The sequence below is a fragment of the Erythranthe guttata genome, chromosome 14 (assembly GCF_056151865.1).
Source record: "Erythranthe guttata isolate IM_541 chromosome 14, IM_541, whole genome shotgun sequence".
In the NCBI taxonomy this organism is placed as follows: domain Eukaryota; kingdom Viridiplantae; phylum Streptophyta; class Magnoliopsida; order Lamiales; family Phrymaceae; genus Erythranthe; species Erythranthe guttata.
This window is the reverse complement of record NC_142546.1, coordinates 7,032,076-7,100,932: the sequence shown is the minus strand read 5'-3', so window position 1 is coordinate 7,100,932 and position 68,857 is coordinate 7,032,076. Positions and strand designations below refer to the sequence as shown.

The window sequence follows — 68,857 nt, the reverse complement described above, 5'->3', positions numbered from 1 at the left end:
ATTTTCCACTAAATATTTTTACCTTTTCAGTCAATTTTACTTGGAAAATTTAGGGATTTTTATTTTCTCTCCAAAACATGTAATTGCTTCAATTTTTTTAATTTACTGAATAAAACCTTTTATTTTTGTCATTTTGAATTGCTTTCTTTTTCTGAATGTCTTCCTAGTAGTTCAAATTCTCAACAATCATATTATTGTGAAAATGTTTTCTGGGTGCGGATTGTTTCTTTACAATCCTATGATTGTTGGGAATATAAACTACCGGGAGCCATTTAAAAAAATGTCAAAATGACAAAAATAAAAGGTTTTATACAAAAAAATTAAAAAATCGAAGCAATTAGATGTTTTGGAAGAGAAAAAATAAAAATACCAAACTTCCCCAAGTAAAATTGACTGAAAAATGTTATTAAAAAAATACAGTGGAAAATGGCTCAAGCAATCACTTATATTTTAGACTTTAGCAGGGGTATTTTCGTTAGATTTTGGAAAAAATGTAACAGTAGGGGGTTTTTTGTATTTATGTATAGTACATGGGGCATATGATACAAAGTAGTACAGGGGTTTTTTGTATTGAACCCTAAGTTTTATAAGTAGTCTGTATGCGTTCTGAGATGTGTTCGTTCTAGTTTTAATTTGTTGTCCAATTTATTTTAACTAAGTTGTTGCTTGTTCATATATCTAAGATGTTACTTATTAATATAACTAAGTTGTGCAAATCAGCGCGTCGCCATTCTTGTTAGTCGTCCTAAGCGATTCCATTAAAGATAATTCAGATTTTACGTCAGATCCAACGCACAAGGACTTTTAGCAAAATGATAAAATCTACCTTTCTTTATAGGTATAAAGAACATTTGTGAGGGGTTTCCATCCAATTTCCCCTTTAAAATAATTACATGAAAATAAAATTATAATTTGTTAAGTTAACTTATAATTTTTTACAGAAAATAAAATTAAAGTGAGGCGCTAGTAGTATTATTTAGATACTAGGGGTCTATGTGTAATTAGATCTAACCTCAGGGAGGTAATTGAAATTTATTTTAATATTTGAACAAAGGAAACTCAGATAAGGATAAAGCAAACCACAACCACACACAGATATCAATCAATCATCATCAATGGCGAGTCTCTCAACAACCATGTTCAGCAAGGCCGTGCACCCCCGCCCGCGGCCAGCCTCCGCCGCCATCTTCCGCCTCAACCAGGCCGCACTGTTCGGCCTCAAATCCCCCTCCGGCGGCGGCGGAGCCAAGTGCATGGCGACGTACAACGTGAAGCTGATAACCCCGTCGGGGGAGCTGAGTTTCCAGTGCGACGACGACGTTTACATAGTGGACAAGGCGGAGGAGGAAGGGCTCGATGTGCCGTTCGCGTGCCGCGCGGGGTCGTGCTCCGCCTGCGCCGGAAAGCTGGTCAGCGGCGGCGTTGACCAGTCCGACGGCAGCTTCCTCGACGACGAACAGATCGACGCCGGCTGGGTGCTGACGTGTATCGCCTACCCCACTTCTGACGTCACCATTTTGACTCACAGGGAGGAGGACCTCACTGGTTGATTGATCATATATAAATCATTTTTCTTTTTATTATTTTTTTTTAATTATTTTTTTTGAGAAATTAATATTATTATTATTATTAAATAATAATATGGTCCAATTAGTCACACATCAATAAACAATAATTCAATTTTCTCATCAAATAGTTCTTCAACTTGGGTAAAATTGTTATTAAAAAAAAAAAAACAAATCCTTGTTTAATTCTATTGCAAAATAACAATTAGAAAAATGGTAAATTCCACTTAAGACTTCCATGGTTTCACTATTTTGCAAATAACCCCTTCTACTTTCAATGGAAGCACATGCCCCCTTTTGTACTATTGATATAAGCACATAATTCCCTTGTGGTATTTTTCTCGGCAAACAATCATGCTCGTTAGGAAAAGGAAAATTTTGAGAGTACAAAGGGGTCATGTGCTTTATTTGAAACTACAAGGGGGTTATGTGCAAAATTGTCGGACCACAGGGGGCTTAAGTGCTATTTACCCTTAAAAACAATAATCAAGTTTCTATTGCAAATCTCATAATTGCATCTTAATTCTATTGTATGACTATCTTTAGATTTTGTGATCAACATTGTTACCTTTCGATCATGTCTTTCGAAACAAATCCAGAAGAGTCTCGATCTTGCCCTCCTCCACGTCATCATCCACATCATCGTCTTCATCAACAACAACAATATCATCGGACTGAAGATGCTGTTGTTGTTGTTGCATGTGTCTGAACGAGAACTCGTTCAGATTATTACTAGGGCAGCTCTCGAGGTCATCGCATTCTCCGTTTATTGTTGCATCATCCATCGTATGTCTGAAGGACCCCGTTGAGGAGCAACGGGATAACGTGCCTGATCCAACGGTTATTATCTCGTCTCTCTCGTCGTCGATTATTGACTCGAGCGAACACGTTGACCTTGTGGCGATCGAGTTCGTCGCCTTTGACCTTTCCTTCACTCTCTTGCACCAGCTGTGTAATGATTCTCTCACGCTTTCGGCTAGCAGGGCTTTCTTACAACGTGTTCCCATCTTAAAAAAAAAAAAAAATCGAGTCTTTTAATGAGTTGTTCTACAATCTACAGAAAAATAAGTTTAGATTCTTCACTGATGCTGATTCTTTTACGAAGAAATCGGAGAAAAAAAAATTGCATCGAAATTAATATAATGATTGGTGCGACAATAGTTAGTTACCGTTGTGACGAGTACGTTCAAAGGAACAGTGTTGTAGCTACACCAGAACTGAACAAGGACCCTGCGTAATTGTTTATACGAAACATTGTATTAATTCAATTAATCCATATATATATATATATATATATATATATATATATATATATATATATATATATATATATATATATACATGTTGTCTCTAACATAATACGTATATAGTTTTATTAAAGTTTGAGAAAATGTACCCGGAGATCAGTCGAATGATGATCATTGCGTGATTTTTCATGAAACACGAACGTTGAGGAAATCCCCACTAGAAAAACATGCCAAAATATATCATGTAAGATGAAGCTCACAGAAAGAACTTTTCTTGATTCTTTTAAATAAAAATAAAACAAATAAATAAAAAGAGATCATTAATTAATAATCGGCTAATATATCGACAAGGAAAGATGGATTTTTTCTTACCAAGGACCAGACAAAGGTTGCCATTTCAAAAGCATTCTGCATTAACAAGTAGTTTAGTAGTTAGTATCAACAAAATATCAAGAAAAGGCAGAAAATCGTTGAAATCGTCGGTAATATTAGAAAAATAAATCTCTATATAAAATACTATATTGCAAAAAAAAAAAAGACACCATTTGTACTTTTACATGTAAAAAATAACGGTCGATAATGTTTTTTTTTTGTTTTTGTTTTTTTGGGGGATAAAATTGTCAAATATTGTAGTGTTTAAAACTAGTAAAGAATTCATTTTTTTTTCTTCTTCTGTTCATGTATACATTAATTACCTGAAAAGATATAAACTGAATCAAGCGTAACAAAATAACGGGTTTTCCGAACCAAAAAAGATCGTCTCGTGGCTTCACTTGAGTCCCGATGGCGGGTCCGACCCGTGGCTCTGCGATTTCGAGTGCTAATAGGGAGACAACATGTTGGAGTTTTGTCCCTACCAACATCACAAGCTTGAACATTTTTTTTGGTGTTAATTTTTTTTATGTTAGTAATTAAAAACATTTAAAATAATAAAATAAATAATAAAATAAGGCCACATTTATCCATTACAAGAAGCTAATAGATCACTTACAATGGCAGGTATGAAGGAAAGCCAGAAGTAAATGTTAAGACCTGCATAGTGATTTAAAATTCAGACATGTAAAATACGAGCGGAAAAAAAAAGAAAGAAAAAATCGACCATAGATTTGCGTTTTTTTATACCGTCCGGTCGAATTCGTTACCGTGTATGTTTATGAAGATGCAGAGTATAGCATAACCCCAAAGTGGCCAGCTGCAAAATCCCAAATACAGTAGAACCTCGATTAAATAATAGTTTCTCTTGGTCCCGACTCGGTGAAAACGTGTTAAATTATTAACTCGATAATTTAATAATTCGTGCTATTAAATTATTAAAGAAGAAAAAAAAAATACCTGATACCGACAATGCAATAGAATTCGTCTTCCATGCTTCTCACCATGTATTTGTGAAAATTGTATGACAATGGAAGCTTATGATTCTGCGGGTTATTTTTCAGATAATCGAATTAGGTTGGCGTAACAGGATTAATCAAGATAACATATATAGTTGATGCAAGAAATTTTTTTAGAGAAAAACGTAAAATTTCGGTTCTTCTCAAACACCAAGGTTATATTATTTAGTTATTCATGGCGTACCTTCCCAATCAAACGAGACATTAATTTTTTTTTGCATTTGAACTATGTTATAGACAAAAAAGAAGGTTCTTTTGAATTATATGTATATATATACATAGAGTCTCCAAAGATATTCACCCACGGTGATGAAACCCAATCGCAGTGCCATGTAATCCGACTTTCGCACCGAACTCCTGAATTGTTTGAGAAAGCAAAGCTGCAAAACAAGAGAAAAAAAAATCAGTAAATAAATAACATGATATATATAAAGAAACAAGAGGAAGAAATATATATATATATATATATATATATGTATGTATGTATGTATGTATGTATATATTACCATCCAAATGAGAACTCGACTCCTATTCCACGGATGAGAAGCGTGATGCAGAGCGAATGTGGATTGTCGTCTCATCACCTTGTTCTTTGCTGCCACCCAAAGCCAACTAATAGTCAGCATTTTTACAATAAATATATAGTGAGATAGAGCGAAAATTCGATAAATTGCAAACGAAATATAAAAAAGTTGCAATCTTTTTTCTTTCTTTCTCTCTGATGACTGAGATAAACTGGTAATTTTCACAAAAGTTAATACTTGCATATATGCAGAAGCATCGAGATTCTTTAATAGGGTAGGCTAATGCCTCGTTTGGTTGATAAGAGAAAACGACGACTAATAAAATATTTAGGTATTCTTTGATGTTTGCTTAGTGCAAATCTATGGAAAAAATGAGCTCTTATCTTCACACTGTCCAATTATACAATTGGGTTCTCGTAAGATTGCATAATCTTTATCTCGATAAACCAAACGAGGCCTAAGAGTTTCTGCGTACATATTTGAAAATAAATACCTTGTGCATTAGCCTCAGCCAAGATGCTTGCCTGAATTTCCCATTTCCTCCAGCTGTATATCTGCAAACCATAAACACCTCTATAAACTCGAAGCTAACCATGGTTGGGTTAACTTAACCACGCCCCGTTGACCATGGTTCGGTTTAGAAATGTACCTTGCTCATAGATAAGCCAACAGCTATACAGCTGTACAGAACATGAGTCATACCAAGAACAAACAAGAAACGGTGGAGTTGTTCGAGTCCTTCAGCCGAAACAAACGGCTCTCGCCCCTGAAAAAAGGAAAAATTACGGTTTAAATTTTGGACTAAATTAACATAATTAAATTTTTTTTGAATAGATCGATATATATATTTATTTATACCTCGCCGCAGACGTGAAATGCAACGTGACTAAGTCCTTTCGGAGGGTTAGCATCGGTTCCATTCGAAGTGAGAGAGCGGTAATTCACGAGCAAAACTCTCTCGTTATGATGTCCGTAGTCTTCCTCCGAACAACTATAGAATTTACTACTGAAGAGAGACGAGTTTACGCAAATCTGAGATATCCATCTCGCCCATTGCCCCAATAACAAAGATATTAGCCCAAGCAGCATTAGCTCTGTTTTTTACAAATTATCGAAATTACAAAAAAAAAAATTAAATAAAAATAAAATAAATCACTGCAAGAAATCAATATCAAAAGGTTATTACCTTCTTTAATTTTCTCTAGGGAAGCAAAAAGGGCTTTCCTCTTAGTCATCTCCAGCCACTTCAAATCAACCAACACAAGTAAAAAAAAAAAGTCAGACACGAAAAAACAGAAATTCAAACTGATTTTTTGACCCGATATTCCGACCCACCTTCCCGAATCTGTAAATGGATCTTTCGACGAATAAGCAGACGAAAACCATGACCGTTGTGACTGTAGCTACAGACCATGTTGGAGTTTCCTCCAAAGATCTCCCTTCTCTTATCATAACATCCACCATCTTTTTTCAAGAAATTATTAGTAATCTTTTCTTGGAACTATACAATATATATATGTATATATATATGTGTGTGTGTGTGTGTGTGTGTGTGTGTGTGTACCAGTGAATGAGACAGTAAGAAGATCCAGGTAATAGGGAACTTCGGTGGGGGTGCAAGAAAAATATGCATTTACATTATAATATTTTCAGTCAGGCATTTACACAAACACTTAGATGTATATCACATACAAGCAGTGCTCAACATGGAATCTTCTCATGAACTACTGATTCTTCTTTCTTTTTTCTTTTCCCCATTTACACACACATAAACACACACACACACAAATATATAAATATATATATATATACACACACACGTGGTTGGGTTTGTGTGTGATTAATGCGATGGTTATTAAAATACAAGGAAAGAAGCAGAGGGTTGGCTGTATTTGCATGTGCAATTTGGTGTATGGAAGATCTCAATTTCTCTTGCCACCTTTTTGTCCGACCTGTCACGTGCTTAACACCAACCATAGTTAGACCAAAATCAGTTTTTTGGGGATGAATAATTTTAATTTACTCTCTTTTTTAATATTAATTTATGATTTTTCTATCTTCACACCATGCATGCATGCAGCAAACCAAGTATTTAAAAAAAATATCTTTATATATATAATTTTGCAGGGACAAAATTCACTTCACCACCTATACATTTTTCGATTTTGCACCAGAAAAGAGATAACACCTCTCGAAATATTGGTTTGGTTGCAGTTTGCCCCAAAAACCAATTTTTTGGGGGCAATGTGTAGAAAAAATGTGTTTCTTTAAGGGGTGACATGCAACAAAAATAAAATTAAAAGGGGCAATGTGCTAAAAAGCAGACCCAATTTCAGTTAAGATCAGAATTTTGCTATCGGGCAATGTTGAACAAGTATAACATTTTGAACGGGACATTCACTTTTTCAAATTTTGAGGGGGTAATGTCTGAAAATTAAAAATTTCAAGGGGGTGACATGCAATTTGCCTGGTAATGAATTCGAACTTGAGTTATTTGACTTCGTGATCTTTCATTCTATCGACTAGTCCACTCTGATGAAGTAAATATTTAACATTTATACTTTTACTAAACTTGGTTGTTGTTGATTAAAAGGTTTTTAACGTGGTCTGCATGACCACAAGTCTGATCTAGTTGGTGGAGTAACAAGAGTTTTTTATATTTGAAATATTCAACAATCGGTATTTGATTCCTCTAGTTATACATCCAAAGTTAAATTCATTGTGCAAGACTTGTCCGATGCAGTTTACACCTCGTTTAATTTATGCGCTATTTCACGAGAGCAGATTTTATCCAATCGATCCCAGAGTTCGAGAGACCCTATGCAAAAACGAAAATTGATCTTTGGGTTAACAATGAACTAATAGTACTTTCCGATCTTTCAAAAAAAAAATTTATTTTTAATCCAATTTTTTTAGAGAATTGAGAAAAAATACCCAAAGGTTTCTGAATTTGGGATTTGAAAAACAAATCGGAGGCCTAAGGCGCACGCATGCCTCTCGGGTTAGCCCTAGTAGCTACGGATGGATATGGCCACAATTCACGGGTCGGTTCGGTGGTTGGAACCGATGATTCACGGTTGATTTAGAGGGTTTTATTATTATTAATATATAAATAATAATTATTATTAGTAATTAGAAATTTTGGATTATAAAATAATCAATTTGAATGGTTCGGACCGCCCGCCCATTCACAATTCACGGGTCGGGCACCGTTAAAAAATAACTGTTAAGCCGACGGGCCAACCCTCTTATTCGAACTGTTGGTTTGGAAGTTGGAACCACTAGTTCCACGGGTTGGGTAAACCCAACCTTCAAACCGGCTCTTATAGACACAGTCCGGTCATGATTTTGGGTTAGAATCTCTTCACCACAACCCCATACTGTTTGGGGGTGGTAAACGAGTTGAGTCGCTTGTGAGCTCAATGAACCGGCTCGAAAAAACTCGAACTCGTTTTTAGTTGTTCACGAGTTCACGAGCCGGCGCGACCCTAATGGTATTATTTTTTTTTGTTTTTATATATCATTCTTATTTTTTTATTTATTAAATAGTGTATAATAATACAAATATTATAGAAACAATATCATAAGAACATATAAATATTAAAAAAGTATATATATATATATATATATATATATATATATATATATATATATATAAATTACAGTCTATTGTTTATTTTAAATTTGTTTTATTATAATCCAATTATTTTTTAATAATAAAATTTAATAATTACAAAAAAAAAAAACTAAAATGAGCTTGGACTCGAACTCGAGCAAAAAATAAATAAACTCGAGCTCGACAAAATAAACTCCATGCCGAAATAGGCGAGCTCGACTCGTCCACAATCACACCACTAGGTCTGTTTATCCACATTTGATAAATAATAAAACATTGATTTTAGTCTTAAGGTTAGGCTGATTGCAAGAGGTGCAAAAATGTAATTTCACACTAAATTTCTCCTTCCCCATCTCTCTCTTTCTCTCTCATATATATTTTCAAGCTTTCTCTCTCATCGCCAATACGCCCCACCCCTTCCACCTACTCAAACCCCTTCCACCACCGCCTCCGCCTCCGCCTCCGCCAGCCGCTTAATTTCTGTTCTCTCTACTCATTTGGAAAAAAAATAATTAATTAAATAAATTGATCTCTTCCCAGCTCGCCCCTCCAAACCCCGGTGAACTGTAAACCAATTTTTTTATTGACCATTTCACCCTCGATGATTTTATACATTTCTACCTGTAATTTTTTCTTGTAGCTTTTTTTCCTCATTTTGTAGTGCTCGATCACTAACTTATTCTCTCAGTTCGCGAGGATCTGAGGTTCATACCAAGTAAGATAATTTTTCTCTATTTTTATTTTTTAATTTTTTGATTTAATTTGTTCAGATAAATGGGGGAAGGTCAAATTTTGGGATTTTTCCGAGGTTTATTCGATTGGGTATGACATGTTAATCGCTTGATTAAACCCTTTATTGTTTTAGTTTTTGGATTCTTCATTTGGTCTGATTTTACAGGGTTTTGATTCATTTTTTCCGATGTAGTTTTGTATCAATTGGATTTATTTATTTATTTTTGAGTAATTCCTCTATTTTTCCTTGAAGCTAATTGAATGAAAAATGGTAACTTCTCAACTGAAATTTAGAGGGTTTATTGATTCTCAGCTGTTTTTTTTTTTTTTTTAATTTCTGTTGAATGTATTTGCATGTTTATGTGGATCGGAGCATGATCGGATCACTTATTCGGCAAATAATGGCACATAAAAAATGTTTAAAATCGGAAGCTTTTTGTGTTTGATGGTTCGTTGTTTCGGTCTGTTGCTCGTACATTTATTGTACTTGTCGATATTTATCTACGTAATCAAATAGATCGGAACTACTTGTTTGAATTTTAAACTTCATCGGCTATTACACTCGATGATTCCACGATTAGAAAGAAAATAAATATCAGCTAAACAAGAGTAAAGAGATTTTGTTCGTTGAGAAATTGACAACATTTATCAGTTATCCAAAGTCGTCTACATTTATCGGTTATCCAAAGTTGTCGATTTATTACCATTGGGTTGAATTATGTCTCTTCGGTCCGTCGATGTTCGCTTAGAATCTTTTGTGGATTGCATGCAGATTGATTGTTTCTCTCAGTAAATCTTCTTTAACTAGTTAGCACAACTAATATCTTTATTCCTTTTTATTTTTTTTGGAGTTTAGTAATGAAGAGGACAACGTACTACAATGCAATAGCACCTTCAGTGCAAGATCCATGGCCTATAAAAAAAGCGCTCACGCTTTCCGATGTTGACATCACACATCCATTTCTAACATTATCTCGTCAGCAAGTCGAAACCTACATAGTCGTGTACATGACACCTCAGCAGCAGGAGCACTTGAGAGCCGAAGGGCAGGTTGGTCTTAACGCGCAAGACGATGACACGGGCGATATGTACGTAATGAAACTAAAATGGCGTGGGAGTTATTACAACCTCATCGGAAAATGGGGGAAAGTTGTCCGGGGCAAAGGTCTCTACGTAGGTCAAGAAATCAAACTCCGCTGGTTCAATGGCTGCCTCCACTTCTCTGTCCCGCAGCAGCAGATTGTTACGGTGGTCCAGCAGGTGCCACCTGTCAGAATGGTGGCAGCTTCTTTAGTGCACGATCACTGGCCAATCAGAAAGGTTCTAACATCGTCCGATGTCGACCCTAACCACCCTTTTCTCCCTCTGCCTCGTAAATTAGTGGAGGAGAATATTCTTATCCATTGGGTCCCACAAGAAAGGGAGAGACTGAGAAAAGAAGAGCAGGTCTCTGTGAATGCTAGGGATTACGACACGGGCGATACGCACGAAATGAAATTGAAGTGGCGCGGAAATTATTATAATTTAATCGGAAAATGGGGGAATATAATTAGGCTTAAAGGGCTAGGTGTGGGGCAAGAGATAAGAATACGCTGGTCAAATAATTGCTTGTACTTTTCTGTGCCGGAGGAGCGTTATGTGGCGACTGCATCAGGGGGGCATGATAATTGGCCGGTCAAGAAAGCTTTGACTTTATCCGATGTGGATACGAATCACCCGTTTCTAACTTTGCCCGGTAAAGCTGTGGAGGACCATATTCTGTTCTATTGGACACAACAAGCGCGTGAGCAGTTGAGGAATGAGAGGCAGGTTGGTATAAATGCGCGAGATAATGATACGGGGGAGTTGTATGTAATGAAGCTGAGGTGGCGCGGGAGTTATTACAATCTTATCGGGAAATGGGGTAAGATTATTAGAGAGAAGAGGTTGCAGATCGGGAGGGAGATTAGAGTGAGATGGGATAACGGATGCTTGATATTTTCGGTTCCTCAGTGACGTGATTTGGTGGCGGGGGTCCGTTTTGGTGTAGATAAACGGGGTGGAGAGGTTTTTTCGCCCCTTCTAATTTATGATTTTTATTATATTTTTTCATCGAAGAATGAATTCTCTCGAAAGATCCAAGAGGGCATCAGATTTCGTGGTGAAAACGAGGTTCTTGGTTATTGGCAGAAAGGTGTTGGGATGTTGATTAAAGAAAGAAAATCATGTTTTAATCTGGTGCAGTGTATGGTCACTGTATTTTACTATTTTAACTTTTTTTTTTTTTGTATTATGTATATTAGATCTTCTTTTGTTTGTGAAATGCAGTCCAAATTATATTTGTACTTTTACATAATTATTATATGAGAAGTAAAGTCAGTTTATTGAAATCCCTTGTTATACAGTAGGTTAAATTCCACTTGCCCCTCGACTCTGACCCAAGTGTTTTCAACTATTAGAGCTTTGGTCTGAGAAATAATTAAGAGTGCATCCAACAACACTTGTAAAACAAGTGTATCCTAAATCGGAATGAATTAAGAGTGATTCCGATTCCGATTCCGAGGCATTCCGAAATCGGAATGAATTTTTTATTTCCGGTTTTTTTGAAACCCATTTTCTACTTCCGAAATTATTTAAAAATTCTCCAAAAAAGTCATTTCGATCCATTCCGTCCAATTTCCACCCCTAGGAGTAACACATAAGAAACTACATAAACAAATACTAAAGAAAATTGAACTAAATATATGAACATTAGAGTTTTGGTCTGAAATAAAATTAAGAGTGCATTCAACAACACTTGTAAAACAAGTGTATCTTAATTCAAAAATCCTACAAAATAACCTATTACAAACAAGTGCATAACCGAATTCAAAAATCCTACAAAATAACCTATTTAAGCATTAGCCAATTCTCCAGTCTTGCACATTCCCCCTACTAGAATTCATTTTTGCACCAACAGATCCAAACTTGTTCAAAATATCAGGCCCACCTAGATGAACACCTGGATGAACAAATAAATAATTCAAAGAAATAATTCAGCTCCAAAAAATAAGGTTTGATGTAATATGAAATGACAAAAATAGAGAACCCATTCAGTTCGAAGAAAGAAGACAAAGACGGGAATTAGCATAAACAAACAACCCGAAAAAATCACTAAATACTTACGATTTCATTCATGACGATAGAAATTAGCCAAAGTAATATTTGCATCGAGTATCAAATCCAAAGAGGCATTGACGGGCAACTCGAATCTAGCGTCGTTGTAAAACCAGAAAATTCCTCTATATTTCTCTCGTAACTGCTCAAGAGTCATATGAGAAGACCACCTATCAATTTCATCATTGTTTGCCGGCATTAAACCTGCCGGTGGTTGGGAACCCAAGGGATAGTCGGCTGCAAGTTGAACGCCATCCACGTTAGGTTGAGGTAGAAATGGATGGCCAAATGTGTGTTTGACAATCGAAACAAACTGGACGGTCTTCCAATGCAGACCCACAGTAGAACTGATACTTTGCCAATTGGTGAACCTAGCGATGCTTACATTCGAGCGGGCTTCTATCCTATCCAAGCGGTCTGCTATTCCATTTAATGTATCTTGAATCGTTTGAAGTGTAGCTTCGTTCTCGATCGGAACACCAGACCTAACATTTGCCATTCCTGGTGAAGGAGGAGAACCGGACAACATTAGTTTCGACTTTCGAATACAAGAATCGGCACAAATGTGAATCGTTACATTTTAGAAAGAAAAAAACATATCTTTAGTGAAACATGCATACTACAACAGAGCAAAAAGGTTTCCTAAAAAAAATCTAATATAAGTCAGAATATTGATAGCCAAATTATGTTCATAATAAATAATCCACTACTGCATTCTATCTTCACAACAAAAATATCAAGAATATTAACTTCATACTCAAAATTATAATTACTTTTATTTAAAAAATTAATCAAGAAACTAGATAAAAACCATCGGTCAGTTGATTTTATTTTACAAACACCCAAGTCTGTGTGTGTGTGTGTGTGTTCGATTGTGTAAGGAAAAGGAAAAGGAAAAAATGGGGAAATAAAAAAAGACCAAAAATTAACCTTTACGGTGACTAGACGGCGGCGGAGTGGCAGAGAAGAACCGAAGAAGTGGGCGGTGCCACCGTGCCAGGCGAACGTCCGGTAGAAATTGTGTCGACGACTAGGGTTTAGTTCAAAAATCAAAGAGGTGAAATGTGTTACAAATATCTCTCACAAAACTGGGTGAATTGCGTTTTGCACCCCAAAATTAACAGTGTTTGGCGTTTTGCACCCTAACATTTGAAAATTGGCAATGTCCATCCTCACAAAATATATCTCATGCCAAAATGCACCCTTCCTCGTGATATTTTAGCCAAAACTCAAAAATACATCGTGATATTTTACACATTTGAGGAATTTTCATTCTTTATGTTTTGTTTTCTTACTTAATATTTATTTTAATTATTTTACTTGTATAGAAATTTATAAACAAACATAACTGTCTAACTGGTGATTTATTCCATATATTTCGCATCGAATTAAGAAAATTGTATATAAAATTTATAATTTGATTTTAATTTTCAAAGTAATTCAAAAAATCCTAATTTTTCATAAAATTAATATACATTAAAAAAAAATAGAATGAGCACTGTTGGACATGATTAACTGTTTTTAAATGAGTAGTTATATGAATTAATTAAAATAAGGCTTTACATATTATTTTTTTTCTTAAACTAAAAACTATAGTATACCATCAAGCACGAAAATCCCTACAAAAGTTAATGTATGGTGATGTGTTGATTTTTGGGTAAAAAATTCATAAGGAATTGATGTGGGGTGCATAGTGCCATGAGAAATATAATTTCAGGGTGGAGTTTGCTAATTTTGAAATATTGGGTGCAAAATGCAATTTCACCCTCTAAAACTCACAACAACTCTCAATAATCCTCTCCAATCCTATAATCTCATCAACTTTGAAGATAATTTCTACATATGTCAATTATAATTAGTTTATTTCATTAATTATATGTTAAAAAGCCCCGAAAAAATTGAACTATTCATTACTTATTACTTAAAAATTATTAATCAGTTATTAGCTAATTATTTACTAAATAACTATTAATCATTAATTATGTATTTATTGATTAATTATCAATCAATTAATAATTAATTATTTGGACGTGAAACAGTGGTTCTCACGCTCAATATGGGTGTGGATGGTGTTTTTCCGTTCCTGATTTAGGCATAAAGTATGATATTTCATACATGTTTTGGATGTGGATAGCTTAAAATAAGGACTTTTAAAATCCTAGAGAGGGAATATATAGTGGATGCTTGATATTTTCGGTTCCTCAGTGACGTGATTCGGTGGGTGGGGGTCCGTTTTGGTGTAGATAAACGGGGTGGAGAGGTTTTTTCGCCCCTTCTAATTCTTGATTTTTATTATATTTATTCGTCGAAGAATGATTCCTCTCGAAAGATCCAAGAGGGCATCATAATTTCGTAGTGAAAACGAGGTTCTTGGTTATTGGCAGAAAGGTGTTTCTTGAAGTTTGAGATATTTATATTGAGGAGAATGCTACCAACTGGAATTTCAAATGTTGGGATGTTGATTAAAGAAAGAAAATCATGTTTTAATCTGGTGCAGTGTATAGTCACTGTATTTTACTTTTTTACCTTTTTATTTTTTTGTATTATGTATATTAGATCTTCTTTTGTTTGTGAAATGCAGTCCAAACTCAGTTGTACTTTAACTTGAAATGCTTCTGCTGAAAAATACGAGAGTAGGAATATATAATTAATATTTGCTTTTGATTAATGTTTTTTCTACTTGTACTTTTTCATAATTATTATATGAGAAGTAAAGTCAGTTTATTGAAATCCCTTGTTTATAAAGAAGGGTAAATTCCACTTTTCCCCGTCGTACTCTGACATGACCTCGCTTCATCCCCTTATACTCTCAATTGCATCGATTTACCCCTATACTTGTACAATTGTCCCAATTTAGCTCTCTCCGTCAATTTTCACAATTTTCACTTTGATACCGTTTGGTCAATGTACGTAAATTATAAATTCAGAAACGCCACTTCTTCCTATTACACTTACGTTTCTTCTTCTCCCAATTAACCCCACTTCCCCCTTCCAAAAAAATAACAAGGATCGTATTATCCGCTTTCTTGCAAGTACTAATTTAGTTTTAGATTAGTCGATTTTCGTTGTAAGCGTATTCAACTATTAGAGCTTCCGTCTGAAATAATTAAGAGTTCATCCAACAAAACTTGTAAAACAAGTGTATCTAAATCGGAATGAAGTAAGAGTGATTCCGATTCCGAGGCATTCCGAAATCGGAATGAATTTTTTATATCCGTGTTTTCTGGAACCCATTTTCTACTTCCGAAATAATTTGGAAATTTTCAGAAAAAGTCATTTCCGATCTATTCAGTCCGATTTCCACCCCTATGAGTAATAAATACACAAGAAACTATATAAACAAATACCAAAGAATATTGAACTAAATATATAAACATTAGAGCTTTCGTCCGAAATAAAATTAAGAGTGCATCCAACAACACTTGTAAAACAAGTGCATCTGAATTAAAAAAATCCTACAAAATAACCTATTACAGCATTAGCCAATCTTCAGTCTTGCACATTCCCTCCTACTCGAACCATGTAATATGAAATGACAAAAATAAAGACCCCATTCAGTTCTAAGAAAGACGGGAATTATCATAAACACTGCGAAAAAAATCACTAAATAGTTACAATTTCATTCATGACAAAAGAAATTAGTCAGGGTTTTATTTGCATCGAGTATTAATTCCAAAGGAGCATTGTTAGGCAATTCAAATCTAGGGTCGTCGTTAACCCAATAAATTCCTCCCTTAACAGTTAGACGAGAAGACCACCTATCAATTTCGTTGTTGTTTGCCGGCATCAAATCTGCTGGCGGTTGAGAACCCAGGGGATAATCATGTGCAAATTGAACGCCATCCACATTAGGTTGAGGTAGAAACGGATGCCCAAATGTATATTTGACAATCAAAACAAATTGGAGAGTCGTCCAATTCGGACCCACAATAGAAGTGGTCCTTTGCAAATTGGTGAACCTGGCGCAACTTACAGTCGAGCGGGCATCTATCCTATCCAAGCGACCGTCTATGCCATCCAAGCGACTGTCTATGCCATCCAAGCGGCCTACTATTCTATTTAATGTAACATGAATCATTTGAAGTTGTTGTTCGATACTAGGTTTGTTTGGAATATTATTTGCCATTCCCGGTATAGAGAGCTGGACAACATTAGTTTCGAATACAAGAATCAGCACACAGGTGAATATATACTATAAATCAGCCTCTCATCTACCGGGAATGGCAAATAATATTCCAAACAAGCCTAGTATCGAACAACAACTTCAAACCATTCATGTTACATTAAATAAAATAGTAGGTCGCTTGGATGGCATAGACGGTCGCTTGGATGGCATAGACGGTCGCTTGGATAGAATAGATGCCCGCTCGACTGTAAGTTGCGCCAGGTTCACCAATTTGCAAAGGACCACTTCTATTGTGGGTCCGAATTGGATGACTGTCCAATTTGTTTCGATTGTCAAATATACATTTGGACATCACTTTCTACCTCAATAATATGGATGGCTGGCGTTCAATTTGCACATGATTATGTCAGCCGTCTACATTTTAGAAAAAAAAAAAAAACATATCTTTAGTGAAAAATGCATACTCCAAGCAAAAAGGTTTCCTATAAAAATAAATACTATAAATCAGAATATTGATAGCCAAATTTTGTTCATAATAATCCACTACTGCATTCTATGTATTCATAACTTCACAACAAAAAAATCAAGAATATCAACTTCATACTAAAAAATTATAACTTTTTTAAAAAATTAATTTCGAGTAAAGGAATCGGCCATTTACAAAGATGGAACAAATACCAGCAATATTTTTTTTTAATTTAAAAAAATTCATCAATGGAGGGTTTGATTTTATTTTACCAAACACCCAAGTCCGTGTGTTCGATTGCGTAGGAAAAGAAATGGGGAAATAAAAGAAGACCAAAAATTAACCTTAACGGTGACTAGACGGCGGAGGAGTGGCAGAGAAGAACCGAAGAAGGGGGCGGTGCCACCGTGCCAGGCGAACGTCCGGTAGAAATTGTGTCGACGACTAGGGTTTAGTTCAAAAATCAAAGAGGTGAAATGTGTTACAAATATCTCTCACAAAACTGGGTGAATTGCGTTTTGCACCCCAACATTAACAGTGTTTGGCGTTTTGCACCCTAACATTTGAAAATTGGCAATGTCCATCCTCACAAAATATATCTCATGCCAAAATGCACCCTTCCTCGTGATATTTTAGCCAAAACTCAATAATATATCGTGATATTTTAAACATTTGAGGAATTTTCATTCTTTATGTTTTGTTTTCTTACTTAATATTTATTTTAATTATTTTACTTGTATAGAAATTTATAAACAAACATAACTGTCTAACTGGTGATTTATTCCATATATTTCGCATCGAATTAAGAAAATTGTATATAAAATTTATAATTTGATTTTAATTTTCAAAGTAATTCAAAAAATCCTAATTTTTCATAAAATTAATATACATTAAAAAAAATAGAATGAGCACTGTTGGACATGATTAACTGTTTTTAAATGAGTAGTTATATGAATTAATTAAAATAAGGCTTTACATATTTTTTTTTTCTTCTTAAACTAAAAACTAGGCGGCGGCAGAGTGGCGGAGAAGAACCGAAGAAGTGGGCGGAGGTGAACGTCCGGTAGAATGAAAGAAAATTGTGTCGACGAAGAATTAACGAGCAGTAAAACTAGAAGTTTCACTGAGAAAGTAAGAAGATTAAATTAGACTAGGGTTTAGTTAAAAATCAAAGAATTGATAGTAGGGTAAATTCAACTTTCCCCATGTACTTTAGTTTAATATCACTTTGTCCCCTTCTACTCTTGATTGCATTGATTTGCTCCTCTTTACTTGAAAAATAGTCTCAATGTGGCTCTCGCCGTCAGTTTTTACTAAACCTTATTATTTAGTTAATCTAAGTTTGAAAATTACAAAAAAATCACATCTCCCAGTTTAAATAATAATTTTTTTTTTTTTTTTACTAAATAGTAAGATTTACTTTGATTTGGTGTTTGATTACCCCTATATTTTCTGGGTCGATCCGCCAAAATAATGTTGTCATTGCTTATCATGACTACTTGTGAGATAACTAATTGAACCTTGAGATGTCCAATAACATTATTGTGCATTGATTAGATACGTAAATGACACACTTGTCTTTCTAGTTTCCATCTCTTTATCAGACACATTCAATTTTTTTTTAATAATTAATATAAAATAAAAATGAAAAAGAATCGAAAAAAATAAAAATTGAAATAAAAATTCGGAAAAAATAAATAAATAAATTTCTACAAAGCAAATTAGAAAAAATATTATTATATTTTTGAAAACAAAAGTTCGAAAAATATTTTTTTCAAAAAAAAAGAAAAAAAAAATCGGAAAAAAATCGAAATATTATATTTTTTTCCGAAAAAATAAAGAAAAATATATTTTTCAGAAAATAAAAAAAGAATATCGGAAAAACTTAAGAAAAAGAAATTCAAAAAAGAAGTTCTGAAAAAAAAAATTGAAATGTTTTTGAAAAAAATCGAAAAATAATTAAAAAAAAAACTGAAAATAAATTTTTTTTCGGGAAAAATAAAAAGAAAATCGGAAAAAAATAAAGAAGATAAAAAATTAAAAAAAATATATATATTTTTGTCGAAAAAAATAAAAAAATAACAAAATATAAATATTAAAAAGAGGAAGAAAAAAGCTATGTACAATATTAAAAAGAGAAAGGGTAATTCGGTCTTTTTTAAGTAATTGGGTTGATGTTAAGGAAACCAAACATCCAACACTATTAAATAATTGGGAGATAAAAAATTCAAAATTTGATAACAAACATCTTATAAAATAATAAGCGTATTATTTTATAGAGAAAAATATCTTATCTTGGCAACCGAAATATAGTTTATTTTAAACATTACAAAAACATAAGTTAAACACGACATAATTAATGCCTCCCTACTATCCAACACGACATCACGACAATACGAAACACAACATTTCAAGTTAAACGTTAAAAAGAACGAAAATACAGCTTATTACGATAGTAATTTAATATATAACTCGAGGTAAAATTACATTATAGTACAAATACAAAATTTCAAGTTAAACATTAATAATAACAAAAATACAATTTATTAGAATTGTTATTGAATTTTTAACACGCAATAAAATTACATTACAATATAAAATACAACATCTCAAGTTAAACATTTAAACGAACGAAAATACAAGATCACGTTGAAAGAAATGATCATAATTGTGACCCACAATTATGGTCATTTCTTACTATTTGTGAGATTCTTATTCTTTTTACTACATAAAAAACAATTGTATTAAATAACTTTAAAAAATAAATTAAGGGGTTTCGTGTGAAAGTGCACGAAATGCAAGCTTGCGTTTCGTGTAAATTTACACAAAATAAAACAACATTCTAAAAAAAGACATTTCGTGTTGTATTGCACGAAATGGAGCGTTTTATTTCGTGCAATCAATACAAAATCCATAAAAAGGGCAAAATTTGATTAAAAAAACACTTTTTTTTACCTTAAAATCAAAGTCGGTTTCATTCGTGTTGATAATTATTGTGTTATAACTGATACTATCGAAAAAAAATGATTTGGAAAGTTTAAAAAATCGAAGGTTGCGATGATTTGGAAAAGGTTAAAGTATTTTTCAATAAATAAATTATTTCGCACTATAGTTAAAAAAAATTGCACTATGAATAGTAAACCCGTTATTTTTATACTACAAAGGTCAAATGGAGTTTGACTTTTAATGGAGTTTGACTTTTATTTTTATACTACAAAAGTCAAATGGAGTTCGATCATATATGTGAAAGCACATAACATCACATACGAATGCATTATTTTTTATCTACAAAGCTAAGAACCACGAAGCATGAATATTATCATAACACATAGCCGTAACATATAGCTCTACATATAAACATAATATTGTTTACCTCAATCTTGGTATATTGGACACACAGTCCTCTTTCGTATTATACGAATATAAACGCCTTATATTGCTCGTAGACATAAAGTCCCTGTAGTATCAATTTAACACTTTACGCATATAAATGTAGTTCAGCATGATCCTTATCAGAACCCCACTGTGACCATCTAAACATAGTTAATATACACAACACATAAGTCACAAAAGCATATTATTTCCACATAATCACTTTAATATGCAAAAATGACTAAAATGCCCTTGAATGCAATGCGTGTTAAAAATTATTTGTTCATTTTATCGGACCAGGAAAAGATTAATTTATGTACTCAGATAATAAACCTGTTACGAGCCTGTTTTCACTAGTGGTAGCTACCCACACATTTCATAAAATTGGATACCAGCCCATCGTATCCGAGTTGTTCATTACCCGAGTATTCCTTTAATCTTTCAAACTTTAAAAAAATGCGTGTTATGCATGCACATGAACATTTAGACCGTAATTCAATTACCAATTTAGACATCACAATTATCCAATCAAGCGTGGCACAATAAACACAAATCACGTAAAGATTATTCATCCACACACATACACATATAGCTGCACACACACATATTTATAATAGTATTTTATATAAACCATAGATCGGAATTTTCACTCGACGACCACGTAGGTTGCTATAGAGATATAATATAGCATAGTATACATATATAAGCCATGGATCCGGAATTGTTTCCATGACCACGCATCTTAGGATATATATATATATATATATATATATATATATATATATATATATATATATATATATATATATATATTAGTATTAACGAGTATAATAAATTAATAAGTCCACAACTACTCTCAACCATTTCCAATTCTTACACACACACAACACTCACATAATGAATCTCAAACCAACATACCTAAATCAATCGAAACATATAGATAGTAGCATATAATGACTTAAATGAGTACTTCTTGACCATAACTATACTTAATTATAATTAAATTCAATTTATTATGCTTAATATAAGTTTAATTCTTCTATTCATGGTAGTTAAACTCGCGAGATATCGCGATATTTATCGTGATACGGTACGGTCCCAATCAAAAACGATACAATTAGGACTCTGTATCGGCTATGTTTAAATATCGGTAAATATCGCGAGATATCGTGTCGTATCGCCATATCACGATACGATACGATATTTACGATATTAGTCAAAATATTTAAAAAATATAAAAACAAAAAATAAACGAAATATTCACAGTTTCAGGGCTGAAAAATGGATTTCAAAATAACCCTTCAAATTCACGACCCTAATCAACCTTTCTCACTTCAATTTCTTCAAAAAATATCACAATATGACAACCCTAACTCAATCCTATAAATTCTTGTTATTTTTTTGCACGATTCAAGTGCGAATTTATGAGTGATAGATTAGTCTTTTAGAAATTATGAGTGATAGACTAGCCTTTTAGAAATTATGGATTCGAATTTGAACTTTGTTGATGTTATTTTAAGAGCAACTATGATTATTTTTTCCCTATTTTATAATGCAATTTTGAAATTTGAAACATTTATTTGACTTTAAAATATTAAATTTTACATGCTTATAGTATTTCTATTACGTAAATATATATATATATTTTATTATTTTTAATAGTTGGTTAAATATCATACAATACGATACGATACACGGAGGAAAACGATACGCTGATATCGATAACCATGCTTCTATTAACTAAGGGTCAAGAATTTAAAACCATACTTCTAAACATATTTTCTAGTTCAAAATAATTCCTTTTAGAAAATCTGATAGTTTCCAGAACAGAGCAATCAACTTCAAAATTTTCAAATAATTTATACCTTTAACGTAACCAAACACTGTGAAATTTTGCAGAGTAGAAGTTTAATAAGTCTCTAATCATATTCAAGTGAAATCATGTAAATCAAATTAGTATAAAGTCGTATTAAACACATAATTCATGAATACTCAGTAACACTTGTGCACACCAAAATTACTACACGTACACAACATGCACACATGACACACTTCAACAATTAGCACATATATACACAAACTCTATACACAAGACACATGACACTCTCATATAACACATATCATTCAATTGTAAAATATTTAAATATGATTTATAAAATATGCTAACATTTAATTATTCTTATGAAATAAGATTATACACTAAAGACAAATACGTAAATTCTCAATGAGTATTATTATTAACATAGATTAATTATTTCACATATATACTTTAATTCACATAATAAAATTCATGAACTAATTCACTTAATTCATTTAATCATATAACCATAATTAATCATCTAATTCGAAATAAACAAATTAACCAAATTATAAAATCTAATAAACATTGTAATTCACATAAAAAATTAACATACTGAAATTAACTAATAACTCATCATAAATCAAATTTATTAAAATATGAGCACACATGAGTTAACTAATTAATTTAATTTCATAATAAATTCTAATTCACATAATTAGTAGGAGTATAGCAACTGGATCACATAACCACATAATTAGAACTACTAAGTTAATTAACTAAGAAAGTACACATAATTCTAATATAAACATAAATATCATAGCTCACAAAATCGTGTAAATAGTTAGAATGCATAGAAATTACAAATAAATTCATGATTTAATGGATATAATGTTTATGGAAATGCGGGATGTTACAAGTAACGGTTCACGTAAATATCTATACATGTGTCCCTCTACCATGGTCCTTTAATTAATTTTTTTTTTCATTTTTCGTATGTTCTTAGTGCTTTGCACTTCAATATTTCAAACATCTTTAATTTAAAATAATAAAAAAAATCAAGACAACGAAAAAACATACTTCACGATGTTTTACATAATTTTTTTTTAATAATTATTTAAACTTTGAGAGGTGGCGTTTTTGTGATTTCAGTGCTTAGATCAAATGGTCAATGTCAAAATGTCTGACAACTAACAGGCAGGACCACATTGAGTCAATTTTTCAAGTCCATGGGTCAAATCGATGCAATCGAGAGTAGAAGGGTGTAAAGTAATAACAAGACAAAGTATAAGGAGGAATTGTGGAATGTACCCTTAATATTTTAGTCATATTGTATATTGTAATGTAAGACGACAAATACAATGGAGCAAATAGAGTAAATACATAAGAAACTATATAAACAATTAATAACAAATACTTCAAATAAACATCAACAACAACTATTAGTTTAACTTTAACACAAATAAAAATAGTTACAAAATCCTGCAAAATAATGAATAGAGAAATAACTCAAGCTCCAAAAAATAAGGTTTCATGTAATACGAAATGACAAAAATATAGAACCCATTCAGTTTCAAGCGAGACGACAAAGATGAGAATTAGCATAAACACTCCGAAAAATCACTAAATACTTACGATTTCATTCATGGCAAAAGAAATCAGACAAAGTATTATTTGCATTGCATATTAATTTCAAAGGGGCATTGTCGGGCAACTCAAACCTGACGTCGTTGTAAAACTAGTGAATTCCTCTATATTTCTCCCTTAATTGCTCAATAGTCAGACGAGCCAATCACCTACCAATTTCGTTGTTGTTTGCCGACATTAAATCCGCCGGCGGTTGGGAACCCAAGGGATAATTAGCTGCAAATTGAACGCCACCCACATTAGGTTGAGGTAGAAAGGGATGCCCGAACGTATATTTAACTATCGAAACAAAACGGGCAGTCCTCCAATTCGGATCCCCAGTAGAAATGGTCATTTTCCAATTGGTGAACCTAGCGATGCTTACATTCGAGCGGACATCTATCATATCCAAGCGGTCTACTATTTCATTTAATGTATCTTGAATCCTTTGAAGTGTAGCTTGGTTCCCGATCGAAACACCAGACCTAGCCTGATTGACTCAGAGATGCTAGATATGGCCATGAACCGGCCTGTTGACGAACTGGACCGATCCGAACGATGAACCGGTACCGGAACCGTGAACCGGCCCGTGTCCCTCGGAATGGGCCCGATTCTTGAATTATGTGAATCGTGAACCGCCAGACCGAACCAGCGGTTCACAATGGCTAGTGAACCTGCCCGGGTACCGGTGAACCGGCGACTATTTCATTTTAATTCTTGGTGTTTTGCACTTCAATATTTTAAAATTAGCAAAGTCCACCTTTAAATTAAAGTAATAAAAAATTTAAGACAACCAAAAAACATAGTCCACGACTTCAGTCACAATTTTTTTTTTTTAAACTATAAGAGGTGGCGTTTTTGTAATTTCATTGCTTAGGTCAAATGGTGTCAAGGTCAAATGTTGACAACTAACACTCATGGTCACATTGAGACAATTTTTGAATTGCAGGGGTCAAATCGATGCAATCGAGAGTAGAAGGGGGTAAAGTAATAACGGACCAAAGTATAGAGGGAATTGTGGAATGTACCCTTGATATTTTAGTCATATTGTATATTGTAATGTAAGGCGACAAATACAATGGAACAAATGGAGTAAATACATAAGAAACTATATAAACAATTAATAACAAATACTTCAAATAAACATCAACAACAACTATTAGTTTAACTTTAACACAAATAAAAATAGTTACAAAATCCTGCAAAATAATGAATAGAGAAATAACTCAAGCTCCAAAAAATAAGGTTTCATGTAATACGAAATGAAAAAAATATAGAACCCATTCAGTTTCAAGCGAGACGACAAAGATGAGAATTAGCATAAACACTCCGAAAAATCACTAAATACTTACGATTTCATTCATGACAAAAGAAATCAGACAAAGTATTATTTGCATTGCGTATTAATTTCAAAGGGGCATTGTAGGGCAACTCAAACCTGACGTCGTTGTAAAACCAGTGAATTCCTCTATATTTCTCCCTTAATTGCTCAACAGTCAGACGAGCCAATCACCTACCAATTTCGTTATTGTTTGACGACATTAAATCCGCCAGCGGTTGGGAACCCAAGGGATAATTAGCTGCATATTGAACGCCACCCACATTAGGTTGAGGTAGAAAGGGATGCCCGAACGTATATTTAACTATCGAAACAAAACGGACAGTCCTCCAATTCGGATCCCCAGTAGAAATGGTCATTTTCCAATTGGTGAACCTAGCAATGCTTACATTCGAGCGGACATCTATCCTATCCAAGCGGTCAACTATTTCATTTAATGTATCTTGAATCCTTTGAAGTGTAGCTTGGTTCCCGATAGGAACACTGGACCTAGCCTGATTGACTCAGAGATGTTAGATATAGCCATGAACCGGCTTGTTGACGAACTGGACCGATCCGAACGATGAACCGGTACCGGAACCGTGAACCGGCCCGTGTCCCTCGGAATGGGCCCGATTCTTGAATTATGTGAATCGTTAACCGCCAGACCGAACCAGCGGTTCACAATGGCTAGTGAACCTGCCCGGGTACCGGTGAACCGGCGACTATTTCATTTTAATTCTTGGTGTTTTGCACTTCAATATTTCAAAATTAGCAAAGTCCACCTTTAAATTAAAGTAATAAAAAATTCAAGACAACCAAAAAATATAGTCCACGACTTCAGTCACAATTTTTTTTTAAACTATAAGAGGTGGCGTTTTTGTAATTTCATTGCTTAGATCAAATTTTGTCAAGGTCAAATGTAGACAACTAACACTCATAGTCACATTGAGACAATTTTTGAATTGCAGGGGTCAAATCGATGCAATCGAGAGTAGAAGGGGGTAAAGTAATAACGGACCAAAGTATAGAGGGAATTGTGGAATGTACCTTTGATATTTTAGTCATATTGTATATTGTAATGTAAGGCGACAAATACAATGGAACAAATGGAGTAAATACATAAGAAACTATATAAACAATTAATAACAAATACTTCAAATAAACATCAACAACAACTATTAGTTTAACTTTAACACAAATAAAAATAGTTACAAAATCCTGCAAAATAATGAATAGAGAAATAACTCAAGCTCCAAAAAATTAAGGTTTCATGTAATACGAAATGACAAAAATAGAGAACCCATTCAGTTTCAAGCGAAACGACAAAGATGGGAATTAGCATAAACACTCCGAAAATTCACTAAATACTTACGATTTCATTCATGACAAAGAAATCTGACAAAGTATTATTTGCATTGCGTATTAATTTCAAAGGGGCATTGTCGGGCAACTCAAACCTAACGTCGTTGTAAAACCAGTGGGTTCCTCTATATTTCTCCCTCAATCGCTCAACAGTCTGACGAGCCAATCACCTACCAATTTCGTTTTTGTTTGCCGACATTAAATCCGCCGGCGGTTGGGAACCCAAGGGATAATTAGCTGCAAATTGAACGCCACCCACATTAGGTTGAGGTAGAAAGGGATGCCCGAACATATATTTAACTATCGAAACAAAACGGGCAGTCCTCCAATTCGGATCCCCAGTAGAAATGGTCATTTTCCAATTGGTGAACATAGCGATGCTTACATTCGAGCGGGCATCTATCCTATCCAAACGGTCTTTTATTTCAACTAATGTATCTTGAATCGTTTGAAGTGTAGCTTGGTTCCCGATCGGAACACCGAACCTAGCCTGATTGACTCAGAGATGCTAGATATGGCCATGACCCGGTCTGTTGACAAACTGGACCGATCCGAACGATGAACCGCTACCGGAACCGTGAACCGGCCCGTGTCCCTCGGAATGGGCCTGATTCTTGAATTATGTGAATCGTGAACCGCCAGACCGAACCAGCGGTTCACAATGGCTAGTGAACCTGCCCGGGTACCGGTGAACCAGCGACTATTTCATTTTAATTCTTGGTGTTTTGCACTTCAATGTTTCAAAATTAGCAAAATCCACCTTTTAATTAAAGTAATAAAAAATTCAAGACAACCAAAAACATAGTCCACGACTTCAGTCACAATTTTTTTTTTTAAACTATAAGAGGTGGCGTTTTTGTAATTTCATATAAGAGGTGGCGTTTTTGTAATTTCATTGCTTAGATCAAATAGTGTCAAGGTCAAATGTTGACAACTAACACTCATGGTCACATTGAGACAATTTTTGAATTGCAGGGGTCAAATCGATGAAATCGAGAGTAAAAGAGGGTAAAACAATAACGGACCAAAGTATAAGGTGGAATTGTGGAATGTACCCTTGATATTTTAGTCATATTGTATATTGTAATGTAAGGCGACAAATACAATGGAACAAATGGAGTAAATACATAAGAAACTATATAAACAATTAATAACAAATACTTCAAATAAACATCAACAACAACTATTAGTTTAACTTTAACACAAATAAAAATAGTTACAAAATCCTGCAAAATAATGAATAGAGAAATAACTCAAGCTCCAAAAAATTAAGGTTTCATGTAATACGAAATGACAAAAATAGAGAACCCATTCAGTTTCAAGCGAAACGACAAAGATGGGAATTAGCATAAACACTCCGAAAATTCACTAAATACTTACGATTTCATTCATGACAAAGAAATCTGACAAAGTATTATTTGCATTGCGTATTAATTTCAAAGGGGCATTGTCGGGCAACTCAAACCTAACGTCGTTGTAAAACCAGTGGGTTCCTCTATATTTCTCCCTCAATCGCTCAACAGTCTGACGAGCCAATCACCTACCAATTTCGTTTTTGTTTGCCGACATTAAATCCGCCGGCGGTTGGGAACCCAAGGGATAATTAGCTGCAAATTGAACGCCACCCACATTAGGTTGAGGTAGAAAGGGATGCCCGAACATATATTTAACTATCGAAACAAAACGGGCAGTCCTCCAATTCGGATCCCCAGTAGAAATGGTCATTTTCCAATTGGTGAACATAGCGATGCTTACATTCGAGCGGGCATCTATCCTATCCAAACGGTCTTTTATTTCAACTAATGTATCTTGAATCGTTTGAAGTGTAGCTTGGTTCCCGATCGGAACACCGAACCTAGCCTGATTGACTCAGAGATGCTAGATATGGCCATGACCCGGCCTGTTGACAAACTGGACCGATCCGAACGATGAACCGCTACCGGAACCGTGAACCGGCCCGTGTCCCTCGGAATGGGCCTGATTCTTGAATTATGTGAATCGTGAACCGCCAGACCGAACCAGCGGTTCACAATGGCTAGTGAACCTGCCCGGGTACCGGTGAACCAGCGACTATTTCATTTTAATTCTTGGTGTTTTGCACTTCAATGTTTCAAAATTAGCAAAATCCACCTTTTAATTAAAGTAATAAAAAATTCAAGACAACCAAAAACATAGTCCACGACTTCAGTCACAATTTTTTTTTTTAAACTATAAGAGGTGGCGTTTTTGTAATTTCATATAAGAGGTGGCGTTTTTGTAATTTCATTGCTTAGATCAAATAGTGTCAAGGTCAAATGTTGACAACTAACACTCATGGTCACATTGAGACAATTTTTGAATTGCAGGGGTCAAATCGATGAAATCGAGAGTAAAAGAGGGTAAAACAATAACGGACCAAAGTATAAGGTGGAATTGTGGAATGTACCCTTGATATTTTAGTCATATTGTATATTGTAATGTAAGGCGACAAATACAATGAAACAAATGGAGTAAATACATAAGAAACTATATAAACAATTAATAACAAATACTTCAAATAAACATCAACAACAACTATTAGTTTAACTTTAACACAAATAAAAATAGTTACAAAATCCTGCAAAATAATGAATAGAGAAATAACTCAAGCTCCAAAAAATTAAGGTTTCATGTAATACGAAATGACAAAAATAGAGAACCCATTCAGTTTCAAGCGAAACGACAAAGATGGGAATTAGCATAAACACTCCGAAAATTCACTAAATACTTACGATTTCATTCATGACAAAGAAATCTGACAAAGTATTATTTGCATTGCGTATTAATTTCAAAGGGGCATTGTCGGGCAACTCAAACCTAACGTCGTTGTAAAACCAGTGGGTTCCTCTATATTTCTCCCTCAATCGCTCAACAGTCTGACGAGCCAATCACCTACCAATTTCGTTTTTGTTTGCCGACATTAAATCCGCCGGCGGTTGGGAACCCAAGGGATAATTAGCTGCAAATTGAACGCCACCCACATTAGGTTGAGGTAGAAAGGGATGCCCGAACATATATTTAACTATCGAAACAAAACGGGCAGTCCTCCAATTCGGATCCCCAGTAGAAATGGTCATTTTCCAATTGGTGAACATAGCGATGCTTACATTCGAGCGGGCATCTATCCTATCCAAACGGTCTTTTATTTCAACTAATGTATCTTGAATCGTTTGAAGTGTAGCTTGGTTCCCGATCGGAACACCGAACCTAGCCTGATTGACTCAGAGATGCTAGATATGGCCATGACCCGGCCTGTTGACAAACTGGACCGATCCGAACGATGAACCGCTACCGGAACCGTGAACCGGCCCGTGTCCCTCGGAATGGGCCTGATTCTTGAATTATGTGAATCGTGAACCGCCAGACCGAACCAGCGGTTCACAATGGCTAGTGAACCTGCCCGGGTACCGGTGAACCAGCGACTATTTCATTTTAATTCTTGGTGTTTTGCACTTCAATGTTTCAAAATTAGCAAAATCCACCTTTTAATTAAAGTAATAAAAAATTCAAGACAACCAAAAACATAGTCCACGACTTCAGTCACAATTTTTTTTTTTAAACTATAAGAGGTGGCGTTTTTGTAATTTCATATAAGAGGTGGCGTTTTTGTAATTTCATTGCTTAGATCAAATAGTGTCAAGGTCAAATGTTGACAACTAACACTCATGGTCACATTGAGACAATTTTTGAATTGCAGGGGTCAAATCGATGAAATCGAGAGTAAAAGAGGGTAAAACAATAACGGACCAAAGTATAAGGTGGAATTGTGGAATGTACCCTTGATATTTTAGTCATATTGTATATTGTAATGTAAGGCGACAAATACAATGGAACAAATGGAGTAAATACATAAGAAACTATATAAACAATTAATAACAAATACTTCAAATAAACATCAACAACAACTATTAGTTTAACTTTAACACAAATAAAAATAGTTACAAAATCCTGCAAAATAATGAATAGAGAAATAACTCAAGCTCCAAAAAATTAAGGTTTCATGTAATACGAAATGACAAAAATAGAGAACCCATTCAGTTTCAAGCGAAACGACAAAGATGGGAATTAGCATAAACACTCCGAAAATTCACTAAATACTTACGATTTCATTCATGACAAAGAAATCTGACAAAGTATTATTTGCATTGCGTATTAATTTCAAAGGGGCATTGTCGGGCAACTCAAACCTAACGTCGTTGTAAAACCAGTGGGTTCCTCTATATTTCTCCCTCAATCGCTCAACAGTCTGACGAGCCAATCACCTACCAATTTCGTTTTTGTTTGCCGACATTAAATCCGCCGGCGGTTGGGAACCCAAGGGATAATTAGCTGCAAATTGAACGCCACCCACATTAGGTTGAGGTAGAAAGGGATGCCCGAACATATATTTAACTATCGAAACAAAACGGGCAGTCCTCCAATTCGGATCCCCAGTAGAAATGGTCATTTTCCAATTGGTGAACATAGCGATGCTTACATTCGAGCGGGCATCTATCCTATCCAAACGGTCTTTTATTTCAACTAATGTATCTTGAATCGTTTGAAGTGTAGCTTGGTTCCCGATCGGAACACCGAACCTAGCCTGATTGACTCAGAGATGCTAGATATGGCCATGACCCGGCCTGTTGACAAACTGGACCGATCCGAACGATGAACCGCTACCGGAACCGTGAACCGGCCCGTGTCCCTCGGAATGGGCCTGATTCTTGAATTATGTGAATCGTGAACCGCCAGACCGAACCAGCGGTTCACAATGGCTAGTGAACCTGCCCGGGTACCGGTGAACCAGCGACTATTTCATTTTAATTCTTGGTGTTTTGCACTTCAATGTTTCAAAATTAGCAAAATCCACCTTTTAATTAAAGTAATAAAAAATTCAAGACAACCAAAAACATAGTCCACGACTTCAGTCACAATTTTTTTTTTTAAACTATAAGAGGTGGCGTTTTTGTAATTTCATATAAGAGGTGGCGTTTTTGTAATTTCATTGCTTAGATCAAATAGTGTCAAGGTCAAATGTTGACAACTAACACTCATGGTCACATTGAGACAATTTTTGAATTGCAGGGGTCAAATCGATGAAATCGAGAGTAAAAGAGGGTAAAACAATAACGGACCAAAGTATAAGGTGGAATTGTGGAATGTACCCTTGATATTTTAGTCATATTGTATATTGTAATGTAAGGCGACAAATACAATGGAACAAATGGAGTAAATACATAAGAAACTATATAAACAATTAATAACAAATACTTCAAATAAACATCAACAACAACTATTAGTTTAACTTTAACACAAATAAAAATAGTTACAAAATCCTTCAAAATAATGAACATATAAATAATTCAGCTCTAAAAATAAGGTTTCATGTAATACGAAATGACAAAAATAGAGAATACATTCAGTTTCAAGCGAGACGACAAAGACGGGAATTAGCATAAACAATTCGAAAAAATCACTAAATACTTACGATTTCGTCATGACAAAAGAAATCAGCCAAAGTATTATTTACATTGCATATTAATTCCAAAGGGGCATTGTCGGGCAACTCAAACTTGTCGTCGTTGTAAAACCAGTGAATTTCTCTATATTTCTCTCTTAATTGCTCAACAGTCAGACGAGCCAACCACATATCAATTTCGTCGTTGTTCGTCGGCATCAAATCCGCCGGCGGTTGGGAACCCAAGGGATAATCAGGTGCAAATTGAACGCCATCCACATTAGGTTGAGGTAAAGGGATGCCCGAATGTGTAAATAACTATCGAAACAAAACGGGCAGTTCTCCATTCGGATCCCCATAGAAATGGTTATGTGCCAATTGGTGAACCTAGCAATGCTTACATTCGAGCGGACATCCATCCTATCCAAGCGGTCTATTGTTCCATCTAATGTATCTTGAATCGTTTGGAGTGTAGCTTGGTTCCCAACCGGAACACCGGACCTAGCCTGATTGACTCGGAGATGCTAGACATGGCCATAGGCCAGTTTTCAATCCGGAACCGACCCGTTGAAGAATCGAACCGACCCGTTGACTGATGAACCGGTACCGAAACCGTGAACCGCCCCGTGTCCCTCGGAACGGGCCTTGTTCTTGAATTATGTTAATCGTGAACCGGCGGTTCACAACGGCTAGTGAACCGGAGGTTATTTTATTTTTTCAGAATTTTGTATCTCTATATATCTACCATAGGAGAAGATGAGATTAGGGATGTATTGTTGTTGTGAATGGTGATGGGGGAGAATTTATATTAGGGCAGTTAAGAGCTTATTTACAATATGAGGGATGCCCGAATGTGTATTTAACTATCGAAACAGAACGGACATTCCTCCAATTGGGACCCCGAATAGAAGTGGTCCTTTGCCAATTGAAACATAGCGGTGCTTACATTCGAGCAGACGTCTATCCTATCCAAGCGACCGTCTATGTCATCCAAGCGGCCTACTATTCCATTTAATGTATCATGAATCGTTTGAAGTTGTTGTTCGATACTAGGCTCGTTTGGAATATTATTTGCGATTCCTGGTGGAGGAGAGCTGGACAACATTAGTTTCGAATACAAGAATTGGCACAAAGTTGAATCGTTATGTTTTAGAAAAAAAAAAAACATATCTTTAGTGAAACATGTATACTACAACATAGCAAAAATGCTTCCTGTCAAAATATATACTATATATCAGAATATTGATAGCTAAATTTTATTGATAATGATCCACTGCATTCTATGTATTCATAATTTCACAACAAAAAAATCAAGAATATCAACTTCATACTCAATATTATAAAAAACATATTTAAAAAATTGATCAAGAAACTAGATAAAAACCATTTGTCAGTTGAGGGTTTGATTTTATTTTACAAACACCCAAAACAATTAAAAGAAGCTAAAAAATTTACCTTAACGGTGACTAGGCGGTGGCGGAGTGGCAGAGAAGAACCGAAGAAGTAGTTGTGCCAGGTGAATGTCCGGTACAATGAAAGAAAAATTGTGTCGACGAGCAGTAAAACTAGAGATTTGACAAAGAAAATAAGAACTGATGATGTTATAAATCGATCACCTTAAGTAGTTGAGGTAGAAGGAGTTGTGAGAGCAAAGTGGATCACTGGCTTACGAGCTTGATGACCTTGAGATACCTGCGATCATAGAACACGTGAACTAGGCCGGGGGTTGATCTGGCGGAAACCCCTCCGATGCTCAAGTCAGACGTGCGGATTGTAGAAATAGTTGAGAGAATATGAATAGTCATCTTGTTCAAATAATCGTGCCCCCTTTAATAAATGAATTATATTGTTATTTATATCTTGTCGATTGGAGGCGGTTAGTTTGTTGGGTCCAAACCTTATTTGAAGGTGATTGGACTTTCGTAATAATATTCTTCTAAATCGGGCTCGTGACCCAGTATGTAGAGAAATAGTAGACTAATTGGGCTGATCCAATTAGGCATATCAAGAGGATTAAATTAGACTAGGGTTTAGTTAAAAATTAAAGAGGTGAAATGTGTCACACTTATAAAATGGGCCAAGATAATTAGCCTGATCCGAACCGAACCCGCCCCGTTGACCAAGGACCCGGAACCGGACCCGCCAAATTATTGGTCGATTTCGGGTCCCCAATTCCTAACCCGAGACTCTACATACAGGTCGACGACCCGACAAGAGGACTCGACTGGTCCACTCGAATTATATATATATATATATATATATATATATATATATATATATATATATATATATATATATATATATATATATATATATATATATATATATATATATATATATATATATATATATATATATATAATGCAACGACTACCTTTGTCGGGTGGACCCAGAACCGAACCGGACCCGGCTCGGGCGATTTCATATTTTTGATTTTTTTTTTCAACTGTCATGATGATCGGACAGTTTTACATCAAGGAACATGATCCGTCGACTGTTAGGAACCGACCTGGACCCGGCCGTCCTTCCTGGTTTTTTTTTTACCTATAAATGCCACTCTCCCCCTCTCCATTTTTCCTCCAATTCACTAACAATTATCTATACTCTCTCAATTCTCAAATCTCAATTTTTTACAATTCTCGGTTCATTTTGCAAGGAATTTTCGGTTTTCTTTCTGGTTTTCAAATTTCGATTTTCCTTTTGGCTTTCGTTATTCTCACAAAATATATTATATATCTAATTTAAAAAGATGTCTTCAAGTGATAATCTTGGAAAAGGAAAAACCGTTGCCCCTCCCGAATTGGAGTGGGATGGTTCCGATGATTGCAACATTCCTTTCTCAAAGTCGATACTCACACTATCGATTATCTGAATCTACTTCTTCGTAGTGATGAAATGAGCCGACCAAAATACATCCTCGTAGTCGACGAAACACTGTGTCACCTTCTAGGCAATCTCAATCTTCTAGACGATCGTCTAGGGCAGCTGCTACCCGGGAATTGGACTCCATCTCATATAAGTTTTAAAATATATGATTTTCATGTGCTTCTGAAATAAAGAATTCACCATTTATTGATGATATCAAGACAAACCCATTTATGTCAAATTTTTTATGAAGAAAAACCAAAATATTTCATTTATTAATTCTCCAAATCTCAATGGGGCTAAATTAATTACAGCACGTTGACTCTATTGTTATGCTAATGCAAAAGTCAAATAGGGTTTGACTTGCATGGTCAAAAGAGCAACGGTTTCACGTAAATATCTCTAGACACGTGTCCCTCTACCATGGTCCTTGAACTAATAAAATATTTCTCACTTTTGATTTGTTCCCAATTTAAATTGTGTAAATAAAATTATGTACAATAAATTATTTTAAGGTTAGAATAAATAAATAAATAAAAGAGAATTGCTTTTCAACTGTTTTCGTATATTTGTAAAGGAAAGAACTGTAGAGAGAGAAAGAGAGAGAGAGGAGAGAGAAAGGGGTAAAAGGGGAGGAGGTTTGGCTATTGGCCTCCACCGCTTTCAGTCCTGAAAATCTCAAAAAATACTCACTGTCTAAAGCGGAGAGAGATTTTTTTTCTCTGTAATTGTATGGAGGAAAACGAGGAATTGGAAGACGAAATCGACTCCGTATATACGTATATGTGTGTGTAATTATACGTATATATTTTCCATTTAAAGGAGGGGAATAATTTAGAGAGAGAGGGGAAGGGAGGGGTGGGGAGAGATGGGGAAATTGACTTTCCGGCGGAGGAAGAAGGCCGTGCCGCCGCTAATGCCACCTCCTCCACCGGCGATCGAGGCGGCGACGAGCAAGGCGGCTGTGAAGAAGAAGGCGGGAGGGGCGCGTCTGTGGATGAGGATGGATCGGTTGGGGCAGTCGGAATTGATCGAATGCGATAAGAGCGTGATTATCAAGCGCGTCTCGATACCTGCTAGGGATTTGAGGATTCTCGGTCCCATATTCTCTCAATCTTCCAGCATTCTCGGTGAAATTTGCAAACCCTGTTTTTCCTTTGTTTTGCGTTAATTTTAATTTTTCACATTAAACACGTGCTTTTTTTTGGGGGGGGGGGGGGGGGGGGGGGGGGGGGGGGGGGGGGAGGGGTTTATGTATGCAATTCCTGGAATTTGTTGTTATTCTTTGTGTTGTTTTGTTTTTACAATGACAATTTGATGATTTGAATTGTGCTTATGTTGCTGATTTTTTTTATTTTTTTTTTGTTATCTGAATATTGACAATATTTTAGGAGTAGAAGATTTTTTTTAGAATTTCTATTGCTGAAGAAGGAAAGATCAATTGCATTTCTTGTGTTTTGTCAAATTTATTAGAAGGACTTTGTAAAAGGTGGTTTTCTGGCGGAATTTTAATTGATTGGCTGAACTCATGGTTAACCAGGGATCGTTTTCGTAAGCATATATGTTATTTTCTCCTTGTTTCTTTTGCAGCTAGAGAAAAAGCCATGATTGTTAACTTGGAATTTATACGAGCAATAGTTACCGCCGAAGAAGTACTGTTACTCGATCCTCTTCGCCCAGAGGTTCTGCCTTTTGTTGATCAACTGAGGCGGCAGTTACCACAGAAAAGCCTGTCTTACAATGCAGTCTCTCAAGACAATGAAATGCAGTCACCTGCTGCTGGACAATGGTTGCCTAATCCCGAAGGTGCTGAAGGTTTGCAAGACGAACTTCCGTTCGAGTTTCAGGTTCTTGAAATGGCGTTAGAGGTTGTGTGCACGTATTTGGACTCGAGTGTTGCCGAACTCGAGAGAGATGCTTACCCTGCTTTGGATGAACTTGCCATAAGTGTCAGCACCAAAAATCTCGAGCATGTGCGGAGTTTGAAAAGCAACCTCACTCGTTTGCTTGCACGGGTACAAAAGGTAAACAAATGTTCTATCTTCTGTTGATGGCCAAAGAAAATATCTGATGATCTTGGTTAGGCAAATCACGTTTCTTGTGTGTTGGCCTTACAGATCAAGAAAGCAGCTTGTGCAAATGGATATACGAATTTTCTTTTATAAGTATTAGTTAGAAAAGGTTTTATTTGTTTTCAGTATTCTTTTATTTACCTAATAATGTGGGCAAAAATATGTTATGGTGGCTTAGAAGTGATCGATATTGAGTTCCCGCAGCATTAGGTTACTCTTATGGGGCAATCGTGTGTGAACTTCCATTATCACTGTTTGATTAAATTTCTAGGTATGATAACTCATTCTATATGAGCTTACCTAGCGTCTATGTCAAACATTACGGAGCCTCCTGAAGGATGTCGACTGTGGTTCCGTTATTTGGCTTTATTTGGTGCTGAATAGTCCTCGTCTCAGTTTCCTTTTCACGTTTCTTCGTAGGCAACTTCCTTATTATCAAGGCTTTTACCATATGTTTCCATCTTGCTATTGGAAAAGCTAGTTACCACTGTTTCAAGAACTTCTACACATGCAAATAGGGATTGATTAAACCGGCTAGAATAACCCCATAATGACTCCATTGCATTCTGGAACTACGTTCATCTTATCCTCTTTTATTTTTATTGGAAATTTCTTGTCTTTTTCTCATTCTTAAAGAATGATTTGCAGGTTTTCTTCGTACATATATCTTATTTTATCTTATTTGGAGAGAACTGATAGAAGGATTTTCCACAACAACAATTTATTTTATAATGAACTTAAAATTCTTAGCTCTCACTGTGAGTTACATTCTGAGTCATTGTGTAATGGTACTTATTTGGCTTTTATATTATGCACTAATGAACGGGCAAATATGTCTTTTGATGATAGGTGAGGGATGAAATAGAACACCTTCTAGACGACAATGAAGATATGGCCCAACTGTACTTAACACGGAAGTGGATACAGAATCAACAAAACGAGGCTCTGGCAAATGCTGCTGCTGCTGCTGCATCAAATAGCATTGTTCCTGCTTTAGGTCATTTCCGTCGAGTCAGCTCTACCAGAAGTGGTAGTGTGCTTAGCAATTATTTAAATGACCAAGATGTGGAAGACCTTGAAATGTTGCTTGAAGCTTACTTCATGCAACTCGATGGCACCCGTAACAAGATACTCTCTGTAAGTCCCTTTCCCTTCTTTCTTATATATATATATATTTCTGGATTTTATTTTTTTGTGTTGATTAATGTTTTGAACTCATAGTCCATTTGTTAGATAATCACAATTTAATAATTGTATGAGCATAGAAAGGTAAACTAAGTTTGTTGGTTGAATGTTTTTCTTCATATCTGTTGCTTCTAAGGGTTGAAACTGGATTCTGATCCGAAATTTTCTGATTTTGTAACAATGTTTTTTCATTCCGAAATTCTGATTTCTGATTTTTATTTTATTTTTTTGGATTGAAATTTGAATATATATGAGATTCTGATCCGATTTCCGGAAATAATACCAGAAAATCCTTTTTTTCCCCGAAAAATACACTTATAATATCAAAATTATTATGCATTTTTTATTTTAGGTTACTAAAAATTGGAATTTTCCGAATTCCCCCGGTTGCTATCCAAAAAGTTTCGAGTTTGGAACTAGTTCTTTCATTCCAATTTCCGATTTTTCTGTTTTTTTGGGAATTTAATTGGAATTTGTTTTCACTTCCAAACTAAAAATTGATTTTTTCCCGAAAGTGCTAATTCCGATCCGATCTGTCCGATTTCCACCGGTAGTTCCTTTTGTTGGCTAGTTGCAATATATTAGATAACTTAGTTTAAACAAAAGTATTACATAGAATTAGAAGCCGATACTAATATTCTCTCGTTTATTCGCGTAAAGGTACGTGAGTATATCGATGACACGGAGGATTACGTCAACATCCAGCTCGACAATCAGAGAAACGAGCTCATCCAACTGCAGTTGACTTTGACCATAGCTTCGTTTGCAGTAGCAGTAGAAACTGCTCTTGCTGGTATATTCGGCATGAACATTCCTTGCACACTGTACAACACTAAAGGTATTTTCGGTGAAGTCGTCGGAATTATGACAGCTTTTTCTGTGGTGCTATTCTTTCTCGTTTTCGCGTATGCCAGATGGAAGAAGCTTCTTGGCTCTTGAAAAGTTCTTGTCGAACATTATTTAAAAAAAAAAAAGAATAAAAAAGGGGAAGACGTAAATTATTAAATACCCTGTTGATGAACTATTATGTATTTATTTCCAGTTATTGGAAAATTATTAACAGTTTAATGTAGTTTAGTAGTTAGTTGGTCCATGTGAGATTATCACGGATTTAACTATTTTCAAATCTGACTTTTTCTCTATGTTTTCCTTGGCCATTGAATCCCTACTAGTTTTATTTTAAATTTTTAGGGTAAATTACACCCACACCCCTGAGGTATGCTTAAATAACTTTAAGGTCCCTGTGGTATCGATAATTACACTCACCTCCTTGAAACGTAGTTATACACTCTAATGGGATAATGCATTGTATACGTTATTACGATAGAGTTCTAACGGACTATTGGTTTCAGGAAGTGGTGGAGACAATAAAGAGTTATGAGTGATTTAAGAAATATTGGGGGAACCATGTCACCCCATAACTCTATGTTATCTCCACCACTAGCTAAAATTAATAGTCCGTTAGATACCTATCGGAATAATGTTTCCAATGCATTATTTCATTAGAGTTTCTAACTACGTTTCAGCGGGTGAGTGTAATTATCGATACCATAGGGACCTTAAAGTTATTTAAGCATACCTCAGGGGTGTGGTTGTAATTTACCATTTTTAAATAACGTAAGTAGTGTGTTCCTCGAACGAGATCACCGTTTTACAAATGCACCCGAATCACGAATTTTCCAAATATCCTTATCCCCCGAACGACCGCTTTTCCATGACCGCCGTGAGCGCCTCGTGCTGATAACGTGTGCTTACATATTATTTACAACAATTTCTATATATAGTCAACTTTTGATTAAAATTTAAAAAAAATAATTTTTTTTTTTTGAAATTTTCGGATTTTAGGAATAAAAAACATTCTTGTAAAATTGAAAAATTCCAAAGTGAAATTCCAATTATTAAATAATTAATAATGTGGTGGCCTGCTTTACAACTAAAAAGAATCTGGTTGTCAACTTGTAATTGCTGTCACTTCACCTACTTCTCTTATTACATATATTTTGACTTTTTAAGTCTTCGTCAATTAACCTACTTTAGCCACACAAATAAATAAATAAAATAAAATAAAAATTGCTGTATGAAACAAACTAAAAATAGCATAAGTTGGATCAAGTGCTACTAAGTCCGTTTTTTTTTTTTTACGATATTCAATATTTAAACAAAATACAGATTACTGAAAAAGCCAACTCAAAGAACTAAAATTTTTATTTCCTGTTTGCTCAAATTCAAATAGGATCGTATTGTCAAAATCGAGCTTGGTGTTGGATCAAGTGCAAACTTGACACAATTAATCGGGCCTATACAGATGTAGACAAATTAGAAGTTATCGAACGTAACTTAACACAGAAAGGCGGGGGTTAACATGGAAAAATAAAGCTCGGGGGACTTCAATCGAAACACGAATTATATACATACATGAAAATGTATGTAAATTATGTGGTCAAATTTGCATTTAGACCTCTATCCTAAGGTGAATGTTAGGCAATATCAACTTTCGTGTTAAGGTATTGTGTGATAATTATCAATTTTTTATTTTATAAAACATCTATTTATAAATTAATTATAACATATTATATGTATGTTATTAAATTCGTTTAATGAAAATAAATTAATGCGAAAAACTTTAAATAGAAATAGTAAATATATATTAAATTGGGCTTCTACGATATACACACCTAACTTTTTTCAGCATAAGAAAGAACTCAAACTCTCTGTATAAGGAGAGAAATTACAAAGGGGGCTTTTCGTTGAAGAAGAAACCCTAACTGAGATACTTGATTGAGATTTTGATTCTTTTCGCTCCGCAATTCACTCTGTATCACATTGTCAAGATCTCAATTCGGATTATTCAAGGTAAGCATTCAATTATTTACTAATTTTTTTTACCATTGTGTGTGTGTGTGTGTGTGTGATTTAGAGCTGATTAGGGTTTGTTGGGTTTAGATAAACTGTGGATCATTTTTTCTCTCTCTAAATGTCTGTTTGCGGAGAAGAAGGATAATTTAGGGGATTTAATCAAGCTTATTTTTTTTTAATTAATTGTTTGAGCTTGAAGAAACAGGGTTGTTCATTTAGTGGATATGGGTAATTATCAATTTTTCATCTGAAAATGGTGGCTATACTCTTCGGGAGTTTCATTTCGAAGCTTTTCACTTTAAGGTGCTTGAATTAATGATTGAAGTGATTGCAGTGGATAAATTTCCAGTTTGCCTTAGTAATCGAAGATGTAATTTTCGGGTATTGAGTACGAAAAACGAAGTTAAATGTAGTTCTTTATCACATTTTCCAGTTTCAATGTTGAGTGAGAGAAACAAAAGAAACTGTAAAGAATTAGTTAGCGAGCGGATTTAATGTCTCGTTGTTACAATTTTGTGTTTTTGAAGCGAGCACTTTATTCGTTGATTCAGCTTTAATGAGACAGATCTTTAATACTTTTTAGAGATAAGTCTCCGATGCTTTGTTGTTTGGGTGAACAGCGTTGATATGTTAATGCATGTGTTTATTGGATGAACGTGGTGTCGTGTCGGTGAATAAGAGTCAATTTAATGTTGAATTGGTGGATGGGTGTTGGGAGGGCGTATTAGTACATTTGCCAGTTTTTTCCCTACTCACAATTGGTGAATTGACTTGTACTAATATGTTGGGATGGAACCTTATGCAGGAGGGTCGGGTAAACGGGAAAATTATTCGGTTTATAGTGATCGATGACCAGGAGTTTCCTTTTTTCTCTCAAATGTAGCATGTTAAATTATCTTTTATCGAGAACTCAGTTCCCATATAGGTGCACCTATCCCTCTAACTGATTTACGTCTTGAAAACTTAGCTTATTTATCATGTTGATTTGTCAAAAAAGTCCAATCAAAGAGTTGCACATTTTCACGTAAGAGAGAGGAAACAAACGAATGAGAGATAAAACAAGAATCAGGGCAAAGTTAAAGGGGCTTTTCGATCAGAAGAAGAAAACCGAGTAAAACAGAGCAAAAATTCATTGCAATCCAATTCTTTCTCCTACTGGATCTGCTTTCTGTGACACGATCCTTTTGCGTAACTATTCAAGTTTTAGCATTCATTTCTTTCCGGATCTCACTAGTTCAGTGATTGAGTACTCGTATCATATTTTTGATTGGCAAGAGTTACTACTTCGCTTCATTTGATCGTCATTGCCAGAATTCGGGTGAATCAAAAACCTTTTTTTATATCTATACGTATACACTGAGTCATTGGTGAAGACGTTTAAAATTTAGGGATATGAATCACGCTTTATATCTATATGTATATCGATGAGGATCGACGTTTGGTGAGAAATAAATCCCTTTTAAGTTGGAATGTCGTAATGTTATTGCATTATTTCAGCCGAAAATTATGATATACCCTGCAGGAATTGTTCGGAATCTTTTTGAGTTTTCAGCAACTTGTTCTGATCAATGCAGTGATTTTACTGTTTATATTCCAGTCATTTGCAAGTCACAGTAATTAGTGTATGAATTATGATCATTCTAAAGAATCTGATGGTTTCGAGTATAAATGATTGGTAATATTACATAGTTAAAATAAATACACATTTTTTAATGCTAGTGAGAAATACACTTGCATCCAAACATTTTCTTCAGTGCCGATGTTAGTCTGAATCGGCCATTGTTCATTGGTTTTTCAAATATGAACTTTGATTTTTACTTTTTTATTCTAAAATTCTGTGAGGTTATGCTTTTTCGCATTAACAACTTAGTGTATGTGCTTATTGGATAGTTTGAATGCCGTGTGGAGAAATATGAGCGATGCAAATTGTAAGTGCAGCTTTTAGTTTCCATAACTAACTTAAAATTATTAACTGGAGCTTGTTGATATATTTTACAGAAGCTGGTTTTCTTTGGCTATGGCGAACTCCAAGGGGGCTTCTACCATTGGAAGTATGACATACCATGGGAAGAACTCATTATTACCCCCTAAAATTCCGTTTCCGAGCATCTCCCCATCCTATACCGAATACATTCCTAGTTCAGCTATCGCTCCAAAGAGTCTTCCAAAACCGAGAGACGGAAATTCCCACCATCAACGAACTTCCTCCGAAAGCTTCTTGATAGAGGAACAACCTTCTTGGCTGGACGACCTCCTAAACGAGCCAGACACGCCTGTGCGTAAAGGAGGTCATCGTCGTTCATCAAGTGATTCGTTTGCATATAACGACACAAATAAAATCGCGAGCATGAATTATGCAGCGCAGGATGATAATAACAAGTTCAATAACATATCTCCGTCGCTTTCGTGGGGCTCTCAAGATTTCAGTATTTATAGTGATATGCATCACAGTGCCTTTTACGCCGACCCGAATCCTTGTGGCAAAAACAAGAACAAGCCATGGGTTACGCCTCCAGCTTTGTCGGCTGAAAAGAAGGATGTTGAATCTGGTCAACAAGATCCAAAGGGCTGCTTCGGAAAGAAAGAACCTTTTCATCTCAGGTCTTCGGCATCGGAAACGGACACAAAACGTGCCAAACAGTATGTCAACCCTCCTTTTAACTTGAATGCACAATTCTTTACCAGTTTCTGTTTGTTTCATTACTCCATTTTTTTTTTCTGAATGTTTTACAGTTTCTATTAGCGAGTGCAAAAGTACTTTGCAATTAGAATTATGCCCTCAATATTTTGAAGTTTTCAAAACATAACTTTTTCAACCTTATGCAGGCAATTTGCTCAACGTTCACGTGTACGGAAGCTTCAATATATAGCTGAACTCGAAAGAAATGTCTATGCTCTACAGGCACGTATTTTATGCTTCTCAAAAAAAATCTCAAGATTGTATTCCACACTATTATTCGATGTAACAATATATATAAATGTTTTTAATTATGCAGGCAGAAGGCTCTGAAGTTTCTGCCGAGCTCGAATTTCTCAACCAGCAAAATCTCATTCTGAACATGGAAAATAAAACGCTGAAACAACGTTTAGAAAGTTTAACTCAAGAGCAGCTCATCAAGTATTGTAAGTTTCTTTCTCCCCAATTGTTAAAGCTCATTACCATAGTAGTTTCCTCGGAAACTAATTTTGTCGACATTGTAACTGTACGCAGTGGAGCAAGACGTACTGGAGAGAGAAGCTGGAAGACTACGAAGCTTATATCAGCAACAAAATATGCAGCAGCCACAACAGCAGCAAATATCTTCTTCAGTTCACCGAAGAGCAAAGAGCAGAGATTTCGATCAACAGTTTGCTAATCTTTCCCTCAAACACAAGGAAACGAACCCCTCTCATGATTCCTTTTCTAGCCATATATAAAGTAAGTCGTTCTTGATTTTTTTTTCTCTCGTGTGTTAAAGTTAGCCAATAACCAAATGGGTATAAGCCCAAATTACGAAAAACCCCTCTTGTTTGCGTAATTATTATCCACCTCCTTATACACGGGGTGAAAGCCGATCTTTGTCTTGTGCTAAGGTTTAGTGCCGTGTGCGCCTGGGAGTCCGCACCAGAAAAAAAAAATAACTGAGTTCTGGGATGTGACTCACCCGAGGTGTTTATCCGAACATAATTCGATTAATCTTTTTTGGTTTAATTCCTCTTGTGACAGAAATTCGTGCTATCTCAGAATTGTTCGTTTTATTTTACTTACTGATGGTGATTCTTCTTTTGTGTTCTTACTTTTCTTTGCTCGGCTTGATTTCGAGAATCCTGATGTTTCTCAAACCGTGTGATTCTATTGGTTGATCGATTTTATTGTTATTATTATTTTTGGATGCAATAAGATGACATGGTAATATAATTATATGCATACGTATAATTGTGTATATATTTGGTATTGTAGATGAAAATTTACACATAATCATGCATATGTAATGCACACAACAAAAAAATACGCGCACAAATGAACACGTGCAATGAACAAACGAACACTCGATGCATACAATGGAACACATGCAATAAAGAACTCTATTAAGAACAATATCAACTAGTCGCACCGATCATGTCTCGGTTATTTGTGGCGACGTGTGACTAAATAAGAATAAATCAACTCGCTTTGCGGAAAAAAGTGAGAAGAATTCAATAATCATGTCTGCTCTTATGGTGGTGTCAAACTCAAAATAAATAGGATCTTCTAGATTCCGTGAAATGTTTTCTAGTTTGTACTCGTTTTGTTTAAAAATGCAGTTTCTGATGCATCACAATCTGATATTTACAAGTTAAAAAATACATTTTATGATCATCTTGTTTCAAAATGTGGAGTTCAAATCAGGTAAAATAGATATAAACTGAAGATTTCACTAAGACGTGTAAAAGGATTTATAATTGAGAGGGTGATTGTAATATCCAAACTTTTAACAAGTGCACTTTTTGAATTCAATTGTACCAAAAAAAGTAACTAGCTAGTGAAACAAATTCAAAAAATACCATTCAACTTTAGCTACAAATAATTTAATTAATTCAACATGGGCCAAATATTAAAAAAATTAATCACCCCAAAAGATTTTGGCATCCCAATATTTCTCTCATCATCCTAATTAAAGGCAAAAAAAAAATAAAAAAAAAAGGTAAAGAAAATGGGGACCTGAATACAGCTAATTAATTCATTAATATTCTGACCTCGTCAGCCACCTTTGCCTTTTCTTGAAACACCCTTTTGCTTTTATCTAGAAAATTTCAAATAAATAAAATAAATAAAAATATATTTGATTCCTTCTCATACTTTTTTCTTGATCTTGATATTAAACTTTTTTAATAATATATATATATATATATATATATATATATATATATATATATATATAAACAATATTATTCCCACGTAGAATAGACCCTTTCTTTCTCTCACCCTCTCACGTTTTACATAGTATAAGCTTCAAAGTCCAAACTCAATGTACCAAAACCAACATTCTTGCAAAGAAGAAAAATAATAAAAATAAAAAAAAGAAATATATGAAAGTATTTGAGCTCCATGAACTTGAAGCCGCCACAGAGAGCTTCTCTCCGTCACGGCTGATCGGAAAAGGCAGCCACGGAAGCGTTTACAGAGGCGTCCTCGAAGACGGCACCCAAATCGCCGTCAAGAAGCAATCACTAGCCCTCCAAAAGCTTCAAGACGACACCAAACTCGAAAACGAAGCGAATATTCTCTCCTCACTATCTCCGGATGGTCATCCATGCATCGTCGACTTTCTCGGCTGCACTAGTGGCGGGCCCCACCCAACCGAGAAAGTGACTGCAATCGTAACCGAGTACATGCCGAACGGCACGCTCCACGAGATCCTCCACCCTTCTTTCCTGACGAGTCCCGCGTCGCCACATCAGCATCAGCAGATGCTGTTGTGGCGGACGCGTTTGGAGATCGCGGTGCAGGTAGCATGTGGGGTCCGCTTCTTGCATGAGTCGGACCCCACGGTCGTGCACCGCGACATCAAATCGGCCAATATTTTGCTTGACGACAATTGGAACGCGAAGCTAGCCGATTTCGGGCTAGCCACGCGATTACATAGTACTAGTGCTATTGATGACGTGGTGAATTATAAGATTCCTGCGGGAACTATAGGGTACATAGACCCTAGCTACACCACACCTAGCGAGCTGAGCACGAAAGTCGACGTGTTCAGCTACGGAGTGGTGTTGCTGGAGTTAATATCCGGCAGAAGAGCGATCGATATGGATGAATCTCCGGCCTCAATCATTGATTGGGCTCTCCCGTTGATCGAGCGGGGCCGGGCGGCGGATATCTGCGACGGGAAAATCGATTGGCCACGAAATTTAGTGGGAGGTAGAATCGAGGAGTTGCTACAAGTGGCGGCTCGTTGTTTGTCCGTCGAACAAAACAATCGGCCTCCGATGGATGAAATTGTCGGGATTTTGGAGGGTTTGATAGCGGAGCCGATTGTGCGAGCGCCCTTATCGATGAACTATGTTTACGACATGATTCTTTCCATGATGAGACGAAGAAAGTTTCGATTATTTGGTAGTGGGAAGAAATTGTGTGGTGAAATTGTGAAGTGTGCAAATGATGATGATGATGATGATGATGATGATGATAGTGTTAATATGTGTAAAGGGAGCTTGTTGGTTAGGGAAATCTTGGCTGATATTACATTCAAATGACTGTTTTTTGTTTTCATCACCATGAATTTTATTTTTTTAACTTTTTTTTTTTTAATTTAAAAAAAAAAGAAAAAGAAAAAAGAAATTTGGATTGTCTTATGCTGTAATGGAAGTAGGATTATATTATCTTACACATGGTTACATTATTTGACTTCAACATTATTTCCAAGCACAAGAATCACAAAAGAAGCAGGTGGGCTGTGGGCAGTTGGATATATATTCATATATATAACAAAATGCTATTTTTTAATTTTATTTTTAATTTTATATATTATGGGTGGAGTGTCATTCTGCACTGATGTTTACACTTCACTTGTGCAATGTTTGACCCTTTTTTTGTTTATGGAGTTTGTATCTTAGGTACTAGGAACAAGGAGTACTAGTGAGTCTTTGTCACATAATAATATACATCTTTTTTTTCCCCCAAATTATATTACTTTGGCTATATTTGATAAGTCAAATTATGTCTGAAATGTGTTGGAAAAATGTATTTTGAAAGAATAATTTGAAAGATAAAATAATTTTATTTTGTATTTTAGTGAAGACAATTTTTACAGTAGCGGTCAAATCATATTTGTTAGAGAGAAAAACATAAATTTGTTTTAGGGAAATTGTAATTAGTTAGTTGATAAATAATTAACAAGATGAGTAAATTAGTTAAATGTTATTCCACTAGTATTTTAAACACTTAGTGACTACTTTCTCAATGATGCGAAACAAATTTTTATTTATTGTCCCTCTGAACTTTGTAATTGCGCGATTTTCTTCTGTCATAAAAAAACATTAGCAGATGCCCCTTCACCCATTTACATGTTTCCTCTTGAAAGACCAAAATACCCCGAGGAGGTTTATTATATTACATGTTTGTTATAAGTATTTTTATTTTTTCTTTCACCGTATTTTTTTTGCTTTTAGATTATAATTTATATAATTCATTTTTATATCAATGACAACAGCGATTATAGACCTACAATTATTTAAAACAAACAAAAACGACTTTAAAAAAAGAAAATCGTAAAAATCGATATCTAAACGAGTATCTAAAATAACTAGTATTTAAATAAATACATAAATAGTATATAAATAAATAATTAAATAAATAAATAAAGAAGACGGCCAACAATTTTCTAGCTGGTTATCAATTAATTAAATTATCATCTATATCAAATATCAATCAATCCCAACTTTTAGTATTTCTAATCAGAATGACTTTGACTAAGTATATTTTTTTATGAAATCTGTCATTCTGATTAAAAATAAGTTAAGACTGTCAATTATTCTGATAATTCTCTTCAAAAAACCAGCAAAATATAATAAATATTTTATTATTTTAATTGAAGAAAAAAAGAGTGGAATTTGTCAAAAAATAAATTAAATTAATGTATCCTCATTCAGATGTTAGGGTAGATATATATAGAAGATACCTATCCGAATAAAACTGAAGAAAGGAATATACTCTGATTTTGGGTGCTGCATTCATCCCTATAAGCATAGTTACATTTGCCCTAGAGTCAAATTTCAGCCCCTTCATTCTAAACTCAATTTTCGATTTTCCCAAACTTAATTTTTTTTTTTAAAGGAAATTTTTTTTTTAATATTTAGTTGATAAAATGCACAATACAAGAATTGTAATTAAAATTCGAATTTTCCGGCGACCAATACGAAGTGATTCCTTCGATTTTGAGCTACATCTATTTACCTGGTGGCGGAGTGGCGCCGCCGCCGCTGGGGGGTGGGGGGGGGGGGGGGGGTTATTGAATCAGTGGTGGAGGAAAGTGAAGAGGGGGGAGGTGTTTTTATACGGGTGTGAAAGGCCCTCTCAGGAAATGAGGCATAATAAACCCTAACCCGGGTTCTGGAACTTCATTTACTATAATGCCCTTGTTATTTTCATTTTTATTTTATATTTTTCGGATTTTGAAATTAAATTGAACTATGTTGATGGTGATGAAAATGGGAAAGGAATTTCCGAATTCCATCAATCCAAATTCGAAAAAAAATTCAACCTTCGACTAATTTTTTTTTTTTTTTTTATATAATAAATTTTAAATTTCTTTAAAAAAATTCGAATTTTTGGTTTTCAGTTGTATATTCTTAATTTGTGTTTAATCTTTCAAATTTTAATCTTGAATTCGACACCCGGTCGTTGCGTACGAGTGAAATACTAGTACACTTAATTTGTGTTTAATATATGATTGAAGGAAAGGGGAGATGTTGTAATTAAGAAACAATCAAGAGAAAATAATTTTAAATTTTTAGCTCTCAATTTTGAACTATATTACCGTTTAAGGCTTTTAGCCTATAGGCTTGGTGATTTTATATGGTAAATTAAAAAAAATATTTTATATAATGTTGCATTTGAATTTAAAGATCCAAAGGAAAGATTTCAAATTTACAATAACAAATCCATTACACTAGGTTGTGATAAAAAGTTCCTAAAACATGTACAAGAAAATCCGAGTCTCGAAAGGGGGGGAAAAACCAATTTTACTCTCGACTCGATGAAAAATGCACGTTGAGGAATTGTTCCAGTATCTAATAAAATACAAGATGAATGAATAGGTGTGGTATCTATTCGAAAGAGCATAGATTTCGGGATTTCGCTTTCGTTAAAAGAGTTGCAAGTTAAAATAAAAAAAATAAAGAAATAAAATAAACGTACATCATGTTCTTGAAGAATCTTGTCGCCTTAGAGGGATACCTTCTTCACCACCATCCTCGTTGCCATGCTTAGATTGTCTCGTCCCAGTTGACGAATTACCTACATCAATATAGTTTGTTAATCAGGCGTACGAACGATACTTAGTCCACAATCGAAACCTATTATTACACATTCCTACAAAGCATATTACACAAAGATTGTGTAATCACAAATGTCAAATGCAGGATAATCATATATATATATATATATATATATATATATATATATATATATATATATATATATATTATAAATCATGGACTGTACGTGTCAATCAATCTTATCAACATTCTCAAACGGGGTGCGAATTACGGTTCATATCAAGCGAAGAATCAAATTACTAGCCTAATATCGTGTTTGAAGGAAGCACTATAAAGAGAAGCAAGAAAGTGTTTAATCGGGGGAATGTGCGTACCATCGGCTACCATGTCTTTTGTCTTGTGAAGAAGAAACGTCCCGGAAAGAATAGTCACAAAGCCACACATTTCTGTAATGATCTGCGTCGGATTCTGCCTGTCCCAATCCTGCCCATGTAAATACCCAACATTCTTAAATCTTAATATCGGTCACTATAAAGGCCTTCCTATTTTTCGTGCTTAATCAATACAAATCCGTTACTTTTCAATTTTCTAGAAAGAAATGCGAACCCCGTGTTATCTACACTTATATGTTACATCAGGGCATTATGTAAGAAACGAGAATGTGGATTTTGATCCCCGTTACCTTGAACATGATCACACTAGCCACGATGGTTAAGGACGTGAACATGACGTAGTAAATGGGTGAAACTACGGCGGTGTTGAATGTGTCGAGGGCCTGCATACAAGATTCACCAAACATCGGTCAGATTAGATATACTACGAAAGAACACAACAAATCAGAGGGAAAATTGTGGCGAAGCAATAAGCTCTTTACCTTGTTTAGGTAATTCATCTGAGTGAGGACACAAACTATGACAACCGTCGCAAAAACCCATGTCTGGGGATATGTTAGCTGATTCGTTCCTGACAATGTCAGCTTCAATGCAATTCCTAGTGCTTTCACACTCATTACCTGCCAAAGCATTCACCCTACTTTTATTATTATTATTAATTTATTTATTTATTTATTTTTGTGGAAGAGGAGTAAACTGAAACGAAATAAATAAGAAAAATTAGCAATACCTACCGACAATGAACCAACTAATGAACAGACACCGATATAGAACCATATATGTGTCTGGCCATATTGTGGGACGTAATGGAATATCAGAATGAGGACAATTGCTATCACCAGAGTTGCATAAAAGACAAAAGCTGCAGAAAAGGAGTAAGGTCTTTATAAGCTCAGCAGAAAAATGAAAACCAGAGAGTTTAGAAAGTCGAGAGTTACCTGGCTCGGTAGCAAGGTCCCACACTTCTTTCACAGATTCGATCTCGCGTTCTTGTGGAGCATGGAGGACAATTGTGGTGGAGCCCACAACACATAAAGCACAACCAAGAATACCGAAAATATGTAACCTCTCCCGTAAAATAACATGAGCAAGTGCAGCACTGTAATATATGCACAATAGAGTTAGCAGTCAAAACAAGGTGTGGTACTTTAATAAGGTAGTATATATAATATACATATATATCATGCCTGATAATAATGCTGAGTGCACCAAGAGGTGTGACCAGAATGGCTGGTGCAAATGCATAAGCTGCAAAATTGGCAATTTCTCCAACAATCACTGTAAAAACAGCAAACAGATCAATAAAATACTCAGTTAGTACTTTCCATCTTGAGGGTGAAAAAGGAATTTAAATTTTAAGATGAGAGTTCCCTCGTCCCATTATACTTGATTTTAAAAAGTGAGTCTTATTTGGTATTTGGTTAGTGCAATGTCTTTACCGGGCCGGCCCGCAATTATGGAAAAATTAGCTATGAACTTGGTGCATCGGACCTCACATGGTCCAATTATACAATTTGGTTCTCATATCTTATCTTAGAAACCAAATGAAGCGTTAACAGTTCAAATACGAAGTGCTGTTCCATGTGTCCTTTAAAATTAAATATATTTTCTAAATTTTCTCGATAAGATTGGATAATCAAGATCATGTAGTGAATCATCCTGTCAATTTGATCAAAGAGCACAGTATACACACTCCTAATCACTACTGATATTTCAGGCCTAGCCAAAAGCATTCTTATCTTTCTCCCATTACAAAGATATGTAGGCCATTGATTAGATCAAAGAGAATTGGGCAGGAACCTTGGTCCCCATCTTTTCTATTATACCTTCTTTAAATTCATCATCAGGTCAATAATATCCTTGAGCACAAATATATTGACCCATCTGTCATGTGATACGGCAAAGAACTTCATATGTTGATATGCAATTGGACTATGGTCTTTTTAATTGCTTCTCTAATTATCAGCAAGATATGTTAATTTATGACCAAAAGGAGTAAGGACAAAGTCGGAGCAATGGGAGCAGAGATCAAACAAAGCTTACATATGCAGCGTCCTATGATGAATAAGCTTACACGATGCAAGCAATGATTAGAACATTAAATTTACCATTTTCAGTTAAAATGTGCCCCTGTGGGCTACATCATGCTGCTTTTAGAGATACTTAACATAACATATATTTTAAAATAAAAAATCAAATTTGGACACATGGGGAAGGAGGTAAGTGACGAGATTCAATCCCCTAACCTCATTCATAAGAATACATTATACACAACTTACTTGTTATCATGCCCGTCCACCATAGTGGTTCGTATAGATAAGAATACCCTCCAACTCCTGTACAAAGCGAAATAGTAATAGGATCAATATCATGATTTTATAGCTTAACCTATTGCGAAAAAGCATAACCATATGGGGTAGGTGATTGGGGGTGGGGTGGGGTTGTTATACAAGTCATTGAAGAGATTTGCAAAGAACAACAAAGACGTTTATCATAACGGAAGTTTTGTTATCAATATAACGATGCCTAGGTAAAACCTTATTTTTTCAACAAAATGCTAATCATCCGGGCATCATATGCATGTCTGCAACTTACAGCTGTACTAATTCATTGAGCGAAACTCTTACCAGGACTTGTTTTTTCAACAAAATCAGCAGTCAAAGTTGACTTTCTATGAAAAAATTTGGCTGAAAACAAGGTGAAGAAAGGTCTACAGTATATTGCCTAGTTCGAGCGGGTAAAAAAATGTGACCTATAGCTGGTATCTCTTCATGGGAGTTTTATAACTAATAGCTATTTATGGCAACAAACCTCACCAATGGTAGCAGATTTCAGTAAATATTAAAATAATCTGATGCCACATAAAAAGGATTCTTGTTTTCGTCTCCTTGGAAGCAATTAGAATACAGTTTGAAAATATTGTTGATGTTGATGAATGGTACCGTTAACAAAGTCAGAAATCGATGCAAGCCACATAGAAACTAAAATGTGTAAATGTAAGGGATTTCAAGACAAAATTTCTAATTTTTATCCAAAAAATATTGCCTTAAATTTTAATCTGGCAGTGCTTCAACAACTTGAACAGAACTAATACACTGGGACAGACTGGATGAAGGTTTATCATGTTACAGTGCTTGAAATTGTATATATCAACAAACAGCAACACAGACTAATAAAGAGTTAACCCCAATAACTAACGGAGTAGAGTACTAAAATATGGCATTTAGTTGTTCTGATGGTGCAATTTTTTTTGGCTTATAAATGCCTACGGCGTACTAAGCAGATTATTTCCACCGAAGATGTTCCTATAGGAGTTGCCTTAGGAATCTTGTGTACTAATCAATCAGCTTCGTATATACTAGAAGTAAATTATGAAAGGGACAGAACACTGAAGACCTCTATAACGCTTCTAATCACTAGTTTTATAAAGTCCAAGCACTTCATTTGCCAAAAAAAAAAAAATCAAATCCCGCCTCTTCAAAACAAAAGTCGATAGATTTTGAAAGGTACATGAAAGGCTTCACTCAAGGAAGTGATAAAAAATATTTCAGAACCAGTGTTTTAAGAGACAAGTTCATCCAACACAGTAAAGGGATTATCACTGCTTCTAGACAAGAAATACAAACATAGTCTAGATTGCTTGCAATTCTTCATTTTCCCTCCAAAACTTGTTTGCATTTGAGGATAAAAAGAATTGATTCGCAACCTTGATAGACCTATACCGAAACCAAATAAATGAATAGCTAAGGTTTACGATCATTTTCACCAAGGAAATAGAAGATAAATCATCAAAACCATTTCAAGAAACACTATGGGCTCGAAGATCAATGATGAATGCCTTGGGCATAATAACCTTGCATTATTTTTCCCATATTACATGACCTCTAGCATTATCGATGATGACTCTAACTTAATTATTTACATGCAATAACGGTGCTCCAAAACGGACGATCAAACAAACACTACAAAAACAAATACAACTACATAAAACTCAAAAGTCTTGACAATCAAAGCACAGTAGCACCACTTATCATGAACCAATCCAACAAAACTTCTAACAAGCAATACATCAAACACCTGGAGTCCCTCAATTCAAAACTTTAAAAAACCAAGTTAAAATGCAGCCAATACAAAAGGGTAAAAATTACCAGCCCTGACGCCAGAAGCACCGGCTTTCTTTAATCCCTTTTTCTTAACAATGAAACTGGCGCCAATGAAGAAGCTTGAAGACAGAGCCAAAACCAGCCCTTTTATATTGTCCGACGACATCCCCCTGTACAAATCCGACGTGACAGCCGCAGCCACCTCCTCGGACCCCATTCTCCACAATTCACACAACAACAAGAAAAAATTAAGAACACCTCAAATTCCAAACTACCACAAGCTCATTCTTAATTCCCACACCACTTCAACGAATTACCCAAGCAAACGGGCTTTCCGTCTGACTTCGGTTTCCGCCTCAATAATCGCTCAACAACGATTCCAATCCCCAGCTTGGGAGCGGCCCAGCGCCAATTTCACTTTCCAGTAGTGAAAATTGAAGTAAATTAAATGGGAATTTTTGAAAGATCTGTTTTTTTTTCGGCGGCGAAAGCTCAGAACAGCTGATGATCGGAGGAAAATTGAGGGCGGCGATGATTCTATTTTTCAGATCGGAATTAAGAGTGGATAGTTTTGCCGGAATAAGGAGTTCTCTCCGACTGGGGTTTTGAGGGTTTGATCATCGGAATTGTGCACGCCGCTTTCTTCAGTGATCGGAATATTCGCGTGGTGATGCTTTCTGGTTGCGATTGTTGTTGTTGTATTGTGCATCATCTTAAGGTGGTGGTGGTCGATTTCTGAAACATTGAATTGTAGATTCTGATTAAATTATGCAATTATTTTTGGGGGGGAATTAGCTAAAATTTGCCCTAATTGGTGAACAATAAATAGAAATTAGGAAATATGAATATTTTTTTTCTATTAAAATTTATTTTTTTATTACATCTAATAAAAGTCTATTAAAAATGAAAAAAGAATTTGTTGTTAAACGTGAAAAATACAATTTTCATCCCTAAAGTTTGCATCGATTTCATATTTGGTCCGTCATGTTCTAAAAATTCAACATTTTTAGTCTTTCTCGTCAATTTTTAGTACTAACGGAATCAAGCGTGTACCAATCGCTGTATTAGTTAACAAACTAACGGTACAAAAAATGTTAAATTATTAAAACACGAGGGATCAAATGTGTTTTTTAAGAACATGAGGGACCGAATATAAAATCGGTACAAATTTGAGGGACCAAGACTGTAATTTCCCATTGTTAAATACATCATTTTTTTCATCTTGTTCTTGATCCATCTCTTCCATCTAATGTTATTCTGGATTTTTTTCTAAAGCGAAACGGTGGAAACTCGTGAAGTCGCGTGTTAGGGCTTTTGAGTACATTTGGAATGTAAGGATTATTTGTCATGTACTCGAGGTAATAAGGGAGTGATAGCGTAAAGTAGAATTTCACGCGCCCAACATAAATTTTCGTTTCGTGTAGAAGTCTATATCCCAACCCACAAAACAATGTATACACTAAGTGACTCGTAGAAGTTGATTTTCCTTTTGAGAATCAAGTGTGTGACCGTTATTTCGAGTAAAGTAGAAAAGTCTCGAAATTGTACAAATATAGAACCTACCTTAAGTGAAAAATGAATCCACCTATTTATAGTCGAAACTATAGCCTCATGGACTTGATGGGATTTTAGAAGAAGTCGATCTATTTAACTAAATCATCCATGTAATAATTATAATAAGACCGTGGCTTAATAATTAGATACAATAGAATTTCAATAAATTAATACTCGATAAATTAATAATCTCGTTTAATTAATAAAAAAATCGATCCCGACTCGGTAAAACGTTGATATGCCTAATTGGGTCAGCCCAATAGGCCTACAATTTATTTACCTATTGAGTCACGAGCCCAATATTGAAGACCACTATCACCGAGGCCCAATCACTGTCAAATAAGGTTTGGGCCCAACAATCTCATTTGAGGTATAAATAACGACATAATTCATTGATGAAAGGTACGCCCTATGATTTGAGTAATACTACTATTCGAATTATCTCTACAATCACCGACTATCTTCACGTCTGACTTGAGCGTCGGAGGGGTTTCCGCCGGATCAACCCCCGGCCTAGTTCACGTATTCTTTGTTCGCAGGTATCTCAGGGCCATCTAGCACGTGAGCAGTGATCCACTTTGCTCTCCCAGCTCCTTCGATCTCAACTACTTAAGGTGATCTATTTTTAGCATCATCATTTTGGCGCCGTCTGTGGGAAGGCAGACATAATCACGTAGCGCGCATGATGGCCTTGAGACATTTGTTCAGGGGGAGTGTGACTGCTAACGATCTCCCACCTTGTGGAGGCTCTGGCTTGCAACTTCCTCCTCCTCGTGCTTGGGATCCACCATGCATGAGACATGCCTCGGAGGTCCCACTAGATCCTCAACAAGATTCACTTCTTCCCGCCCCTCAATCGGTTCTGACAACCGAGGAGGCCCTTCAACGCTCGCCAAGGGTTATCGACTCCCTGGGGGCTTACCTCTGCCCCGAAAATATTTCTTTCGCCAAGGGTTATCGACTCCCTGGGGGCTTACATCTGCCCCCAAAATATTTCGTTCGCCAAGGGTTATCGACTCCCTGGGGGCTTACCTCTGCCCCCAAAATATTTCGTTCGCCAAGGGTTATCGACTCCCTAGGGGTTTACCGTTCCCCATAATTTTTTCGCTCGCCAAGGGTTATCGACTCCCTGGGGGTTTACAAGGCCCCCAAAATATTTCGTTCACCAAGGGTACGTGATCGTCTCATCCTAAGTTGGGGGTTATCCCACGCTAAGGTTGGGCATCTCATCTCAATGGTTGAACTTCACCCTTACTTTTCAACCTCAAGCGGGTTCACATCCCACATCTCCATCCGGATTTACATCACTCTCGGATCCCTCTGATTCTTCACTATCACTCCTAAAATCTACAAATTGGGATCTAAAACGTCTCCTACTAGCACCAACACATCTATAATATTGGTAATTTCATTATTCGATGCCAAATTATGATCCGGAGAAGAAACAAGTTGACGCTCCGCGAAAACGGGCGAAAAAGGACCAATAACGCGCCTCACGCGCGAATCCGCCCTACCCCACCCCACCCCAGCCCCCCACCCCCCCACCCCACCCACCCGCGCGTCGCGCGGGGTACCCCCAACCACCCGCCCACCTACCCCCTCTCTCTCCTTCTCCCTTTCTCTCTCCTCCCTATCCCTCTCTTTCTCTCTCCTCCCTACCCCTACCCTACCCTACCCCTCCCTCATCTCTCTCTCTTCTCTCACCCAACACACCCCCACGTGACCACTCACATTCTCTCTCCATCAATCACATCGCGCGGCCCACTCTCCTCTCTTCCATCAATTAAAGGCGCGGTCCACCCCACCTTCCTCCATCCGCGCGAATTCTACCGTGTTATACCAAATCGCGCGTAGATTTCACCTCGCTTCACCAAATCGCGCGAGAATTTCAACCCGCTCCACCAAATCGCGCGAACTCTTTAACGCGCCTACCAAATCGCGCTCTCTATCAAACGGATAAATAAAAAAAAATTATTTCTCCACGCCATGCCAACGATTAACGCAAGACTACAGCACAGATCTACTCTCAATACGATCCGGTACCCCTTTCTACTTGGCCCCCACATCGACTCGAGAGTGGGGGGCTTAATGATATGCCTAATTGGGTCAGCCCAATAGGCCTACAATTTATTTACCTATTGAGCCACGAGCCCAATATTGAAGACCACTATCACCGAGGCCCAATCACTGTCAAATAAGGTTTGGGCCCAACAATCTCATTTGAGGTATAAATAACGACATAATTCATTGATGAAAGGTACGCCCTATGATTTGAGTAATACTACTATTCGAATTATCTCTACAACCACCGACTATCTTCACGTCTGACTTGAGCGTCGGAGGGGTTTCCGCCGGATCAACCCCCGGCCTAGTTCACGTATTCTTTGTTCGCAGGTATCTCAGGGCCATCTAGCACGTGAGCAGTGATCCACTTTGCTCTCCCAGCTCCTTCGATCTCAACTACTTAAGGTGATCTATTTTTAGCATCATCAAACGTATATATTAGTTCGATAATTTAATATTTCACTAAATTAATAGAATTTTATTAGTGTCAACTGTACATCACATAAATATTTAACTGTACATCACATAAAAATTATAATTACAAAAATGCTCAATGTAGCTTTTGATTAATATATGGGGCAATTTGCTACAGGTCCCTCTATTTATAATTTATGTGTGTAGATCCAAGTCAAAATTTCCATGTTTTAATAAATTAATAATATTTATTGTGGCCAAAATACCCTTAGTTTAAATAAAATCAAATCCTAAAAAAATCTCTCAATGAAAACAAATTATCAAAAATCTCTATTCTAAATATTAACTAAAAAAATTTAATTAATTCATGAAAAAAATATACAATTTATTTTACTAACTCATACTCTAAAAACGCTACCGATGACTCTGGGACTTCCCGCAACGCCTATGACTCTGTGAACTACAAATACCAAACTGAAAATTAGATTTTGTGTTGTTGAACTGCAAACAATGAAATACCTATGATTTCGTTCAATACAAACAACAAATTGAAGAAAAAAATCCAGAATTTGCATTATTAAATTGCAAACAAAAAATTACCTATGACTTCGCCAAATGCAAATAGCAAACTGGAAAAAAAGACGAAAATTGCTAACATCAAACGATGAGAAGGTTGTACATACGGGAGACACAATGCGAATTTTGCCAAATGCAAACAACAAACTCGAAAAAAAAAATCATCATCAATAAAAACACCAACAAAAAAATTGTTTATGAAACACGTCGCAAACAACAAAAATATTAAACAAAGTGTTTGTAAAATGTAACTTAAGACATACCTTGCAAATTGTAAATCAGAGGAATCAAATCTCAACAGCAAACACAATTCTTCAAACAACAAACGAAGTTAAACCAACCTGCAAACGAAAATTGCTAACATCAAACGATTAGAAGGTACTACATACGGGAGACACAATGCAAATTTTGGCTAGAATTTTGGATTTCTGAATTTTTTTTAGGAGAGGGGAGTGGATGTTTGCTGTCTTCTTTAATTCTTTCATCAAGAAATCATCTCACAATCCCGTTTTTCTCCTTCTCTATAATATTTCTTTATAAAAAAAATAAAGAAACAAAAGAAGTAAAAAAAACAAAAAAAAAAAAAAAAACAGTGAAGAACGAGATAGAGAGAGAGAGAGAGGCGTGAGATTTGATACAGAGGAAGATAGATGAGTTATTAAATATAGGGTGAGAGAAACGTGAAATTGGAGAGAGACAATAAATGAGATTTGTTTTCTTATTAATTAAGGGTGTTTATGTCTATATAGTAATTATTTTAATTTATTTATATTATTTTTTTGGGTCAAAGGACCTATGCCTATATTCATCTAGCAATTAGGATATCTACCTATATAAGTTCAAAATAAGGGGTGTCTAGTAAATTTTCCCTTAATATATATATAGAAGTGTAAATTTATTTTTAAAATTGCAACTTAAAATAACTTACCTAAGAAAAAAGACATACAAATTATACTAAATACTCAAAAATCGATTAAAAGAAAAAAAAAACTCATAATTTATTTTCGAAAGCATTTTCTAACACAATCAAATCTATGTTATACTCGGTGGTGGTGAAATGTACATAGCAAGTAAAATGTTATTCTGGAAAGCATTTTCTACCGTCGATCTACACACATGTACGTCTGTTTATGTGTGCAAAATACCAAAAAAATACGTTATGTTATACCGAATAAAATTCAACCTGATAGATCTTTAACATACGTATTTGCAAACATATAGATCAACATTAGTGCGCGTAGTACTGATTAAAACCCTGATGAGTGTCCACGTAAGCACTCGGCCAAGATATACACCACCACTACACTGTACTCAATTTTTGTGTTCTACCCCGCACCCAATAAACGTCTGCGGCGGCGTTTAATCTCTCTTTCTCTCTCTTCTATCTCTCTCTCTCTCTCTCACTCTGAACACACACTGCAAAAAACTATATAAGTAGAGAGAGAAAAAAAAATTGCAAAAAAATGTCTGTGATTCGGACAACTTTCCTCCACTCCCCGTCGTTCCCGCATTCCTCGGCTTCATCTTCCCCGACGAATTCAATTTCAGTGAAATTCACAGTCTCGTGTTGCTCGGTGGCGTCGCCGATTACGGTGGTGAACGGGAATGTTGATAAGAAGCCGTCGGAGAGAAATCAAGTTCGCCTTGGCTTGCCGAGTAAAGGACGAATGGCTACCGACACACTTGATCTTCTCAAGGTAAATCCCCAATCTATGTGCATATATATTTGAATTTATTCTAGCAATTTTCTGGCATTAGGTTTGTATTAGCTTATTCCAGATTTCTGATTTATTTTATATTTTGGGGTTTTTTTTTGGGTGAAATGTAAAGGATTGTCAATTGTCGGTGAGGCAAGTGAATCCACGGCAGTATGTTGCAGAAATTCCCCAGGTGCGTTCATTTTCTTAGGCGGGTATTTTGTGTTTTTTGATACAGATCAATTGGTAACTCTGTGTGTGTGTGTGTGTGTTTCTCTCTCTAAGATACACGAGAAGAATTGATTGGTTTGGCATTCTATCTCTCTGTTTGTTTATTTGATTGGGTTATAAAATTGAAATGTTATACATTAACAGCTTTGTATATTAACTTTTCAACGAGGCCGGTGTATACTCAGTTGTCCACTCTCAGTTCTTAGGATGGGAGACCTTGTTGAGATTGTATCGAATAGTTCTTAACGATAAGATTAACAACTGATGTTTTGATTTTCATATACGAGTCTTTCGTTCGTCTTTTATGAATTTCATCTATTGATGAATCCTATTTGAATAACTACATTGGACCACAAAACATAAGTTCTAGAATTTAAGACCAAAATTATGTCGGTAAATCCACTTCTACAGTGATTTGAATTACTTGAAGAAGGATTTTGAGATGTAGCTGCTTAACATTGAATGAGACAACTAACTGAAATATAAAAGGGAATATGTAGTCTCTATCAATAACTTACGTGATAAGCTTTATCGATTGACTTTCGTATTGATCGCAAATAAGTATTCAACTGACTATATATTTCTTGACACGAGCAATTCTGCAGCTCCCTTTTCGAAAATATATTCAACCTAGATATAACCTCTGCAGTTTACATCAAAATTATTACCCTTTTTGTAGGGTAAATGTCTGTGGTAGAATTTTTTTTTTGTCCTCGTGTGTTCATTTAGGAATAATCTTTATTTGATTTACATGATAGCAAACTTTTGCCTTTTCATATTGCAGATTTCAAATTTAGAAGTTTGGTTCCAACGCCCAAAAGATGTCGTGAGGAAATTGGTCACTGGAGATTTGGACCTTGGAATTGTTGGTTTGGACATTATAATGGAATACGGACAGGTAGGAAACTCGGGTTACGTGGTCTTTCTTAATCCAAGATTTGATTGTGTGCTACATGTATGAATAATGATTTTAGTTTTTATTAAATGATTAATTAGTTTCCATTATGGGACGTTGCTCGTATTCCTCTATGAATGCATTTATTTGTTTGTGTCAATAATTTGTTGAATTTTTTTTATTCATGTAATCATTAAAAGTTTTGCTGCAGGGAAACGAGGATCTCATTATTGTCCACGATGCTCTTGACTATGGAGATTGCCGTTTATCCCTAGCAGTAAGTAGTTCGTATGTAACTGTGACCAACGAACTGCTAACTTACTCTCCATTTTGAACTTTATGGTGTAGAATTATAATATTCCTCTCTTTGTTAGATTCCCAAGTACGGAATATTTGAGAATATAAATTCCTTGAAAGAGCTTGCTCAGATGCCACAGTGGACACCTGAGAGACCTCTACGAGTTGCTACGGGTTTCACATATGTATGGCCTATATAGAAATTCCCAGTATTTATCAATTTCTCTATTTTATATTTGTTGTTATTGTTATCTTTATGTTGGAGTATTCTATTTAACACACATTTTTTCTTGCAGTTGGGTCCTAAGTTTATGAAAGAGAATGGAATGAATCACGTGGCATTTTCGACTGCTGATGGAGCTCTTGAAGCAGCTCCAGCTGTAAGTATTGAACTTTCAATTTATATATTCGTAGACGACATTTCTTTCGGTCCTTTTACTTTTCTGGTTGCTTGCTCTATTTTCTCCTTAATTTGGTTTTTACATTTCTTTTCAATTTATGCTTCATTTTTTTTTTCCTTAGATGGGAATCGCCGATGCTATTGTAGACCTTGTGAGTAGTGGAACCACATTGAAAGAGAATAACCTGAAAGAAATCGACGGTGGAGTTATCTTGGAAAGTCAGGTAACTGCAAAACTCATCGGGAATTCTGATTTGAGGATCGATTTATAGTTACTCTCCTTTGACCTAGGTTTATCGTTTCAGGCTGTTCTTGTAGCTAGCAGAAGGTCGTTAATCCAGAGAAAAGGTGTGCTCGACATAACTCACGAGATGCTTGAAAGATTAGAAGCACATTTAAAGGCTATGGGTCAGTTCACGGTACGAATCACTTGTTTATCGATGTTTATATTATATAATTATATATATATGTATATATTTTTCTCGGTATTCTTGTAATTAACAGCTCTCGTGGCAGGTAACTGCCAACATGAGGGGAAGCAGTGCAGAGGAAGTAGCTGAGCGAGTCCTAAGCCAACCATCTTTAGCCGGTTTGCAGGTTCGTCTAACTTATAAACCAATCTTAGGTCTCGTTTGGTTGTTAAACTGGGATTAGTACGAGAAACTTCCCAATAATAAACAAAGACGAGCACTTATACACATCTTACATGAATTAGTGCTTTGTGTTACGCAGGGACCTACTGTAAGCCCAGTCTTTTGTAAGCGTGATGGGAAGGCATCAGCCGACTATTTCGCTATAGTTATTTGCGTACCGAAGAAAGCACTTTACAAATCTGTTCAGCAGCTGAGAATGGTGAGAGTTGATTTTACTCTTTAGATTCATTACATCTATTTGTGCATGCTCGTCATTCATCGATGTATATACTATGTTACCTATGATTTTGAATAGAACATCTATATTGGGCTCCGTTTGGTTCTCAAGATAAGATTAGCCAAGATAAGATCGCAACTTTACGAGCATCCAATTGTATAATTGGATGATTATTATTATTATTCAAATTAATCACGACTCATCTTACTATTTTGTTGCAGATTGGAGGTAGTGGGGTTTTGATTTCACCACTCACATACATATTTGACGAGGAAACTCCGAGATGGCGCCAACTTCTTGCCAATTTGGGCCTATAATCATGTCCCAATAAAGAGCCCAACTGAATCTCCGGAAAAAAAAAAGAAAAAAAATCGAGATTTTGATTCAATTATCTTGTTTTAGATATGTAGAATCATTTGGGGGTGGTTGTATCATCCAAATTGTTTGATGTTGAAAAACCATAGGTGCATTTCATGGTGATTGTATTGTTAGTGTTGTTGCTGTACTTTGATGTAATTGAATTCGAACAAATTACTGTTTTTTTTTCTCTCTCCCGAAATTACAAGCCTTGAAATAATGTAGACGACACGATTTCTTACATAATCGTCCGATTTAAAAATTTAATAAGAATTTCGTGTTTGTTTGTCAAGTAAATCAAGATAGTAATCGGTGTTGAAATAAATATCGTTACGTGTTCCTCACATAACAGGAGCTGATTGAAATTGTTCGAGCAATTCGTGTTATTCAAATTTTAATCGTATTATTTCAAATTATTCAAATACACTAAAGTAAAGGTGTCATTTTAAATCGCTTACCCAAATCAAATTTCAAACATGAGGGGTTTTTTCGTCATTTGACATTTGAATATGTTGAAAACGGACGTAGATGCAAGAAATATATTACTTATGTGAATTAACAGCAAAATCCAAATGTTTGAGGGGACAAAAACTAAATAAAAATAAAAGTGATGCTTAAGCTCAATCGCACCGTCCAGATTTAATACACATCCAACGGTCCACGCCTATCAACTGCTAATATATAAAACCCAAAAAACCCTAGTTTCTCACTCTTCTTCATTCTCTCTCTCGCCGTCGTGTGTGTTTCTCTCTCTACCCAGTCAGTTTACACACGCGCCTCCGCTCTCAGAAATCATCGAAGATGGTAATGAATTTTGGATAAATGAAAGAGAAAACGAATTGATTTTGATTTTGATTTTGATTTTGATTTTGATTTTGATTTGATGATGTTTGTTCACAGGTGCTATCGAATGATATCGATCTCCTTAACCCACCGGCGGAGCTCGAGAAGAGGAAGCACAAACTCAAGCGCCTCGTCCAATCCCCAAACTCTTTCTTCATGGTATATTTTTTTTAATTTTCTCGCAGTTTCATTTTAAATTGATTATTAATATACTTATATTTTTGTATTTTTTCAATTAATTGATTTAATTCGATATCTGTATAATTTGTAATTGCAGGATGTGAAGTGTCAGGGTTGCTTCAACATGTAAAGCTTCTGTCTTTTTGTATTTATTGTATTCTGAATCTAAAATTATCTGATTTGTGGTAATTGAAGTAATAAAAATGCAGTCTTTTTGCTGATTTCATATTATGTGTTTGTGTGTGTGTGTGTACAGAACCACCGTGTTCAGCCACTCTCAGACGGTGGTGGTGTGCGGCAACTGCCAGACTGTGCTCTGCCAACCCACCGGAGGACGCGCTAGGCTTACGGAGGGATGCTCCTTCAGAAGGAAGGGTGATTGAATCTACTTTTTTGATGGGGTATTCTTAAGATAGTGGAAATTGGAATTTTTGGTTTTTAATTTATCTGCCCGTTTTAAAGTTTCATTTGGACTTGTTGACGAGTTACTGTTTTGTTTCGTTATGTCATCTAGGGGTTTTATTATTGGATAATCGCAATTGGATTTATTTAAGTTCTCCCTTTTGCTTCCTTAATTCATGCGATATTTTTCCTACTCGTGCGTGTACCTTTGGCTGATTTCGAATTTTAGGGTTTCTATTCGGTATTAGGTTTCTACATTATAGATATGTTATGTTTTGATGTTATTTCGAGTGAAAAATCGAACAGTAGAAAGTGAGATATAGCATGGTAAGATCGGACCCCTTAAGTTGTGTAGCATTTCTCTTTGGATTCGGTTTTCGATATTACAGATACGAAAACAACTGTGATGCAAAATGCATGAAATATCAAGTATCTAGTTTGCGCTATATAGATTCGATTTAAAATAATTAACAAAGTGTTGTTGCACGAATTCGACACTGAGATTCTGTTTACGAGGTTATGTGTTGTGCTTGACGCTTGATGTGTGTTGTGTGTTGCATTTTAACCGGTAAATACCGTATGTGCTTGTTTGATTGATATTGAAAGCACTATAAGTATCCTGTTGCTGCTATAAATATTGATTTTTGTTTTTTCTGAGTCTCTCATCTTTGATTTGTGACTTTTTCATCTTTGATTCAAGACTTTTTCGTGTTTATCTGGTTTGCAAGTCAGCCTGTTTTAAAGTTTTCGCCTGGTGCAAAGTAGTTATTTTGCCTTCCGAAAATGCCACAACCATGAAAATTGAATTTAAACTTGATTTTGTTTTTTTGGTCTTTGGTCTTATTTTGAGCTTAGGATGTCTTTACATAGTACTGTCTAAACACAAAAGTACACTTTGTCTGCAAGTTTCTCTCTGCTTTGTTTATGTCTTTACATAAGTATACTTCTACAATATGTGACTGGTTAAATCGGTTGGCAAGCAAATGACTTATTAGTCGAACACATTCTGGTATTTATAACCCCAATCAAAATCTATCGGGTGTCGATGATCAAGTTTCATTGTATGTAGATCAATGTAGATTATATACTAGACCAAAACTGCACTCTGGCGACTATTTAATTTGCGATGATTTTTGTTTCGTTGCAATATTGGGAATTTATTGAATAAAAAACGTCGCAATCAGTTAAAGACCCAATTTAACTAAAAATGTATGCGATGATTCTATGTCATGGTCGCAAGCGAACGACGGAAATGCAAAATCGTCTCAACCGTTGATCATAAAAAGATTACATACATGAGTTGCGACGGTATTAACCAAAATGACACAATAAATAATATTTCAACATTACCATAAATACGTCGCAAGTTGCTTCGTAAAATTATTATAAGACATTATGGCGATGAAACAAATATTCGTTGCATGAAGAAGATTAAAATTTTATTTTAATAGTTATACGTTTGCGACGATTTAGCCGTTAACTTCGCATATTTTCTCGAAACAAATTAAAATTTTATTTTAATAATTATACGGTTGCAGCGATTCGTACAGTAAGGCGTGACAAGTGCTTTTAATTGTCAACCCTAAACTGCCTTTTCTCCTCCAAATCGTGTTTTTGTTTTCGTCCTGTCTTTCCTTCTCAATTTGGCTCCTTCACTGTTTCATAAATCCGACAACATTTCTTCGTCGCCCCTCCGGCGTCCGCTGCCCATTCTCCCGCCAAGCTTCAACTGGCCCTATACGTAACTCACTCCAACGGCATAACAGAGTACGTATCGTCGCAATAGAAAATAATATAAATTTTCTAGGAAAATCTAAATATCGCGATGATTTGACCATTTCGTCCAATACGAAGCGACGGAAAAAAAAATTCATCGCAGTATTTACGACGACGAGACACAGAGCAATAATTTTGGACGTCGCAAAAACCTCATTTTCGTCGCCGGTGTTGTGTTTTGGCCTAGCGTATATAACTTAATATAAAATATACAAAACACCATCATTTAAACCTACTTAATTGTATTTTCTTATCAGACTTTGGGTGTAGGAAAATCTTAAATAATTTCAAATATTTCTAAGTAAATATATATATATTTTTATTTGTTATCTTGAAAGTTTGATAACTTTATAAGCCAAGACTTATTTTCTATGAGCTTATGAGCTACTTCTCAATTTAAAAATAAGCCAGAAGCTAGAATGCATTTTTTACTCTGAGCTTGCACTAATTCACAATGCTTTCTGAACTTGATTAAGCTGCCAAACTAATATATATATATATATATATATATATATATATATATATATATATATATATATATATACAATCACACTTATTAAATACAAGAACACTAAAATATATATGAAAGAAAATAAAAATTTGATCATTAATTACACAATCATATGTACAAAGCCAAGATCAAATACATAAAATACTTAAAAAAACTGGTATTCATAAATCAAGACCAGAAAGAACCATCAAAGAACTGCAATATATCCTCCTCCTGATCACCACCGTCGTTTTCCCAGTACTGTAGCTGCGGCGGCAGAACGACGTCCTCCACCACCACCGGTGCGGCCGCCGTATAGTAGTGCTGCGGAATCATGATATCTGATGAGGGCCCGCAGTAGTGCCGATCATCAAAGTTGGTGGCATCATCGCTGATCTCTTTCAAACAAGAATCAATTTCTTGCTCGTCAAAATCCCAAGCGGACAAATCGCGGGCCGGATCGAAACCTAATATTTCCGGGTCAAAATCCATCATCATCACGACAGAATTATTCTGATGATTATTATTCGAAGCGAAATCAGTTTCTTGATCATGAATATTATTCCAAGTGCAGAAATCTTCATGAGGCGGATCGAGACCGAATCTTTTCGGTGCATGAGCAAAATCCATCATCACCACAGAATTATTCTGATTCACAGATGAAGAAGAGGAAGCAGTTTCTTGATTACGATCAAGATTCCAAAAATCGGGGGGCGGCGGATAATCGAGTAGTGCAGCGAAATCCATCGACGAGAATTCTTGTTTCATAGTCGATTCTTGATTCTTCAAGAACTCGATTCTTGATTTGGCAATCATCGCCTTGTTTTTCAATGCGTCGCCAAATTCCGTCAACTGGGATTCCGTCAAAGAATCCAAGAACTCTTGTCGAATCGGAAACTTGGACTCCAAGTTACTCTTACGCAGTTTCTTGAGTTCGTCTTCGACTGTCTTCGTCCTGTCACGAAAGAAATCAGAAAGACCAAAGGTACTTACTGATTTCGGGGAATCGTATGATTCAACGATTCGTCGGACTTTTTCGGGATCTCGAGGCCAAATTTCGGGTTCATGATAATTACTATTATCATCAAAGATGATCATGCATGCGGTGACGTCACATAGGGTAGTCAACTGATGCAATTTGTTGATCAAACCATCTTTTCTTTTCTTGAAACTCAATCTTCTTGATTTCTCATTGCGCATCAATTCCAACTTTAGTTTCCCACGACCCATTGTTATTGAATGAGCGAAAGAGAGAGAGAGAGAGCGAGAGAGAGAGGAGCGAGAGAGAGCGAGAGAGAGAGGAGCGAGAGAGAAAGAAAAGACAATAAATCTGATTTAATTTGTTAAAGAAACGGGAGATATTATATTTATGGTATAATTTAGGAATTAATTTTTTTTAATAACTATTTACATATATCAATTAAGTTATTGAAATTTATTATACCAAATATAAAATTAATTTTGTAGACTGTTAATTAGTATTAAATGTCAGTAGTATATGAACTAAAATAAAATTCAAAATAGTTTTCAGAATTAAAAAATATTACAGATTCAAAATAATAATATATTGTTAGAATAAAACACATTTTTATTAATATTTTATAATAATTGATTTATCATTTAGAAATTATTTAATAATAA

The 68,857-nt window shown here is 35.4% G+C and overlaps 9 protein-coding genes and 2 long non-coding RNA genes across 16 annotated transcripts; 7 read left to right on the top strand and 4 right to left on the bottom strand.

The window, feature by feature from the left end:
- Window positions 1-972: 972 nt before the first annotated feature.
- Window positions 973-6,681, bottom strand: MLO4 (Seven transmembrane MLO family protein). Of its 4 annotated transcripts, none has more exons than XM_088813346.1 (16): window positions 6,063-6,681; window positions 5,914-5,971; window positions 5,586-5,821; window positions 5,377-5,493; window positions 5,221-5,281; window positions 4,710-4,798; window positions 4,482-4,583; window positions 4,145-4,230; window positions 3,955-4,004; window positions 3,804-3,844; window positions 3,508-3,681; window positions 3,185-3,220; window positions 2,962-3,029; window positions 2,735-2,795; window positions 2,134-2,572; window positions 973-1,542 (listed from the first exon to the last, which is right to left on the bottom strand). In XM_088813346.1, the coding sequence occupies exons 1-15, from the start codon at window positions 6,189-6,191 to the stop codon at window positions 2,141-2,143; spliced, it is 1,740 nt and encodes a 579-aa protein (XP_088669472.1). In that variant the 5' UTR covers window positions 6,192-6,681; the 3' UTR covers window positions 973-1,542; window positions 2,134-2,140. The 4 variants fall into 4 exon arrangements, with proteins under 4 accessions (XP_088669472.1, XP_088669474.1, XP_088669471.1 ...); XM_088813348.1 differs by having other exon boundaries at window positions 4,509-4,583; window positions 6,063-6,641; XM_088813345.1 differs by lacking the exon at window positions 973-1,542 and having other exon boundaries at window positions 1,966-2,572.
- On the top strand, window positions 1,116-1,693 carry LOC105960179 (ferredoxin-A). The gene has a single exon (XM_012984351.2). The coding sequence runs from the start codon at window positions 1,116-1,118 to the stop codon at window positions 1,548-1,550; it is 435 nt and encodes a 144-aa protein (XP_012839805.2). The 3' UTR covers window positions 1,551-1,693.
- A 1,934-nt stretch (window positions 6,682-8,615) lies between the features above and the next one.
- LOC105960181 (uncharacterized) lies at window positions 8,616-14,786 on the top strand. 2 transcript variants are annotated; one of them, XR_016029957.1, is made up of 3 exons: window positions 8,646-9,058; window positions 9,932-11,248; window positions 14,599-14,786. XR_016029957.1 is itself a non-coding variant. In XM_012984353.2 (2 exons), exon 2 carries the CDS (start codon window positions 9,934-9,936, stop codon window positions 11,068-11,070), a length of 1,137 nt encoding a protein of 378 aa, XP_012839807.2. In that variant the 5' UTR covers window positions 8,616-9,058; window positions 9,932-9,933; the 3' UTR covers window positions 11,071-11,444. The 2 variants fall into 2 exon arrangements, 1 of the variants encoding a protein (XP_012839807.2); XM_012984353.2 differs by lacking the exon at window positions 14,599-14,786 and having other exon boundaries at window positions 8,616-9,058; window positions 9,932-11,444.
- LOC105960182 (uncharacterized) lies at window positions 11,777-13,420 on the bottom strand. The gene is made up of 3 exons (XR_016029958.1): window positions 13,141-13,420; window positions 12,220-12,711; window positions 11,777-12,055 (listed from the first exon to the last, which is right to left on the bottom strand). It is a non-coding gene; the product is annotated as an uncharacterized LOC105960182 (long non-coding RNA).
- Window positions 14,787-15,566: 780 nt separating the features above from the next.
- LOC148765028 (uncharacterized) lies at window positions 15,567-17,522 on the bottom strand. The gene is made up of 2 exons (XR_016029912.1): window positions 17,147-17,522; window positions 15,567-16,750 (listed from the first exon to the last, which is right to left on the bottom strand). It is a non-coding gene; the product is annotated as an uncharacterized LOC148765028 (long non-coding RNA).
- Window positions 17,523-35,073: 17,551 nt separating this feature from the next.
- On the top strand, window positions 35,074-39,003 carry MGT6 (magnesium transporter 6). Its single transcript, XM_088814744.1, has 4 exons — window positions 35,074-35,734; window positions 36,195-36,628; window positions 37,526-37,813; window positions 38,522-39,003. Exons 1-4 carry the CDS (start codon window positions 35,473-35,475, stop codon window positions 38,798-38,800), a joined length of 1,263 nt encoding a protein of 420 aa, XP_088670870.1. The 5' UTR covers window positions 35,074-35,472; the 3' UTR covers window positions 38,801-39,003.
- A 1,495-nt stretch (window positions 39,004-40,498) lies between these two features.
- Window positions 40,499-44,460, top strand: LOC105969649 (Basic-leucine zipper (bZIP) transcription factor family protein). The gene is made up of 5 exons (XM_088814743.1): window positions 40,499-40,714; window positions 42,716-43,357; window positions 43,544-43,623; window positions 43,718-43,840; window positions 43,929-44,460. Exons 2-5 carry the CDS (start codon window positions 42,735-42,737, stop codon window positions 44,132-44,134), a joined length of 1,032 nt encoding a protein of 343 aa, XP_088670869.1. The 5' UTR covers window positions 40,499-40,714; window positions 42,716-42,734; the 3' UTR covers window positions 44,135-44,460.
- A 1,173-nt stretch (window positions 44,461-45,633) lies between these two features.
- LOC105969640 (serine/threonine-protein kinase-like protein At5g23170) lies at window positions 45,634-47,361 on the top strand. Its single transcript, XM_012994412.2, has one exon. The coding sequence runs from the start codon at window positions 45,767-45,769 to the stop codon at window positions 46,931-46,933; it is 1,167 nt and encodes a 388-aa protein (XP_012849866.2). The 5' UTR covers window positions 45,634-45,766; the 3' UTR covers window positions 46,934-47,361.
- Window positions 47,362-49,398: 2,037 nt separating this feature from the next.
- Window positions 49,399-55,031, bottom strand: LOC105969647 (putative magnesium transporter NIPA4). Its single transcript, XM_012994420.2, has 9 exons — window positions 54,216-55,031; window positions 52,347-52,403; window positions 51,255-51,345; window positions 51,006-51,166; window positions 50,802-50,929; window positions 50,550-50,687; window positions 50,358-50,450; window positions 50,050-50,158; window positions 49,399-49,694 (listed from the first exon to the last, which is right to left on the bottom strand). Exons 1-9 carry the CDS (start codon window positions 54,385-54,387, stop codon window positions 49,597-49,599), a joined length of 1,047 nt encoding a protein of 348 aa, XP_012849874.1. The 5' UTR covers window positions 54,388-55,031; the 3' UTR covers window positions 49,399-49,596.
- A 4,939-nt stretch (window positions 55,032-59,970) lies between these two features.
- LOC105969646 (ATP phosphoribosyltransferase 2, chloroplastic) lies at window positions 59,971-63,699 on the top strand. Its single transcript, XM_012994419.2, has 11 exons — window positions 59,971-60,475; window positions 60,609-60,668; window positions 61,491-61,604; window positions 61,813-61,878; window positions 61,976-62,083; window positions 62,195-62,278; window positions 62,421-62,522; window positions 62,604-62,717; window positions 62,815-62,895; window positions 63,031-63,150; window positions 63,390-63,699. The coding sequence occupies exons 1-11, from the start codon at window positions 60,242-60,244 to the stop codon at window positions 63,483-63,485; spliced, it is 1,179 nt and encodes a 392-aa protein (XP_012849873.1). The 5' UTR covers window positions 59,971-60,241; the 3' UTR covers window positions 63,486-63,699.
- Window positions 63,700-64,123: 424 nt separating this feature from the next.
- LOC105969637 (small ribosomal subunit protein eS27y) lies at window positions 64,124-65,101 on the top strand. 2 transcript variants are annotated; one of them, XM_088813552.1, is made up of 4 exons: window positions 64,124-64,329; window positions 64,426-64,527; window positions 64,646-64,674; window positions 64,805-65,101. In XM_088813552.1, exons 1-4 carry the CDS (start codon window positions 64,327-64,329, stop codon window positions 64,929-64,931), a joined length of 261 nt encoding a protein of 86 aa, XP_088669678.1. In that variant the 5' UTR covers window positions 64,124-64,326; the 3' UTR covers window positions 64,932-65,101. The 2 variants fall into 2 exon arrangements, with proteins under 2 accessions (XP_088669678.1, XP_088669679.1); XM_088813553.1 differs by having other exon boundaries at window positions 64,252-64,321; window positions 64,425-64,527.
- The last annotated feature ends 3,756 nt before the right edge of the window (window positions 65,102-68,857 follow it).

Coding starts and splice junctions, on each gene's coding strand:
- LOC105969640 (XM_012994412.2), top strand. CDS start 45,767: ATGAAAGTATTTGAGCTCCATGAACTTGAAGCCGCCACAGAGAGCTTC.
- MLO4 (XM_088813346.1), bottom strand. CDS start 6,191: ATGGTGGATGTTATGATAAGAGAAGGGAGATCTTTGGAGGAAACTCCA. Junction 5,494..5,585: donor CATTTCACGTCTGCGGCGAG/GTATAAATAAAT, acceptor TCCTTTTTTCAG/GGGCGAGAGCCGTTTGTTTC. Junction 3,221..3,507: donor TTCAGTTTATATCTTTTCAG/GTAATTAATGTA, acceptor TTGTTAATGCAG/AATGCTTTTGAAATGGCAAC.
- LOC105969649 (XM_088814743.1), top strand. CDS start 42,735: ATGGCGAACTCCAAGGGGGCTTCTACCATTGGAAGTATGACATACCAT. Junction 43,358..43,543: donor GACACAAAACGTGCCAAACA/GTATGTCAACCC, acceptor AACCTTATGCAG/GCAATTTGCTCAACGTTCAC. Junction 43,841..43,928: donor AGAGCAGCTCATCAAGTATT/GTAAGTTTCTTT, acceptor AACTGTACGCAG/TGGAGCAAGACGTACTGGAG.
- LOC105969647 (XM_012994420.2), bottom strand. CDS start 54,387: ATGGGGTCCGAGGAGGTGGCTGCGGCTGTCACGTCGGATTTGTACAGG. Junction 51,167..51,254: donor GCACTCAGCATTATTATCAG/GCATGATATATA, acceptor CATATATTACAG/TGCTGCACTTGCTCATGTTA. Junction 50,688..50,801: donor CATTAGTTGGTTCATTGTCG/GTAGGTATTGCT, acceptor ATGCTTTGGCAG/GTAATGAGTGTGAAAGCACT.
- LOC105960179 (XM_012984351.2), top strand. CDS start 1,116: ATGGCGAGTCTCTCAACAACCATGTTCAGCAAGGCCGTGCACCCCCGC.
- LOC105969637 (XM_088813552.1), top strand. Junction 64,528..64,645: donor CCCCAAACTCTTTCTTCATG/GTATATTTTTTT, acceptor TTGTAATTGCAG/GATGTGAAGTGTCAGGGTTG. Junction 64,675..64,804: donor TGTCAGGGTTGCTTCAACAT/GTAAAGCTTCTG, acceptor GTGTGTGTACAG/AACCACCGTGTTCAGCCACT.
- MGT6 (XM_088814744.1), top strand. CDS start 35,473: ATGGGGAAATTGACTTTCCGGCGGAGGAAGAAGGCCGTGCCGCCGCTA. Junction 36,629..37,525: donor TGCTTGCACGGGTACAAAAG/GTAAACAAATGT, acceptor TTTTGATGATAG/GTGAGGGATGAAATAGAACA. Junction 37,814..38,521: donor CCCGTAACAAGATACTCTCT/GTAAGTCCCTTT, acceptor ATTCGCGTAAAG/GTACGTGAGTATATCGATGA.
- LOC105969646 (XM_012994419.2), top strand. CDS start 60,242: ATGTCTGTGATTCGGACAACTTTCCTCCACTCCCCGTCGTTCCCGCAT. Junction 62,523..62,603: donor GAGTTATCTTGGAAAGTCAG/GTAACTGCAAAA, acceptor TTATCGTTTCAG/GCTGTTCTTGTAGCTAGCAG. Junction 62,896..63,030: donor CATCTTTAGCCGGTTTGCAG/GTTCGTCTAACT, acceptor TGTGTTACGCAG/GGACCTACTGTAAGCCCAGT.
- LOC105960181 (XM_012984353.2), top strand. CDS start 9,934: ATGAAGAGGACAACGTACTACAATGCAATAGCACCTTCAGTGCAAGAT.